Source organism: Hemitrygon akajei, unplaced genomic scaffold (assembly GCF_048418815.1).
Source record: "Hemitrygon akajei unplaced genomic scaffold, sHemAka1.3 Scf000102, whole genome shotgun sequence".
In the NCBI taxonomy this organism is placed as follows: domain Eukaryota; kingdom Metazoa; phylum Chordata; class Chondrichthyes; order Myliobatiformes; family Dasyatidae; genus Hemitrygon; species Hemitrygon akajei.
The window spans coordinates 539,143-611,231 of NW_027331988.1; the positions used below are offsets into that span (position 1 = coordinate 539,143).

Here is a 72,089-nt window from a genome sequence, read left to right on the forward strand (position 1 = left end):
TGGTACTCCACATTCACCAACGCTGTCGACGGAGTCCAGCTCAGGGCAACCCAAGAGTTGGATCTTATGGCGAAATGGCTGGGAAAAGAATCATGCGAACAGGTGAGACGCATACGTTCAGTGTACATCAACAACCCCAAGCGAGCCTTAAGCAAAGCATGGGAGAGACTTCGGGAGGGCTATGCGGCCCGCGAAATTATCGAAGCGGCGCTATACCGACGTCTGGAAAATTTTCCTAAGGTGTCAGCCAAGGACCACACTAAGTTAAGAGAGCTCGGAGATTTACTCATGGAGATTCAAGGCGCCAAAGAAGATGGCTACTCAACTGGTCTAGTATACCTAGATACTCCACACGGGATTAGACAAATCTTGGACAAACTTCCATTTGGGTTTCAGGACAGGTGGGTGTCTGTTGCCTCAGAGTTCAAGGAAGACCACAGAGGTCGATTTCCTCCTTTTGAGTACTTCACTAGGTTTGTGTGTAAGGAGGCGAAGAAGCGAAACGACCCTAGCCTCATGGGTCCAAGAAGCAGTACAATTTACACCAAGTCAGATAAATCCTCTTCGAATAATTTCAACATTAATAAACCCGTCTCAGTGCTTAAGACTGAAGCCTTTACAACTGACAACGACCCTAGCAAGAATTGTCCATTGCATAACAAACCCCACCCCCTCAAAAATGCAGAACGTTTAGGGAAAAACCACTTGACGAGAGGTTGGCCCTTCTCAAGGAGAAAAATATATGTTTTAAATGCTGTTCCTTGACCTCTCCCTTTGGTAGAGATTGTACGACTACCGTGAAGTGCCCGGAATGTAAAAGTACTAATCACCATGGGGCCATGCATCCCGGCCCTTTATCGCAAACCGACAAAGCTCCTTCACCCCCACAACAGGACGGCGGGGAGGGAGAGGCTCACTCCAGGACAACTGTTGTCAGTTCGAGCTGCACAGAAGTTTGCGGTCAAAGTCAGTCAAGCCGTTCTTGTTCAAAGGTCTGTCTCACTAAGGTATACCCTAAGGGAGTCAAAGACAAGGCCATCAAAACTTACGTCATTCTGGAGGATCAGAGCAATCGCTCACTAGTCAGACCAGAGTTCTTTAACTTGTTCAACTTTGAGAGTGAGCAGTTCTCATACTACCTTAGAACTTGCTCGGGCAGCGTGGAAACTTTTGGAAGGAAGGCAGAAGGCTTCCAGATCGATTCCCTGGATGGTAAAGTCGTCATCTGTCTCCCTCCACTCTTAGAGTGCAATGAAATCTTGAATAACCGCGCTGAGATCCCGACGCCAAGTGCGGTGCTACTCCAGGCACATCTCCACCACATCGCCAAACACATCCCAGAGCTGGATCCAAAAGCAGAAATACTCCTGCTATTAGGAAGAGATGCTCTCCGGGTGCACAAGGTTAGGCAGTAGGTCAATGGACCACACGACGCCCGCTTTGCGCAACGCCTGGATCTGGGCTGGGTGGTGATAGGAGAGGTGTGCCCTGGCCATGTACACAAACCGACGGTTAGCACACTCAAGACCAATGTGTTAGAGAGTGGCCGCCATTCAATTTTTCAACCCCGCACAAGTGTCATGTGTATTAAGGAAGCACGACAAGGCTTTAACAAATGTAAAGTAACTGACGAGACGCTGGGTCAGTCAGTCTTCGCTCAAACTGAGCATGATAATAAACTTGCTCAATCAGCTCAAGATGCCATTTTCTTAAAAACAAATGACACCAAGGTCTTCAGAGAGGAAGCAACTAATTGGGTCGCCCCACCACCTTTCAGAGAACCACGCCAGTGCTTGCCAAACAACAAAGAGCAGGCAGTCAATCGGTTCACGTCTTTGCAAAAAACCCTGAAAAGGAAACCTGAGATGCAGCAACGCACCCGATTGACCCACGAGGTACTGTGCACACTAATGGCAGAGGTCACAGCCATTATAAATGCACGACCACTCCTACCCGTGTCTTCTGACCCGGAAAACCCCTTCATACTCTCGCCATCAATGCTCCCTACACAGAAGGCAGGAGCTCCCCCTCCACCAGGGGACTTCTCTGATAAGGATTTGTACACAAAGCAATGGAGACATGTCCAGGCTCTGGCAAATCGGTTCTGGTTTCGTTGGAGACAGGAATATCTACCTTTGTTGCAACACGGACAAAAGTGGACAGAACCCTGCAGGAATCTTCAAGTTGGAGATTCAGTCCTGCTCATGGACAAGCAAATCGCCCGCAACAACTGGTCAATGGCCAGAATCACGCCACATTCCCTAGTAGGGATGGACATGTCAGGAAGTTTGAGTTGAAAACTACCGACCAAGGTGATGTGAAAATTTACCAAAGGCCAGTTACAGAAGTCATTCTACTTCTACCTAAGGACTGATTTAGAGACTGAAGTTTTGTATTATGTTCGTTGTGACCTTACGAAGGTCAAGCGGGGAGTGTGTTGCCTTTATGGCATTCGTTTAGTTTATAATATTTTCGCTTTAGTAATTCGTTTGTTAGCATTTTTTAGTTAAAGTTAGGATTGTTTAAAATAAATTCGTTGTCTGTGATATATCGCGGCATGCGATGACGTCACACCCGGTTTCGCCGCGTCTTGTGGGAAAATACCGGTTCGGAGACACGGGAAGGAGGGGGCTCACATGTGTAGGATCAGCGCAAGAAAAGTTGTCTTCTACGCATTAGAAACATAGTGAAGCAACGCCGTAATTTCATGAGATAATAGATATGTTGAATTAAAATGTTAACGCTGATCCTGTTAAAAGTAATGACGGTTGATAAGGTTTATGTTTTCGTTAGCTAAAGAATTGCGGATAGTTTGTGTTGAAGTGTATTTAAAGCAGTCAATGGCGTAGGTAGATTCTGACTGTATGCTGCATTTTAATGTAATGTAGTTGTAGTTTACCTTTGCAAGTATTTACGATGTAAATGTGGTATCAAGAAGGAAACACATACTGTACAAATCTTGTATTGTTTTATCGACAGTTTTCACCATACGTTAATGCGGAAGAGTGAACAGTAAACGGTTAATCTTACTGCGATCCTGTTTTCATTTTACCTCGGTGTTTAGTTCAGCGTTCTCTTACACCTGAGCGAGAACACTACAATGAGGCATTATATAGTTAAGCCATTTTTCCCAGTATGAATCAAATTGTTCCAGCTTATGATTAACAGATGCTGTTCTCTTCTCCATTTTGTAAATGTCCATTGTAATTTCCATCCATGCATTTAAAGTTGGGCTCTCCTGTGATAACCATTTCCTAGCAAGAGTCTTTTTAACCAGCCACCAACATTATATTCATTAAATATTTATCTGTTTTCAACCATTCTTCCGCTATGTACAGAAAATATATGGTCTTACTCTCTAAGGGTATTTCACATTTAAAGATGTCTTGTAGGGCATCGTGTATCCCCATCCAATAGTCTTTGATAACGGGGCAGTGCCAAAAAATATGATAATGATTTGCATTTTGATTTTCACAATTTCTCCAGCAAACAGGGAGGTTACTATCATAATGGTATTTCTGAGAGGGTGTAATAAAATATCGTATCAAGTTTTTCCATCCGAACTCCCTCCATTTCTGTGAACTGGTACACTTCCATTGATACCTCCATATTGTTGTCCATTCTTCCTCAGATGTAATTATCCCTCCTTCCTTCTCCCATTTTGTTTTAACGTATGAAGTCAAATGTGTTTTGAGATTTAACAACCCCTTATACATGCTTGAAATGATTCTACTACCATTATCTGAATTATATGCTTTTCTAAAGAGTTCAATCAAGCATGGTTACATTTTTAAGCGTCTTATTAACATATTGTCGCATCTGTAAATACCGATAAAAATCTTGTTTTTCTAATGTATTTCTCATTAAGCATTTCAAAACTGAACAGTGTTCCTTCTTTCATTATGTTGCAAAGAACTGTTATTCCTTTAGCTGTCCAGTCCTTAAATCTAGCATTCAGTTTATTCGGTGTAAAATCCAAGTCATAGGCACACCAGTTAAGAATTGCAATATCTCCCTTTAGATTATATTCTTTTATAGCAGTTTTCCATATTTTAAGAGTCAATTTCACCCATGGGTTATCAATAGCATTTACGTACCTTTGCAGGTTGTTATCAGCCAAAATTGCTTGTATGGGGAGGGGAAGTACCCGCTCCTCCATGATTTTCCTCTGAGCGTCAGATGATGGGTTGCACCAACATATCACAGCTCTCAACTGTGCTGCAAAATAATAACCTCTAAGAGAAGGCAAGCCCCATCCCCCCTTTTCCTATGCTAATTGCAAAGTTTTGAGACGAGCTCTAGGCCGTTTACCCTGCCAAATATATCTTCATAGCGTCTTGTTCCATTCATTGAATTGATTTTGATTAATCTCTATTATATAATTTGATTAATCTCTGAAAGAGATATAACAGTCTGGGCAGTATATTCATTTTAATAGACTCAATCCTTGAACTGAGACTAAGAAAAGGAATCAGGCTCCATCTTGCCACATCGTCCTTATTTTTCTTTTTTATATAAAGGCTGATAGTTACATTGTGATCATTTTGCCAAATCTTTTGGCATAATGATGCCCACATATTTGAAAGACTTTGTGTGCCATGCCCAGGGGTATCGAATTTTACTTTCTCTTAGTGGGCTATAGCAATATGAAAGTAATTGGGTTTTATCTGTGCTGATCTAACCCAGATAAATCGGCTCGAGAAGCAGTTTTAAGACACGTCCCGTAGAATGACCACGTGTTGATTTGCAGGTTTATTTTGTTGGATATTCGCATCCATCCCCTGGAGGACTGAAATATATCCTCGAGATAGTGGATGCGGTCACCAAGTGGAGAGAGGCTTCCACAACTAGACAATGAAAAGTGTTGACGTCACAGCCAAGATTTACCCGTCTTTACCCGTTGGGCATTGCCAAGGACTCTAGAATCAGATCACGGTCCCCGCTACACTGTACAGGTGATACAATATCTAATGAAACTGTTTGGGGGTAAAAATAGAGGTTCCATATCCCCTATCGACCACAATGCAGTGCGATTGTTGAATGGATGAACTGGACTTTAACAACAATGTTGTCCGAAATGACTAAACGGCTCATGGGTCACTGTCTTACTCTATGTTCTTATGATAGTGTTCACCACAAAAGCATTCTCTCCTGCATTTATACGTTTTAAGTTGACAATTGGGAGAAAAAAAATGAAAGTGTTCGTATTCTTTCTTGGCTAGATTTATCACAGGCCGAGTCTGATGGCACTGAAAAGGACGAATGCAAGCAGCAATTAATTGACTCTATTAAGGAGGCCCATTATGATGCCGCCCATAGTACGTGACGGAAGAAGCGGCAGAGCGAAGCTTGTTTCGAGGTTCGAGCAAAACCGCGGGCGTTTAAAATAGGACTGAAGGTTATGATGTCACTACATCAGCCGAGACCCTTTACACCTTCCAGATTTGTCATCACAGAGTCAGTCCATCAGTATATCGAATTCAGAATGCTCCAAGCAAGTTGGGTTGGTATCATATCAATAAACTCAAACCTTTAGAGATAGTCATTGTCCTCTAGTAGCTGAGTTCCAGAAAATATATTGCCAATGGGGTGCCCTGGACCGAGATAAGATGCTCCTCTTAGATTTATGTTTCGACGATGACGTGGATGAAGGAGCAGTTGCTTCTTCAATGAGTTGGGCAACCACTTCCCGTTTGTACCCTGAGGATGAGGATAGGTCACATCTTTGTACTCGCCCGATTCAAAATGGATAGAGGCTTTCCCAAATAGATAATGAAAACCGCTGACGTTTCAGCCACGATTTTGTTTTTGAAAGAGTTTTTACCCGATGGCGATTGACAAGCACTTTAGAATCAGTCATGGTCGCCGCTGCACCGCACATGTGATACAAAATGTAATGAAACTGTTTGGGAGAAAACACAGTTGGTATCGCTTATCGACCACAATACAGTGCAATTGCTGAATGGATGAACACAACGTTAATGACAATGTTAGTTAGAATGAAAGGGTTAGAATCCTTGTTTAGGCTAGATTTATCATCAGCCGAGTGTGGTGGCATTGGGTAGAACAAATGCAAGCAGCAATTAATTGACTCTATTTAGGAGGCCCATTCTGCTGCCACCTATAACAGGAGACGGAAGAAACAGAAGAGCAAAGCTTATTTCGAGGTGCGAACAAAACCGCGGGTGTTGGAAATAGGACAGAAGGTTATCATGTTTCTAAATCAGCCAAGCCACTTTACAGCTTCGCGATTTGTAGGGACATATGATATCGCTGACAGAACCGGTAGATGAGTATATCGAATTCAGACTGCTACAAATAAGTTGGGTTGGTATCATGTTAACGACCTCAAACCCCTTGGAGATAGTCAAAGCCCTCTCGTAGCTAAGTTCTAGAAAACCTATTGTCAATTGGATGCTATGGACCGAGATGAGTGATCCTCTTAGATTTATGTTTCAGGCAATCGACGGTGATGGGGATGAAGGAGCAATTGCCCCCTCAGTGACTTGGGCAACTACTTCCAGATTGCTCCCGTAGGATGAGGATAGGTCACATCTTTGCACTCGCCCGAGCTAAGGTGGAGTCAATGGAAGAGAGAAACAGATGGGAGAACGTGTTTGTTGTGTGGTCTACTGGAAATAAAGTGGGGGATAATTGATATGATATGAATGGATTTTAACAAGGCGTTAAGGTTAGTCATGGTAGGACCATCCAGAACGTCAGAAGGTTTCGTATCCATGGAAAATTAGCTGCCAGATTCAGAAATGACGCCCACAGAAGGCAGAGGATAGTTGTGGATGGAGCGTTTTCTCTCTGGATGTTGGTGACAGGTGTCCTGAAGAGATCTGTCTGAGACCCAGGGTTTTTTTTTGTGTGTTTTTATGTGGAAGGATGGTTTATTGTATTTCCAGTGATGTGAAAGTTGGTGGGATTATGGATAGTATAGAAGGTTGTCACAGATTATAACAGGACAGTGACAGGACGCAGAGCAGCGCTGAGTAGTTACAGATGGAGTTCAACCCGGAAGGTTACGGAGTGATCCATTTTGGGAGGAAGAATTTGAAGGGACAGGTGATACTTTCTTGAGCCAATCGAGGGCCGCACATTAGTACGAGTTCAGCAATGGAAACGGAGTGATGAGACTCTCTCCAATAAGTCGAGGGCTGCTCATCGCTACGAGTATCACAACCGCCACGGAGCGGTGCACTGCAGAAGGAAGTGTGATTGACAGGGAGCTTGACCACATCCGCTGTTCTGCATATAATCATAGTGACGCTCGAAAGGCAATATACCTGACAGTAAATCAGGAGACAAAAATACAACTTCGTGGAAAATGACAGAACAGCCTGAAAACCTGCGGATTGTTCATAGATTTTACTTACTGTATTTACTGAAACAGAGAATGGATGGAAAATTTGCGGGAGAATAGCGGCAGGTTTGAGAATATCTTTAAGGTTAAATAGACTGCATGGCACGTCACGGGTGTGAGGTGATCAAGTCATTCACTGGCAGAGATCAGGTTCCTACCAAACGACCCATGTGTGCGCTGGAAAACATTGTTCTTCAAACTGTCCACAGCCCTCGCTAATTTCCCGAGGACACACTCCCCTTTTGATCACAGGTCTCTGGAATATCGCTGTGCATCTTTACAGTGTTTGCAGGTATACGTGCAGTGTATTTTATTTTATGTCAGCTGTAACTGTGATTTCCAACACACAAACAGACCGAAATGACTGGAACGAACGAAAGAAAAGAACAAAGGAATGTTCCCCTTTAATAAGGAAGTGTTGTTCATTTCACCCGCCAGAACAAACTCCTTCACTCAATTTCAGAAGCGAATGTGCACGGTCAAATATTACAAAATAAATCAACTTCAAGATGAATGCCTGTTTTAAAGCAATAATGATATAAAAAATGCCATTTAAATAGCTGAAGCCAGGTATCATGCAAAATAATATGGAAAAAGTCACATTCTATTTTGTTTTACAGTAATGGACTCTATTGAGGAGTCAAATTCATGACACGGGGACAGAGTGAGTATAAATAGTTTAAGATAAGTGTTTGTGCAGTTGGTTTTCACTAATGTCCCTGACGTGATCGCCACGCTAATTGCCTCAGTAGAATTGCTCTCACCTCAATAAAAGTCTGCTAAACCGATCACCAGTCCATCTGAGCAGCTGAAACGCTCCGTACAACTGAACGCTGCTTCTGACGGAATATGGGATATCCGGCGATTTACTACATTGCGGCCATTTTCTATCCCACATTTGTAGCAGTTGGTGTCCCCGGTAAGATGCCGGAGCTGGTTACTTTTTGTATGGTGCCGTCGTTACTCTGCTGCGGTATCCGCACTGTTACTGAGCACAGATGCTACCCTCGGCTGAAAATGGAGGACTCAGGCATCTAATGGTTTTATTTCTATTTTCCATACTTTGATCGCAGAGTTTTCTTCTTTTCTCAATTAAGTTGGTCCCGATATTGTCACTGTTTCATAATATCACCTCGTTAGGTTTTCGGAAGTGATGCTGGTCACTGCTTTTCAAGGTCCGTGTCTCTATCAGTGCAGACACTTCGACTTATAACAACGTGGCAGCTTATTTAAATGACGGTCCAGTCTATTTTCGACACGTAGGTCTGTTCTTGAAATGATAACTTGTGCTTTGTATCTTTAGATTCCACTTTGTCACGGCTGCAAACAATCCCTTCAGTTCTTTCACCACTAGTAATGGAAATGGTTTTGCTAACAGGAGTGATCGAGTGCCCACCGGTACGTGAGTCCTGGAACTTGGATGCCTTGTTCAAAACTGTCGGAAGGTCGCCAATCCACTGAGACTGACATCCGTCATTGTCCTCCAGCCGGAGCGCAGCGACGGAGACCTCACACACTGGATTTCCTCTTTCCACTTCCAAATAGACCATACCCTGCATAGCATCGGTAGAATGGGGGCATTCAGGGAGCTGACCGTATTTCTATTTTGTTTCCAAATTTCTTGCAGTTAATTTAATGGCGATTGTGATCCTCTCTCGGGGAAAATGCGGACTCTCCAAATGCATCACCCGTTACCTGGTTGGAATGGCAACAGCGGATCTGATGGTGGTTATCGTTGCTGCTTTAGTGGAACAGACCAACAATATCTACATTTATTCTAGATCCCTGCTCATCACTCCTGTATGCGCTCTGACACTTGTATTTCGGGTCGTGACGCAGGACTGTTCTGTTTGGTTCACGGTCAGTTTTACCTTCGATCGCTTCATCGCCATATGCTGCCGAAAGCTGCGGGAGCGATACTGCACCGAGAGAACAGCAACGGTGGTTATCGTGACCGTGGTTATAGTGAGCTGCGGGACAGGTGTCCCGTTTTACTTTGCCCTTGAACCTTACGTCATCATTGACAACAAGCCATGGCGGTGCACCGCCACATATGAATACGTTACTTCACCCGTGTGGAGAGGATACCAATTACTGATCAGTATTTTAACACCATTGCTACCAATCGGCTTAATCCTGGTGTTTAACGGGTTAACCGTAAGACATATCGTTGTGGCAAATAGAGTCCGCAGAAAGCTTCGGCATAGCAGCGACAATCAGAAAGATGCCGAGGTGGAAAAACGCAGAAAATCGATGATTTTGCTGTTTTCTATATCAGCTAATTTCATATTATTTTGGATGCCCCATGTAGCCCATTCCCTGAAATGGCAAATGCAAAACAATTATTACCAGGACAGATATTTGAGTTCCCCGGTATACATCCTACAACAATTTGGGTTCCTGTTACAAATTCTCAGCATGTGCACCAATACTTGTATCTATACACTGACACAGAGGAAATTCAGAGAAGAGTTGAGAAATGGAATGAAGTATGTGTTGACATTAAATGGTCATCTGTGTAGATAACGCCCGTGTCCAATTGCAATTCTGCGGAGTTTTCAAATAAAGCCGATTTACAATGAACAGGTTTGGCAAATATGTCATAAATTCGAACAATCATATGCCTGGCCATCCTGAAATTGTAACATTGGCAGAAGATTGCTGACTTCATACAGTTCAGGTAGGTAGCAATAGAAACGCTCAATGCTGCTGGCGTGATTGTTACATTGGTTGAGGTATGCTCCAAACTATCACAGACACTCGACTGTCAAAAGGGCAGGGATGGATTCAGAACTTTCCGGGATTTAGTTGGTTCAAAATGGACAGGTTCGGGTAACAGGGTTTAAAGGGGGCGCAATAGGAAACCACGGATAGTATCGCAGCTGCAGAAAGGGAGGACAACGTGGAGCGTTTGCTTATTAATAGATATTGTGACTAACACACAAACATGAAGCTGATCACTCCGTTTGGAGTATTCTATACAGCCGCCCACCAGATCAACCAAGTAAGTGCTCCGGGAACGGTAAAGATCCGATCGGGAAGCCGATATTTGACATCGGACAGTTATTGGCACGGGTAACTGAAACTTCCAGAATATTCTCTGGCACCTCCCCAGGGTAAAAGGTCTAGGTATGGCATAATTTCTCAGTGGTATCCATGAAGGATTCATCTCACTATATGAAGACAGGCGGACTGGCGAACAGTCCATACCGGATCTAATATTAGAAAAGGAAACGGATCAGGTGACGGATCTCTCGGTGGGACAGCATTTCCGAGCAATGGGGCAGATCTGCCCTCGATTTACCTTGCACATGGATAGGACCAGGGAGCATGGAATGTGTTTAATTGGGGGGCTGCGGTGTATGGTGCTACCTGTCAGGAACATGGGAACGTACATTAGGAAATGATGTACTCTGGGAAATGTGCAACAGATATGTGGAGATTGTTTAGGGAGCACTGACATGGGGTTCAGTAAGGGTTTGTCTCATTGACACAGGGCAAGGATGATAGCATAAAGTAACCCTAGGTGGCAATAAAGTTGGAACAACTCGCCAAGAGGAAGAAAGAAAGGTACTTAAGGTTTCGGGAAAAAGGATCTGGCAGGGTTATGGAAGGTCACAATGCACACAGAAGAGAATTTAGTAATGGATTTAGAACATTTAGAAGGGGCTTTGAGAAAACCTTGGCGAGTTGCATTGTGAAGAACAGGAGGAGACTGGAGACAGTGTATGGCAGATCAGAGGCAAAAGAGGAAAACTTGTGCCTGGAGTCCAAGCTCCTCACTGAATACATTAATGAATGTGAACACAGCGTCAAAAGGCAGATATGCCAGAACATGCCGACGCTGAGAAAGAGGTTGCGCTGGAAACTTGGAAAACATTATGATAGATGATTCCCCGGTGCCGGAATGGATATAGTTCAGCTGATTTGGGAAGGGAAACGAAGATATTGCTGAGATTCCGGACAGGATATTTGTGTTTTCCTTGACCACGGAAGAAGAACTGGAAGATTAGAAGGTGGCAAATGTCAAATTAGAAGGAGATCTAGGCCTCATATGGAGCCAGTAATCATTAATGGAGAATGTGTGGAGCAGGTTAAGACCTACAAGTATCTGGGAGTACAGTTAGACGAGAAGCTAGACTGGACTGCCAACACAGATGCCTTGTGCAGGAAGGCACAGAGTCGACTGTACTTCCTTAGAAGGTTGGCGTCATTCAATGTTTGTAGTGAGATGCTGAAGATGTTCTATAGGGCAGTTGTGGAGAGCGCCCTCTTCTTTGTGGTGGCGTGTTGGGGAGGCAGCATTAAGAAGAGGGACGCCTCACGTCTTAATATGCTGGTAAGGAAGGCGGGCTCTGTTGTGGGCAAAGTACTGGAGAGTATAACATCGGTAGCTGAGCGAAGGGCGCTGAGTAGGCTACGGTCAATTATGGAAAACCCTGAACATCCTCTACATAGCACCATCCAGAGACAGAGAAGCAGTTTCAGCGACAGGCTGCTATCGATGCAATGCTCCTCAGACAGGATGAAGAGGTCAATACTCCCCAATGCCATTAGGCTTTACAATTCAACCGCCAGGAGTAAGATATGTTAAAGTGCCGGGGTTGATTGTATTTAATGTATTTAAGTAAACTACTTAAGAACTTTTTAAAAGCTATTATTAATGCTTTTATTAAAACTTTATTAAAGTTTTGCTACAACAAGTGTATGGGACATTGGAAAAAATGTTGAATTTCCCCATGGGGATGAATAAAGTATCTATCTATCTATCTATCTATCTATCTATCTATCTATCTATCTATCTATCTATCTATCTATCTAACTATGTTATGCAAATCGCTACAATGCATTCATATCTTCAAAATATTTCAGAAAGTGACATGCTCTTATTTGTTCAACGGTTAACAAACAACTGTAATTGCAATCGTAAACAATTTAATGAAGCCTTTCGACTCCAAGACAAAGAGGTGCAGAAGGTAACGGATCGTCCACGAGTTAATATTCAACACAATTAAAACATGACGTCTCCAAACCTCCAATGACTTCCAGGATTACTGACCTCCAATGTCTGACCAAGGATAGGATTCAGATTAAATGACCCTTTGTTGTATAGTACCGAGGCTAATCATCCCTTTTACCTATTAGCACCTCTGTAGCAACAGATCTGTTCACCGTACTGAGACCACTGTCACATCCACCTCCAACCCGGAACTACAGTCTTCATTTGTTTTCTGTATTCTTTCAAACGTATTTACATCCTTCCTGCAGGTAGATGAGCCCAACAGCACACAGTATTCCAAATTAGACAGCAATGTTGTCTTTTTTTTTACGACCCGGACCGTGGCCATCCACAACGTCCAGAGCAAAAGGCCTCAACACGCATTCTAAAGAACTTAGGAGAGTGAGATGTAGAGAGCTGAAGCTAGCATACATCAGCACTTCATAGAATTTCGGAAGGCTATGCAGCCTTCGAATTTCGCATCAGTTCCTGGAAATCACTCTCATCCGTGTATTTCTCCAATCATCTCTTAAACGTTGACATCGGTATCGCAATTACCATTTGTGTTGTCAGCTCTGTTCACACTCTGACCTCCCTCTGGGTGAAAAAGCCTCCCCTCATGTTTCCCTTAAACTTTTCACATTTCACCCTTCACCCATGATCTCCAGTTGTATTCCCGCCCAACATCAGTGGAGAAAGCCCGCTTGCATTTACACTCTCTATACGCCTCATAATGTTTTATACCTCTATCAAATCTCCCCTCAGTCTTCTACCCGCTCGGAAATAAAGGTCTGACGTATGTAACTTTTCCTTTTAATTCAAAACATTCAGTCCCGGCAATGGCCATGTAACTTTTTTTTCCTGCATTCTTTCAAACTTATTTGCATCTTTCCTGCAGGCAGTTGAGCCCAACCGTAAACAATATTCCAAATTAAGCCCCAATAAAGCCTTAAACGACAGCAACGTAAGATCCAAACTCCTGTACTCCGTACTTTGGTCCAGGAAGGCCAATGTGCGAAAAGTTCACGGCGCTCTCTAACAGTGCCACAAATTTCATTGAGTTATGGACCTGCATTCCCAGATTCGTTTGTTCTATCGTACTCCTCAGTGCCCTATTTCTCATTGTGTCAGACCAACACCGAGGACAATTCCTCCTTACGTAGAACTTGACGAGTCCCTTCCAGGCAAAACTATCATTGTCATCCTGTTGCTGTCACTGATATTTATGGCCTATTGTTAAATGATCCTGCAATATTATCAGGCGCATTGACAGTAGTCTAGAAACGATGGTGTCTTAGCTTCAAATAAATAATCGACTGGACTTAAACAGTGAGATGCGGTACAGTAGATAGAACATAGAACATAGAATATTACAGCAAAGTACAACCCTTCGTCTCACTTTCAACTAATTCAAGCTGACACATCCCCGCTGCAAGTGAATCAGAATTAGAAACAAATTTAATATCACAGGCATACGTCGTGAAATTTGTTAACTTTACGGTAGCGGTACAATTAATCTCCCTCCCGGTGGTAACACTGTGTAGAGGGCGTGTCCTGTTGGTGGGCAACTTTAATGATGGACGCCACTGTTACAAAAATCATCCCTGTAATAATGATAAGTGATGTACAGAGAATCTGCACTTATCAGCAAGTAAATGTTATTATTTGAACTATAAAACACGAAGGTTCAGACGCCATCTTCACTCCACGACACTCCATGAGCAGTCAATGAACAGAAAAGTCATTACCCGGGAACGGATTCGAGGCTGGCAAGAGAGATGGACTCGGGAGAAAGAGACGGGGACAGCGACTGGTGAGGTAGCGAGAGAAAGAGGAGAGCAGGGAAAGACCCTAGGGAAGGAGGCCGGGGAGGTCGAGGTATCTGGTGTGGAGAGAGATCGGGGTTTCGACAGTGACATTAGATGGGGAGAGAGATCAGAGTCGGGAGTTTGGTGTCGGTAGAAAGCGGGAGAGGTATAGCCAGGAGAGAGAAACGCGACAGAGAGGGGGACGGAGCAGAGACCGGAGGCCAATAGAGTGACTGGATGAGAAACAGACTGGCGGAGTGAAAGTCCAGAGGAGGGCGAAGAGTTGGGGTAGGTAGAGAGAGAGAGAGAGAGGCAAAGAAAGAGAGGCCGCCGCTACGGAGAGATCGGATAGAAATAATGTGAGAGACGGGTGGGGGGAGAAAGAGACTGGGGAATGTAGAGAGACGGCGGCGAGTGTCTGAGATTAGAAGGACGGTGGGGGGGGGGGGGAGGGAGAAGAGAGATGCAGCCGAGATTCTAGGAGAGGAGAACGGCAGAGGGAGAGAGAAACTGAGAGAGACAGAGTGGGGCGGGGTAAGGGGAGAATTGTATGACAGAGCTAGTGTAGAGAGATGAGGCAGAGACTTGGGACGAAATGACTGAGGGGAGAGTCTGGGAGAGAGACAGGTGAAGTAGAGAGAGATCGAGGGGGAGGGGGCCGGGGAAGTCGAGAGTTCTGGGGTGAGGATAGATATTTGGGAATCGGGGTGTGGAGGGAGTTTGGAAGAGAACTCAGAAGGGGAGATTCCGAGACGCGGCTGTGTGATGGGTAGAGAAGGAGTGACGGCATGCAGAGAGAGAAACTCGTGGGAGGGAGCCAGGATTGGGGAGTCAATGGAGAGAGAGAGAGAGAGGCGGGTTTAGGTACTGGTGGCCGGTGGGATTGGGGAGTCAATGGAGGGAGAAAGAGGCGGGTTTAGGTACTGGTGGCCGGTGGAGTTGGGGAGACGGGTGAATACAGGGAAACGGGAGATTATAAGAGCTGGGGAGGGAAACAGACACTGGGGTTGGGAGAGAGAGAGAGAGAGAGAGAGAGAGAGAGAGAGAGAGAGAGAGAGAGAGAGAGAGAGAGAGAGAGAGAGAGAGAGAGAGAGAGAGAGAGAGAGAGAGAGAGAGAGAGAGAGAGAGAGAGAGAGAGAGAGAGAGAGAGAGAGACTGGGATGAGGTAGGGAAGTGTGAGTCAGAGAATACTGTCCATAAATACACTGAGAGATTAGAGGACTTTCCTACCTGCGAGGCATTCTGGGATTAGAGAGCTTACATTCTATAGTCCCTCTGAAACAAGCAACCCGTGCCATCTCTCTGACCTCTCCCACTCCGCCTGTTTGACCCGAGCCCTTCCCACACCGCATCCGCGATCTCACTTTCTTCAACCGGTCTTCGCGATATTCATCCTCCCTCCCCGTCTCTGTGACCACAAATCACTGCTGTTGTAACGAAAGCGCAGTGTGGTATCATGAAACTCTCATACAGAGTCATGTTAGTAACGGAACACTCTGGGCAATTTCTAGCGTTGGAGGCAGGAACCGAACCCACCCGGGAAGAAAAATACGGAGACTCGAAAGCCGGCGCGGAGACAGCGCCTAGTACGCGCAAGAGGTCCAATCGACAATGGCGGTTCAACTCTGATTTGCTTCAGGATTTAAATTTTGTTAATTTCATTAAAGAACCGATTGTATTTTTCTTTTCAACTAACTCAACGGAAGAAATTTCCGGTGGAACATTATGGGATACCTTTAAACTATATAGCCGTGGGCAAATTCTTTCATACTCTGCAGGAAGAAAGCAGAGGGTGGTAGTGGAAGGAAAGTATTCTGCCTGGAGGTCGGTGACTAGTGGAGTGCCGCAAGGATCTGTCCTAGGATGCCTGCTGTTTGTGATTATTATAAATGGCCTGGATGAAGAGGTGGAAGGAAGTTTGCAAATAACACGAAGATTGGAGGAGTTGTAGGTGGAGCTGTAGGTTATCGAAGGTTACAGGATGCAGAATTGGTTGAAAAGTGGCAGATGGAGATCAATCCGGGGAAGTGTGAGGTGATGTATTTTGGAAGGACAAACCTGAAGGCTGAGTGCAGGGTTATTGGTCGGTTACTTAAGAGTGTGGATGAACAGAGGGAATTTGGGGTTGAAATCCATATATTCCTCAATGTCGCTGCACAGGTTGATAGGATAGATAAGAAGGCCTATGGGATAATAGGGGGATTGAGTTCAAGGGTAGTGAGGACATGTTGCAAATCTACAAACCTCTGGCGAGAGCACACTTACAGTATTGTGTTCAGCTCTGGTCACCTCATTATAGGAAGGATGTGGAAGCTATGGAGACAGTACAGAGAAGATTTACCAGGATGTTGTCTGGATTTGAAATCAAGTCTTATGAGACAAGGTTAGCAGAGCTGGGACTTTTCACTTTGGTGCGTAGAAGAATGAGAGGGGACTTGCTAGAGGTCTACAAGACTATGAGAGGTATAGATCAGATGGATAGTCAGTTCCTGTTCCCCAGGGCACGAATAGCAAACACCAGAGGTCATAGGTACAAGGTTAAGGGAGGGAAGCTTAGGGGAGACATCAGGGGTAAGTTTATTACACAGAGGTTTGTGAGTGCCTGGAATGACTTGCCAGGGATGTTGGCGGAGGCTAAAACATTAGGGGTATTTAAGAGCCCCTTGGACAGGCACATGAATGAAAGAAATATAGAAGGTTACGGGGTAGTGTGTGTTTAGTACATTTTTAAAGGAATATATGGGTCGGCTGAAGGGCTTGTACTGTGCTGTAGTATTCGAGTGTCTAGTGTCTAGAAGTCCCACTCATAGCAGATAATTCAAAGGTTAATTTATTATCAAAGCATGTATCCATATACAACTCTGATTTTTTTCTCCTCCAGACAGCCATGAAACAGAGAAAGAAGATGAACGCCGTTCAGAGAGAAACATAAAATCCACACCCCCCCCCCCCACACACACACACATAAATAGAATGGCAACCCGATCGTCAACCTCAAAAAACTCCTCTCCCCGCACAAAACGCAACAAGAACATCAACACCCCCTCTCCCCCAAAATAAAACCTAACGCCGCACAAATGTGGAGTTGGTGTCACCAGTGTAGAGGAGGCTGCATCGAATTAGGCGACCACAGGCGGATTCGCAACTGAATTGTTGCCTCATCTGGAAGGATGTTTCGAGAATGGAGAGATTTCAGCCGTCCGGCTCTTTCACTGTGACATCCCGAACACCAAACTAAATCCATCCAACCAAGTCTGGGCGAGGTTTTATGACCAATAAACTTAATTCCTTTCTGCGCTCAGCTGTCCAAAAGATTCACTGACTCTGAGAGGAAGGGGTATCTATGGTCCACACTGTCAGGCTGTTGAGTTTACCAGGAGACAAAGACTGCAGGGACGAGAGGTTTTCTGTTGACTAATACACTGTGTGTGGACCCGCTGCCAATTCTGGTGTTGTGACCCGAATCGAGACAAACACCACGCTGCCCACTCCACCAACAACACGGCACAACCGGACACATAACATGGGACTTTACATCCCACAACACTGGAATCAGTGATGAAATCCGTGATTAATGTCGTTGTCCCACTGAAATCATAAGAATCGTCCATTCAGGTGTTTTTAAATACGAGCTCTCTCCCACAAGTGGCGTCACCCACACACTGCCGTCAACAGAGGATTCTGGAGCTGAGCTATCCCATTGGTGCGAAGTGATGTCAATCACTGGTTACACACAATAGCGGATGGAGAGCATCCAAGAGGGCGGTAACCCCGCTCCCTCAGCGAGCACCCCGTCAAAGCGGAGCCAGCCCCCAAGGAAATGTCCCTCTTTTTGATTTATTTCCATTTCCCTCCGAGGGAATTTTCGGCGCTTCTGAAGTGTCTACTGCGGCCGGAGTCTGATGTATCGCTGAGAGTTTGAAGGAAACCGCTCGGCCTATCAGCTTGAATCAACTCCCGGGGGAGTTAGAGATCCCGGCAGAAGACGGAGTGGAGGAGGATTTTATTGAAAGGATACTGGTGGTGTGAGAAGGAGCAAATACGATATTTGTCCCGGTGGTTATAGGAGGGGTTCAGCTGTGGAAATGTCTGAGACCACTGTGGTGCTGAGTTGGAGGACAAACACCGAAAGACTGTTGACCTCCAAGTCGGGCCAATGGTCTGGAAAAAGTGGGGATAGGAGTGGTGTTGGGGGGCAATGATGGACTGGCCCGGGATCTTATTGAATGACAGTACAGGTTGGAAGTGCCGACTGACGTGCTCCTGTTCCTGTTGTCTCTGTGTTTAAGGAGATGGAATAACCAAATCCTTCCTGGGTCTGCAAGATGTTTCAGTGTGTGTTGTAAGGACCGGTGGTTGGAGCCCAGTTTTTCCCAAACTGTATCAGCAATCTGACCGAGGGACCAAATCCAACATTTCTAAGTCTGTTGTAGAACGAAAGTATATTTATATACTGATAATGACACAAATGTATATTAAGATATTGTTAAGGACATAAAACTTATATCTCTACATTGTTAATGAGATTTCTAAGTCTGTTATTGATACATAATATATATATTATATCATTGCATACAACCTGTATTTAAAAACATAAAACACATTTCGATATTGTTAATGCCAGAGAATCGTATAATTTGTGTTCCGTGTGTTATCTGAATGTACTTGCCTGTGATGCTGCCACAGGTCAGTGTTTCTCTGTACCTGTACCTTCCCGTACTTGTGCACTTGGTTATGAATTCCACAGGACCCCGCAAAACTCAGTGAGATTTGATTATCATCTTGTCATCTGAGTGGGAGAAATGTAAAGAGACAGTACACTGTTAAATACAAGAACCTGAACATTGTTGATGAGCAGAGGGATCCTGGAGTCCAAGTTCCCCGCTGCCTGAGAGAGACTACTCAGATCGACAGAGTGGTTAAGAACGCAAATGGCATGCTTACCTTTACAATCAAGGCGTTCATTTCAAATGTCAGGAAGTTATGTTAAAGATCGAGTTAGGCCACATCTGGAGTATTTCACACAGTTCTTGTAGCCTCAATCTGGGAAGAATGTCGAGGCTTTGGAGCGAGTGCAGACGAGCTTTACCAGGAAATTTCCTGGATTACAAGGCATGCATAATTTCAAAGGACATATGGAAAAGTTTACTTTGGTTCGTTCTAGCTTTTTCACTTTAGGATCATTTATATCATAGTATGCACTGTAAATTCAGTCTATTTCTGTAGGACCATCAGTGATTGTCCTTGATGTGTTCTTCCACCAAGTTCTATCTGCTCATTCGGTGCCATATTGTTCATTTTATACCTGTATCTTATCAATAATTATATATCAGCAATCTTTCTCCTACTCTCACCTCATTGCGAAGTATTCTGCCTCACTGAGTTAATTCCACGCTCAGTGTTTGTTACCTAGAACTAGAAGAAGATTTATTGAATGCAGCATGAGGTAGGGTAAAGGCAGCCATTTCAAATTTTAGTTTCAACGGTATGAATTGGCAGCTGTGCTAATTGTATATAAAGACACTTTACAGGGCAATGTCAGGGTAGCAGTCTGTCACCTGAAGTTTAATTGAAGTTGGATAACGCAACAAGACAATGGTCCGAAAGACAAAGGTAAATAAATAAGACAATAACTTCAAAAGAAAATTTCGAGTTTTGGAATGGCCGAGCCAAAGCCCTAACGTTAATCCCATAGGAATGTTGCGGAATGGCCTGAAGCAGCAGTTCAGGCAAGGAATCCCACCAACATCCCAGAGCTGAAGAGTGTTGACTGTGTGTTCTGAATGAAAAGAAAACTAATGATGATCCCATTTCCATTCTTGTTCCATCTGCTCATTCCCCACACATCTTCGTTAAACACTGTCCAGCCCGTAATCCACATCCCAATGATATGCATCAACCATCTTGTTTAACCTCTGTCCAGTCTGTGTCCCACCATCTCAATGATATATATCAACCATCTTGTTCAACCTCTGTCCAGTCTGTATCCCACCACCTCAATGATATATATTAACCATCTTGTTCAACCCATGTCCAACCTGTATCCAACGACCTCAATATGCATCAACCATCTTGTTTAACCTCTGTCCAGTCTGTGACCCACCATCTCAATGATATATATCAACCATCTTGTTCAACCTCTGTCCAGTCTGTGTCCCACCACCTCATTGATATATATCAACCATCTTGTTCAACCTCTGTCCAGCCTGTATCCAACCACCTCAGTGATATATATCAATCATCTTGTTCAACCTCTGTCCAGTCTGTATGCCCTCACTTCAATGATATATATATATATATATATATATATATATATATATATATATATATATATATATATATATATATCAAACTTCTTGTCAATTTCTGATCAGTTTTTATCGCATCAATAATTACAATTTTAGGTTCAACGTTACAAAATGGCAAAGTGTTAATCTTGACAGCATTTAAAGTGAGTCTGTTATTGCATTTTTTTGTCGTTTTTGGAGAGCCACTTTCTCTGTTGCCAGGGCAACCGCCCATGTAAATTGCAGGGAGTGGTGCACATTTTTATCGCTCTCTGGTCACGGTCCCTCAATGAGAGACATGGGCCTCGGGAGCAGATGTAACAGACTGATAGTGGGGTGGGGAGGATTTTGTGAGCAGTGAATGTATCGACTGTATTAACTCTGTGTTGGAATGAAGACGAAACTAATGAAAGTGGGCATTACATTTCTGCAACATTGTTCAGGCCGTCACAAACATCCTGTAATCAGTCAATAAATGTGCATAATTTAAAGTAAAAGGAGAAAAAGCTGGAAACGTTCAGCAGATCGGGCAGCAACTTGGACAGTCTCAGTTCAGATACTGGGTCTTCCACAGTTTCTCTTTCGACAAATCTAATCTGATGAAACGCGTTTCCAGCACTATTATTTCAATTTTATATTAAAAGCATTTTATTCCTGTTAGCCTGCAGGAAATGTGATGACCAGTTGTGCTGGGCAAGACCTGATTTAACAAAAAGATCGTGATAAATTGAATACGGTTTAGTTGCAGGGGACAATGTGAAACGTATCCCCGGTATCTGGTGACTCACGCCCAGGTTTTCCAGCCTGATCATTGGTCCAGTCAGATGACCATCAGGTTCCCATCCTGCCATAAGTTGACGCAGTGTTAGTTTTTGAAATCTGATTGGCCGAAACACTGCATCATATTACCGGTAGCAACGAGTCCTTGGAGAGTTGCCGTTTGGACTGTAATCATTGAAACTACTACTGTCGCCTCATTGTGAATTATTTTGCCTCACTATCGGTGTTTATTAACTAGAAATAGCAGAGGATTTATTAAATGCAGCCTGAGGTAAGGTAAAGGCAAACATTACAATTTTAGTTTCAACGTTATAAAATAGCTGTGTGTTAATTTTATATCAAGTCATTTTACGGGAGAATGTCAGCGTAGCACTCTGTCAACTGAAGTTTAATTGAGGTTGGATAACGCAACAAGACAATGATCCAGAAGACAAGAGTAAATCAATAATAGAATAATTACAAAAGAAAATTAGAATGGCCTAGTCAAAGTCCTAACGTTAATCCCATAGGAATGTTGCGGAATGGGCTAAAGCAGCAGTTCCTTCGAGGAATCCTACCTCGAAGCAGCAGTTCCGTCGAAGCAGTTTTGTAAGGCGGAATGACATAAAATTCTTCCAAGCCGATGTGCAGGAAGATCAGCAGTTAACGGAAGCATTTGCTTGAAGTTATTGCTGTACGGGGGGGGGGGGGGGTTCTCACCAATTAATGAAAGCCACCGTTCACAGACTTATTTTGAACAAGTACATGTAATATTGAATGATGTTAATATTGTCATAACGAGACTCACAGCGTTTAAAACTGACCCTGTTGTTTACATTTTCGGTCATTTTTGGAGAGCCGCTTTCTGCACTGCCAGGATAACAGCCCATGTGACCGGTACGGAGTGGTAAACATTTTTATCGCGCTCTAGTCACCGTTGCTCAGTGAGAGTTAGTGGCGTCAGGAGCAGATGTAACAGACTGATAAAGGGGTGAGGAGGATGTTGTGAGCATTGACTGTGTGTACTGAATAATTCCTGTGTTGGAATGAAGAGAAAACTAATGATGATCCCTTTTCCCATCTGGTTCCATCTGCTCATTCCCCACGCATCTTGTTTAAACTCTGTCCAGCCTGTAACCCATCATCCCAATGATATATATTAATCATCTTGTTCAGACTCTGTCCATTCTCTATCCCACCACCTCAATGACAGTCTGTATCGCATCAATAATTACAATTTTAGTTTCAACGTTACGAAATGTCAAAGTGTTAATCTTGACAACATTTAAAGTGAGTCTGTTATTTCATTTTATTTTTGTCATTTTTGGAGAGCCACTTTCTCTGTTGCCAGGGTAACAGCCCATGTGACTTGCAGGGAGTGGTGCTCATTTTTATCGCTCTCTGGTCACGGTCACTCAGTGAGAGACATGGGCCTCGGAAGCAGATGTAACAGACTGATAGTGGGGTAGTGTAGATGTTATGAGCACTGACTCTATCGACGGATTTCTCCCTATGTTGAAATGACGAGAAAAGTAATGAATGTGGGACTTACATTTGTGCGACTTTGTTCAGGCCGTCACAAACATCTTGTAATCAGTCAATAGTTGTGCATCATTTAAAGTAAAAAGAGAGAATAATGGACACGTTCAGCAGATCGGGCAGCATCTTGGACTGTTCCAGTTCAGATACTGGGACTTCCAAAGTTTCTCTTTCGACAAATCTAATCTGAAGAAACGAGTTTCCAGCACTATTATTTCAATTTTATATTAAAAGCGTTTTATTCCTGTTAGCTTACAGGAAATGTGATGGCCAATTGTGCTGGGCCAGACCTCTTTAATCAATAAGTTAATGATAAATTGAGTTCAGATTAGCTGCCGGAGACAATGTGAAACGTATCCCCGGTATTTGGTGACTCACGCCCAGGTTATCCAGCCCGATCATTGGTCCAGTTAGATGATCATAAGGTTCCCGTTCGGCCATAGGTTGATGGAGTGTTAGTTTCTGAACTCTGATTGGCAGAAACACTGCATCATTATACCGGTAACAAGGAGTCCTAGAGTTGCGGTTTGGGCTGTAATCCTTAGTACTTATACAGATAGGACACGATGTTCCTCCTTCCAAATGAATCAGAAGTCTCGGGCATCTGGACATTGGTTGAGGGTATATCACTGAATACACCACTTGCTGTGAGATGTGAGGACGATGTGCGAGGCTTCTGGCTCGGTAAGTGACAGGTTCAGCTGTGTGACCCTGTGAGTTTGGGTCATGGGATATCATAGCTTTAGATCAAGTAAAATGGACCTGGGGAGTCAACTTGCCCAGGTTTATGAGGTGTTGAGCGAGTATTTCTGGTCTGTGGGTTCATTGTTCAAACCGTGTTTGTAAATTCCCCCTCACTGTCACACGTCTGCAAGGCAGTGGAAATCTCACAGAAACTCAATATGCTGGAGATCTGCAGTAAAAACTGAAAAGGCTTGAAGTCATTCTGACGAAAGGTGTAAACATGAATCGTCAAATTTGTTCCTCTCCTCACAGCTGTTCCTTACCTGCTGAGTGTTCCTGATAAGTCCAGTTTCCTTTTATTACATTCACCCTGGACTGGTTTATATTTCCTGAAATGGACCTGATTTAACCTGGGAATGGAAATAGTTCGTGCTGTGATAGTAGTACAGTAAACAAACCACAACTTTTCGCACTAAATTGTTCTGGTACCAATTTCCCTGTTGTTCCTGGGAATCTGTTCAGTGCAGTTGTTGCTAAACAAGGTCCACATGAATGATCTCAGGAATGATCGGCTTTATGTGTGAGGAGCATTTGATGGGTCTGGACCTGGGCTCGATGGAGTTCGGAGGGACGGTGGGGGTGATGGAGGGATGTATGGTTAAGCAAACATACCGAATGCTGAAAAGCCGGGATACAGTGGACGGAGAGGATGTTTCCATTAGACAGAGAGTCTGTGATCTGAGAGCACAGTCTTAGGATAAAGACGCCTACCTTTAAAATTGTGATGACAGACAGACAGACAGACATACTTTATTGATCCCAAGGGAAATTGTTTCGTTACAGTTGCACCAACCAAGAATAGAGTAGAGATATAGCAAAATAAAACCAGAAATAATTAAATAATAGTAAATAAATTATGCCAGTGGAAATAAGTCCAGGACCAGCCTTTTGGCTCGGAGTGTCTGACACTCCGAGGGACGAGTAGTAAAGTATGATGGCCAAAAGCAGGAATGACTTCCTATGACGCTCAGTGTTGCATCTCGGTGGAATGAGTCTCTGGCTGAATGTACTCCTGTGCCTAACCAGTACATTATGGAGTGGATGGGAGTCATTGTCCAAGATGGCATGCAAGTTGGACAGCATCCTCTTTTCAGACACCACTGTCTGAGAGTCCAGTACCACCCTCACAACATCACTGGCCTTAAGAATGAGTTTGTTAATTCTGTTGGTGTCTGCTACCTTCAGCCTGCTGCCCCAGCACACAACAGCAAACATGATAGCACTGGCCACCACAGCCTCGTAGAACATCCTCAGCATCGTCCGGCAGATGTTAAAGGACCTCAGTCTCCTCAGGAAATAGAGACGGCTCTGACCCTTCTTGTAGACAGCCTCAGTGTTCTTTGTCCAGTCCAGTTTATTATCAATTCGTATCCCCAGGTACATCCCCTTGACGCTCCTCAGGTCCACCACCAGCTCCTTAGTTTTTTTTTTCACAGTAAGCTGCAGATGATTCTGCTCGCACCATGTGACAAAGTTTCCCACCGTAGCCTTGAACTCAGCCTCATCTCCCTTGCTGATGCATCCAACTATGGCAGAGTCATCAGAAAACCTCTGAAGATGGCAAGAATCTGTGCAGTAGTTGAAGTCCGAGGTGTAGATGGTGAAAATAACCCATACTGTGGTCTGCCAGTCAGGTAATCAATAATCCATGACACGAGGGAAGCATCCACTTGCATCACTGTCAGCTTCTCACCCAGCAGAGCAGGGCAGATGGTGTTGAACGCACTGGAGAAGTTAAAAACATGACCCTCACAGTGCTCGCCGGCTTCTCCAGGTGGGCGTAGACACGGTTCAGCAGGTAGACAATGGCATCCTCAACTCCTAGTCGGGGCTGATAGGCAATCTGGAGGTGGTCTAAGTGTGGCCTAACTACAGGCTGGAGCTGCTCCAGAACAAGTCTCTGCAGGGTCTTCATGATGTGGGAGGTCAGTGCCACCGGTCTGTAGTCATTGGAGCCACTGGGGCGCGGCGTCTTCGATACAGGAACAAAGCAGGATATCTTCCACAGCACAGGAACCCTCCGTAGACTCAGGCTCAGGTTGAAGACATGGTAAATTACCCCACATAGCTGGGGGGCACAGGCTTTGAGCACCCTGGGGCTGACACCACCCGGGCCTGCAGCCTTGCTTGAGAAAAATCTCTTCAGCCGAAGGATGGCTGCTGTGTGGAAACTGTTGCCGCAGATAGGGGTGGAGGCTGCCCTTTGCGTATATTTATGGCAGATTTTAATATGTTCGTGTTTGCTCAGTAGCTTCAGGGTTGCAGAATGAAGGCAGGAATATGATGTTGGAATAAAAATCATGTTTGAATGGTGGAACAGACTCGATGGACTGAATCATCTAATGCTCCACCTACATCTTGTGTCTGACCATAACTGAACGATGACTCCTTCGTATCCCATATCAGGCATTGGGAAGTGCGAGGGGAAATTTAAGATGTGTTCTTTGAGATCGTTATATTTGTCTTCAACATTTAAACTTCGATAAACAGAAATATTTTTCTCATTTGTATTGTTAATGTGCTTTATTATCTCTCTAGTTAAAGTGGTGAGAGATTTATTGGAAGAAAAGCCCACAACTGGAGGCAAAGCACGACTGAAGACGAGGGAACAGCAACAAGTGAACCAGCCCGAGGACTGAGAGCATCAACTGGGGCGAACCCATCTGACTCAGGGTTTCCATTGATTCGGTCAGCAGAAAGTTTGGTGAGTCTCATTTAGTCAAACACTGGTCCTTTAGACATTACATATCTATACAAAGGAAGGTAGGAAACAGTTGGAATGAGACGGAATGTGCCAGTTATTCCTCTGTCAGACCCAGCTGCAATCACTCCAGGTCTGGTAATGTGCTTTCAGCAGCCCAACTCTTTAAAGCCACTCACATTCCCTCAGTGTTTGCTCATTTCAAGCTTTTGTGTGTGTTTGAAGTAGTTTTCGGTCAGTTCTGAGTGGGGAGCGGGAATGAGAGTGGTTTGTTTATACTTGCTGTCTTTCAGAAATATAATTGCTTGAATTTAATTTGTGCCGACTTACGAACCATATCCTGAACCTTCTCAACCAAATTATCGATATACACGACAAATAGGAATGGGTGTAACCCTGGGAACACCACAAACCACGGAACTCAAGTCCAAGCAACAACTTCTCACCGCCAACAATAACAATAACAATAATCCTAACAATTCCTAATTCCTAATAATAATTCCTAACAATAATCTGTTTGCAGACTCTGGGGCCCAGTAACAAACTCAATGTTAACAGCAAGATTAGACAGTAACAAATATAAAGAGGAACTTGCTGCTTCCTGAAAGGACGCGTATCATGTCTGATCTAAAGAGAAAGGTCCTCCGTTATTTACCTCGGGACCCATCCTTCTCGGTACGCTGCATCCGATAATCCGTAAGCCCCCAACCTCCCCCCACCTCGCCAATAGCCGCACATCCTTCCCATCGTTCACCCCACAATCGAACCCATGGACAGATTCCCTTCACCCACATCCACACTCTGAACTTGGGTATCATAACTAACTGATCGTATATTCCCGGCTCGGGCAGAAAACTGAAACCAGGCCTGCAGCACTGGCGACCCCGGACACCCCAGATGACTGATTCAGTCCCGGCACTTACCCACGGCAACCGACCTTCGAATTACACAAACCCGAGATCAGCCACTTCCTCACCGCCGCCCGATGAGGAGAACCGCCGGCATCCGCTGGGTTCGGCACTGTGCTCTGATCTGCAGGAGATCTCCGCCGCGCCACCTGTGGCAGGACGTCGGAGGGACAACACAGAGCGTTCGGGTGTCGGTTCATTCGCTGTGACATCCTCCAAATTTCACATCAACTCCATCCAACCGACTCTGGGCGAACTTTAACGACCAAGAAATAAATTCCTGTTAGCGATCAGCTGTCTGAATGATTCGCTCACTGTCGGGGTGGTTTGGATTACTGGGAGGCAAGGACAGCAGGGACGAGAGGTCTTCTGTTACCTGATACGAATCTGTGTTTCCCCTGCTGGCAGTTCCGGTTGACAGTAATAAAACGGTTGTTATGAAAATACTAAACAACGAGACACTGCACGGACTGAGCCATCTCAAATCAGATCACCCAGGAAACGCTTCCCCAGAAACATTCTGGATTTTGTGACCCAACTCGAGACAGGTACCACAGCGCCCACTCTACGGACAACCTGGCAGAGCAGGGCAACTGGCAAGGGACTTTACATCACAAAATATTGGATTCAGTGATGAAACCCGTTAAGTTTCCTTCGTTCTTCCACTGAAATCATTAAAACCTCCACTAACCAGCTTTTGAATGCAAGCTGTCACTCACACTGACGTCACTCTGGCGCCCCCAAACAAAGCCATAAAATAGTGGAACAGAATTAGGCCATTTGGCCCATCTGACGTCATGTGTGCGGTTCCTTTCGTCCGAGGGTTTGTTTCTCGTGGTTGTGCAGTTTAATCTTTCTTCCGTTCAGATCAGGGAGTGAGATCCGTAGATGTCACGCCCTCGCACTGTAGGTGGGCTTTCTTTTTTCCTTGACTCCATTCCACTGTTACAGATTGCCGAAGTGCAGCAAATGTCTCCAGGTATATAACCTTATTAATGCAAGAAGGAATCCTTTCTATTTTTTCGGGCTTCTCAAACATTTGTACACTTCAGCGAATTCTCTCCACAGAAGTTCCAGAGCAGAAGCTCGGTCTGTCTAATATTGCCACACAATTAATGTGGGGACTCGTTTATTATTCTCATGTACCGAGGTGCAGTGAAAAAACCTGTCATGCAAACATTCCAGCTGCAGAGGGTGCAGAACAGATTGCTGAAGCTTTTTGTGTGTGTTCTTTTATATCCCGTGTCAGGTTTTGTAAGATGTGCAGGACAGTTACAGATTTCGTTACACGGATCATTATATTTGTGTTCAACATTTAAATTCCAATGAGTTTTGTTTTTTTCTTATTTGTATTGTTACCGTGCTTCGTTATCTCTGATTAAAATTAGATCTGCGCTGAGGGATTTGTTGGAAGAAAAGAACTGGAAACAAAGAACAACTGAAGAACAGCCGAAGACTGAGAGCACTGCTGGATTGAACCCTGATGGCTCAGAATTTTCCTTCATTCAGTCTGGAGAAAGTTTGGTGAGTCTCATTCACTCAAGTTCTCGTCCTTTAGACATCACATACCTGTATAAAGGAAGGTAGGAAATAGTTGGAGTGAGACTGAATGTGCCCAGAAGTACCAGTTATACTTCTGTCAAACCCAGTTGCAATCACTCCAAATTGAGAAAACATTTTCACAGTCAAATGTACAATGGAACTGTGAAGGTCGCTTCAGAAAGGGAAAAAATGTTCAGAGAAATGAAACTTGGTTCACAAGAGATTAAAACATTTAGGCAAGTGGAAAAAGGAAGCAACATTCAAGTAGCGTAAGAACTGACTTAGAGGTCAAAGTGAACTTGAGAAGTTCTTGGGAAGTAGGATGAAGGAAAGCGCAAGGCGTTCTACATGTGGGTGAAGAAGAGGAGGGTGAATAGATTGAGGGTAGGACTACTCAGGAGCAAAGGTGGAAACATGCCGGATGATACGGTGACAGGTGAGGTGCTTAATGACTGCTTTGTTTCAGAGTTACCAATGAGATGGACAGTGATTGTGACGTAGCATAGTAGCATGGCAGCGTTCAGAAAGAGGTGTTGTTGAAGCATCCAATATATACCACTTTACGACAGGAAGTGAAAGAGGAGTTTACAAGGACATTGGCAATGATCTTTGTGTCCTCTCTGGCCACAGGCGTAGTAATCATTAGAGGATGGCATATCTTGTTCTATAATTCAATAAACGTAATATATATAATCCTGGGGATTACAGACCAGTGAGCGTCACATCGGTGCTGGGCAAACTCTTGGAATGGTTACTTGGGAAGAGGAATTTTGAGCATTTGGAGAAATATTATCTTACTACGGGTTGCCACTTCGGCGTTTTGATGGTGAGTGGCGAAAAGGGTAGGGGAGTTACCAGAAATAACTTTCCACAATATGTGACAGTCATGCACCGACATTTGGATCGACAGAGACTGATCAGGAGACACCATAGCATTGTGCATGTAAAATTGTGCTTAACATGACCTCTTAAGTTTTTTGAAGATAAGTGTCAATGAGGGTGCGGGAGTGGATGTTGTACATTGAACTACAGTAAAGCCTTTGACAAGGTGCCACATGAAAGCTCGGTCTGGAAGATAAGTTCACATCCGGTCCAGGGAGAGAAAGTTAGATGGATTCAAGAGTGCCTTGAAGGTAGTAAGCAAAGAGGGATGGTTGAAGGTTTTTCCTTGAAGAAGGACCACAAGGTTACAAGTTGGGACATTTGATATTCGTTATTTGATAGCAATGATTTGAATACAAATGCACAAGGCTTGACCAGTAAGTTCACTGATGACACAAAATTAATAGATGGTGTTCATGATGAAGATTATCGTAGTTTACAGGGGATCTGAATGGGTAAAGCAATAGTAAACAGATTGCAAAATCAACACGAGCAGCATGCGTTTCACGCAGAGTTTTGTGATGATGTGGAGGGACCTGTCAGAGGAAGTGGATGAGGCAACACAATTGTATAATTCCAGAAGCCGTTGGGATGTGAAGATGGAGTGAGGAGACAAGGAGGGAAATGGGTTCAAAACAGAAAATTAGGATTATCTCTGTGGGCAATGTGGTTAGCACTTTCTAATTCAGCTGAAGGGTCTGTATCTGTACTCTGTTGCTGTGTGACTCTGTCAGAAGGATGCACCAGATATCACTGGACAGACATACAGACATGGCGTGGAAGTTGATGGAAAAGGGGAATGGTTGGTCCTTAAGCCAACTCCTGTTCTGATACAGGGGATGTAGGCTCTGTCATATTTATAACGTCATCGTGTCTCTGACTCACTATCTGCTTGTCTGTAATTCAGACCATCACCCGCAGGTGGAGCTTTTCTACACCGGGAACAAAGAGTAAACAAGAAAACAACAACCGGGAATCGTCAGTCGGAATCAAAATGGCTGCAGGTATGATCACTGGGATCTTTATAATTAAACTTCCATCGTGTTTGTGCACAATAGATCAGATGAAGTAACTTACACAAATGCTAACGGGCATTGAAAAGTTTTATCGAACAGGGTCATTGAATTCCATTGTAAAGAGGTCTTCAGTGATCGATCAATCTAACAGTTCCAGTGCAGGGTCCTGACACCGGTAATGGTGGAATTGCTCAGATCACCGTGCAAAGCTTCACCTGACTAGAAGCAGCAGGGTGTCCTGAATCCGGTGGCTGAGAGTAAAACACAGACAAAAATGTGCTGTTTGGTACGTTAAAGTCCAGGTTCAGGGATTGTTGCTCATCAGGGCCTGTTCAGAGGTGAAAGACATCTCGAACTTTCATTTATAAAATTCAGAGCCAGATGATTGAAGCATTTCCGGGATTTCAGAGATTGTGTGATAACACGGCATTTCAGGTTTTGGTCGGATAGCTGTCAACTTCCCCTTGGTTTTGTTGACGGCTCCGCAAAGGAGATGATGGGAGTTTCCGATATCTGTTTTCTGTAGCCGAGCCGAGAACATTGCCAACGTTCAGAATTTCTGACGATCAGGAGACAGCTCATCGTAGGTAAATTTGTGGTGTGTTTCGGTGTTTTAACACCCCAGTGAAAGTCTAGGCTGTGGACAAATGGTGAACGTCATTTTCTCAAAAGACGTTTAAAGAGCTTCAATGCTGATATGCTCAAATGATTTTCTCTGAGTCAGAAAATGTTCTCATCTGATTCAACCTTTTGTAAATAGAATATTCAATCTGCAATCTGTCAAGTACTAATACACCCTTCCTGTAGTATTGGTACCAGAACTGTACAGGCCATTTCAACTGGTCCAACAAACAGTTTATAACCTTGTCACAAGAGATTTCTGCGCCTGTATTCTGCTCTGCAGCTAATGATGGCAAACCTGCTAAATGTCCACTCGGCGCATTGTCTCCTGCAATCCGGTCGCTGATCTGTGTGTGACCCTGTGGAAGGGACAGCGTGCGCCCCGAGGTAATGGTCAGTCTGTGACCCAGGGGACAGGACACGGTGCGTATCGAGGTAATGGTCAGTCTGTGACCCAGGGGACAGGACACCGTGCGCCTCGAGGTAATGGTCAGTCTGTGACCCAGGGGACAGGACAGTGTGCGTATCTAAGTAATGGTCAGTCTGTGACCCAGGGGACAGGACAGCATGCGCCTCGAGGTAATGGTCAGTCTGTGACCCAGGGGACAGGACAGTGTGCGTATCGATGTAATGGTCAGTCTGTGACCCAGGGGACAGGACAGCATGCGCCTCGAGGTAATGGTCAGTCTGTGACCCAGGGGACAGGACAGTGTGCGTATCTAGGTAATGGTCAGTCTGTGACCCAGGGGACAGGACAGCATGCGCCTCGAGGTAATGGTCAGTCTGTGACCCAGGGGACAGGACAGGGTGCGTATCGATGTAATGGTCAGTCTGTGACCCAGGGGACAGGACAGCGTGCGTATCGAGGTAATGGTCAGTCTGTGACCCAGGGAACAGGACAGCGTGCGCCTCGATGTAATGGTCAGTCTGAGACCCAGGGGACAGGACAGCGTGCGCCTCGAGGTAATGGTCAGTCTGTGACCCAGGGGACAGGACACTTTGACACAGCAGACGGAGAGTATGTGATTCAGGGGATCTGACAGGGTGTAATCCGGAGGCTGATCTGTGTGTGACGCTGGTGACTGAACAGTTTGTGATCCAGGGAGAATTTGCTTGTGGAAAATAATCCCAGTGATATTTCCCAGTAGCAACTGACACCATTCCATTAAGCTCCTCTGGTTATCAGTGTGTTCAACTACTGCATAGCCAGTGATCAGTATTATTGTGTCTATCCTGTTCTGTATCTGGGAGTGGATGTGTCTGGTCACCGGCTTATTGGGATGGTCACCTAGCAGGAAGTGCGATTCACATTCACCTACACAGTTCACTCCAAATCTGATCACCCGGAGTCTCGGCTCCATTGATTGGTGGCTCTGTGTCTGTTCTCGCTGGAATTTAGAAGGATGAGGGGGTGAGGGATCTCAATGAACACTTTCGAATGTTGAAAAGGCTAGACAGAGTAGATGTTGAAAGATGTTTCCCATGGTGGGGAAGTCCAGGATAAGAGGACACAGCGGAAGGATAGAGGATCATCCATTTAAACAGAGATGGGGAGAAATTTCTCTAGCCAGAGGGTGGTGAAGTTGTGGAATTTGTTACCACAAGCAGCTGTGGATGGGTGTATTTAAGGCAGAGTCCTGGAGATTATTGATTGGAGACGGAATCATAGGTTACGGGAAGAAGGCCGAGAACTGCGGTTGAGGAGGGTAAAAAAGGATCAGCCATAATTGAATGGCGGAGCAGATTCGATGGGCTAAATGGCCTAATTCTGTACCTATGTCTTATGATCTTATTGTAGCCACCCATTGTACATCCTTGTTTTGCTGAGCTCTGAATCACTCTAGTATAACTTGTAATTCGTCATTTATTTCAGATGGGAAATTAAATCAGGTCCGGAAATTACTGAAGAGTTTGTCACTAGACAGCTCATCGAGTGAAGATGATCGGGGCACCGGAAACAATGCACCAAAGCAGGGCCAGATTAAGAGCGATGTCCCAGTTGAATGCCGTCCGGCCACAAAGGAAGGAGAGCAAATTCAGCCCAGAGACAGTGACGTCAGAGACACCAATCAGGACCCCGGAACTAGCACAAGTGAGGCGACTGCCTGTCAGCTCGGCAGCTCATCAAACATGCAATTGTCAAGTCCCCAACAAGGAGTGGGTGAGTCAAATGTGAGAGTGATGTGTTCACAGAATGTAGTACGGGGAAGGGTAAATGTGAGGCTTTGTTGGAGGGTTATAAGTATAGAGATTGGTTAGAGGAGAGGAGAAATGTATGGGTGTGGTACTTATGGTAGTGGGGCACCTGTGATCCCACTACAGTAAACGTACTACATGTTTCAAGAATTTCCAGGATGTGTATCGGAGGAAATGCAACTGTCCAGATGAAGAGAGCATTTCTGGGATACGAATTAAGGGAAATGTTTTCGCCAGGATGGAGAGAGCATCTCTGAGAGGCCACTCTCGTTGACAGCCCCAGCATTTGCTCCCATCCTAAATTGAAATAGGTGAGTGGGTGGATTTGGAGTGGTTCGTTTCTGGCAAAGCAGTCCTTCTGGTAAAGCATTGTTGGGTAGGTTTTGCGGACAGTCTTGGGGAAAAGGACATATGTGTGTACATGACCGATCCCAGTGTGGTTCCTTGTGGAACATGACTGGTCAAAGATCGCCAGCCAGGTTAAGCCTCACTACTATATGTCTGCTAAGGGGAAGGTGACTATGAATCCAAAAGGTCAAGCATGTTAATTTTCTGTATGAGACTCCCATGTGGGACCTTGTCAAACACCCGCCTAATATCCAAGTAGGCAAGATCCACTGTGCAACTTCATGCATCAGCTTTGTCACTTCCTGGAAGAACTCAATCAAGTTAGCAAGATGCTTCTTCACCTGCCCAAAGCCTTGCAGCTGAACCATAAACCACTCTAACATTCTCTCTTTCATACTCTCATGGGGCAGATATAAAAGGCTGAATGCATGTACTACCAGCTTCAAGGACAGATTTAATTCTGCATTTATAAGACTACTGATGGTCAGCAACTATGTTAGGATTCACTCTTATTAATAATAAGACAATCTTATATATAAAATTATAACTTCGTGCATGTTGCAACTAATAACTAGTCATTGAGATAACCCGAGTATACTTACAGAAGGGCAGAAAATATACTGTTAGGTTATGAAGGGATTTACATAAGAACATAAGAGATAGGAGCAGGAGTAGGCCAATCGGCCCCTCAAGCCTGCTCCGCCATTCAACAAGATCATGACTGATCCAATCTTAACTCTAGTTTTCACCGAATCCCACAAGGTAACAGTGCCAACCAACAGGGCACCATGCCGCCCATTTTATTTTATTATTCATCCCGCCCAAACCCATGTGATCACCCGGGGAAAAAAACCGAGTTGCCAATTGAGGAGAAAGAATCTGGAAAATTCCTCTCCGACCCATCCAGGCTATCGAAAACTGGTCCAGGAGATCACATGGCTGATCTAAACCTAACCTCATGTCCACTTACCTGCTCGCTCACCGTGTCCCCTAATGCCATTTTTATCCAGGAAAATGTCTATCTCCGTTTTGAATTTATTGAGTGCAGTAGCTTCCACAGCTCTCTGGGGCAGTAAATTCCACAGCCCCACTACCCTCTGAGTGAAGAGATTTCTCCGCATCTCAGTCCTGGAACGGCATCCCCTTATTTTAAGATTATGCCCCCTAGTCCTAGTTTCACCCATCATTGGGAACATTCTCCCCGCATCCACCCGATCAAGCCCCTTCACAATCTTATATGTTTCAATAAGATCGCCTCTCATTCTTCGGAACTCCAATGAGTAGAGTCCCAATCTACTCAACCTCTCATCATACATCAACCCACCCATCCCCGGAATTAACTTAGTGAACCTTCTCTGCACTGCCTCGAGAGCCAGTGTGTCCTTTCTTAAATATGGACACAATAACTGCACGAAGTACTCCAGGTGTGGTCTCACCAATACCCGGTACAACTGCAGTAAGACCTCCCTGTTCTTATACTCCATCCCCCTAGCAATAAAAGCCAGCATTCCATTGGCCTTCTTGACCACCTGCTGCACTTGCATACTAACTTTTTGTGTTTCCTGCACCAGGAACCCCAGATTGCTTTGCACAGAAGCACTTTCCAGTTTCTCTCCATTTAGATAATAAGTTGCTCTATTATTTTTCCTGCCAAAGTGCAAGACCTCACACTTGTCAGTATTATATTTCATCTGCCAAATGTCTGCCCAATCACTCAGCCTATCTATGTCCCCCTGCAGGGTTTCAATGTCCTCCGCACTCATTACACTCCCTCCCATCTTTGTGTCATCAGCAAATTTCGATACGTTGCACTTAGTCCCTTTCTCCAAATCATTAATATAGATTTTAAAGAGTTGACTTCCCAACACCGACCCTTGTGGAACACCACTAGTCACTAACTGCCAGTCTGAGAATAAAACATTTATCCCAACTCTCTGTTTTCTGTTAGAAAGCCAATCCTCCACCCATGCCAGAATATTATCCCCAATCCCATGATTTTTTTACTTTAAGTAATAATCTTTGGTGTGGCACCTTGTCAAATGCCTTTTGGAAGTCCAAATACACCACATCCACTGGTTCCCTTTTATCTACCCTATATGTTATGCCCTCAAAGAACTCCAACAAATTTGTCAAACATGACTTCCCTTTTGTAAAGCCATGCTGACTTTGTCCTATTAAGCTATGTTTATCCAAATGCCCTGTTACTGTTTCCTTAATTATCGATTCCAACATTTTGCCAACAACAGATGTTAGGCTAACTGGCCTATAATTCCCAGCCTTCTGTCTATTGCCCTTTTTAAATAAAGGAGTTACATTAGCATTTTTGCAATCTGATTTAAGGAACAAATGATAATAAATGATGTAATTCTATATCAAGCCTGGAGGAAAAACAGAAATCTTCTGTGCTTTTATATTGACATTCAAAAAACATTTGAACATTTGATTCTGTCCCTGACTCGTGATTAATAAAACTTTCTAATATATACACCCAATACCTGTGAAATATTTACATCTGATGAAGCATTGGCGTACAATAATCACCTACTAACAACCGCAATGGGGGAAAAAAAACAACTGTAATCAAAATAAATGTACGCATTTTCCAGAACGAAACGCTAAGCCTGCTGCGGTCTTGTCTGGCTTTAAACCCGCTCTCTAATTTACCGAATCGGAGAAAAATCAGGTATCAAACCAAGACAAAAAAAAACAGCAAATGAATTATAGCTTGACTCATCTGCTGTACAGAATGATTTGAAAAAACTAGCTCTTGCATCTGTAAAGCTAAAACAATTAATTCAAATAATGGAACTAATTTCCAAAGATATAAACATTAGCTTTAGATGAGAAAAGTATAGAACATAAACATTACGAAGGGAGCTGGAGTGCTAGTAGTATATGACAGAGCATCAGGATTCAATATAGCAGATAGATGAATATGAAACATACAAGTATATTTAGGATATCAACAAGCAAAGAAGATAGATCACCGTGTGATAAAGAGAATTTATTCAACATAATTTACTTCAGGGCTAAAGAAAGTCTGCCAAGCAAAGCTGAATAATAACAATATAACAAAGGCAATAACCACGTTCACTCTGCTTATATAAACGTATTCATTTGGCATAATATCTCGGTCTGAAATTGATGTGGAAAACTTATAAAGAAAAATACGAATTGAAATAGCAACTTTTAGAAAACACCGTGTGGACTCCAGCACACTTAGGTTAACACAACCTAGCACAAGATGAATAACCGACATAAAAAATTACACAACTGTCGGATAAAACTTCTCAAAATCAAAAACAGGTTTAATATCACCGACAGGATTTGTGAAATTTATATAACATTGCATAAGTATTCACTCCTTTCTAGTCCATATTTAGTAGATCAAACTTGGGCAGAAATTACGGGTTTGTATTGTGTGGAGAGATCTCTATCAGCTTTGCACATCAGAACACTGTAATGTTTCCCCATTCTTCTTGACAAAAATTGCTCAAGCTCTGTGATATTGCATGGGAATCGTGTGTGAACAGCCGTTTTCAGGTCCAGCCAAAAATACTCGGTTGGATTGTGGTCAGTACTCACACTTGGCCAGTCCAGGACAGTACGTTTGTTGTTTTTAACCTCTTCCTGTATAGCTTTGGCTTTATGTTTGAGACCATTGTCTTGCTGCAAATCAAATACTTTCCCAACTCGCAGCTCTCCAGCAGACTACATCAGGTTTTCCTCCAGGATTTCCCGGTATTTTCCTGCATACCTTTTACCCTCCACCTGTAGAAGTCTTTCAGAATCTGCTGCAGTGCAACGACCCTAAAGCATGATTCTTCATGGTAAGGATCGTGTGACTTTGATGATGTGCAGTGTTTGGCTTACATCAAATATAGCATTTAGTCTGATGGTCAGAAAGCTCAGTTCTGGTTTCATCCACCTTAGAAACTTCAGGGTCTCCCACATGCCTTCTGGCAAACTCTGGCCAAGATTTGAGTTATCTTCAACACGGCCTTTCTCTTTGCCACTCTCCCATAAAGCTGTGATTGGTGAAGTGTCCAGGCAACAGTTCTTGTCTGCGCAGTCACTGAAGTTTGTAACACCTCCACATAGGTCTCTTGGTGGCCTCCCTCAACAGTCCTCTTCTTGTACGGTCACTCGGTTTTTGAGGAAAACTCCTCTAGGCAGAATTACAGCTGTGCCATTTTATACCCATTTCTTGATGATTAACTTAATTGTACTCCAAGAGATATTCAGTGACTTGTAAATTTCTTGTATCAATCTCCTGATTTGTGCTTTTCAATTACCCTTTAACGGGGTTGCTTGTACTGTTCTTCTGTCTTCACGGTGTAGCTTGTACCAGAATTCTGACTCGCCAACAGTTGGACCTTCCAGATACAGTTGTAGTTTTACTGCAATCAATGATACACCTTCACAGCACGCAGGTGTCCAAAAACAGAACGCAATTCAACTAATTATGTGAATTATAAAACCAATTGGCTGCACCAGTGCTGATTGGTTGTGTCATACTACAGGAGGATGAATACTTAAGCAATTAATCACATTGTGTTTTGTGTATAGAGTTAATTTAGATCACTTTTCAGAGATGTTTCCACAAGTCTTTTATTCAGCCGGTTCGGATATCACCAAAGTGCGGAGTAAGAGACATGGGTCGATAGTTTCCTGGGTCCAAGATCCTTCTGTCACGCTAGAGACAGAAATAATAGTTCGTACATTGTTGCCTCGACGTATCACTCTAACCAATCAATCTCAGGGCCAATGTCAGCTGCCCGCTCGCTGCTGGGTCCATCTTCGTGTGGTCGAGATTTGCTGTCACCGTGTTCGGAATTGGCCCAAGTGAGGAGTGAGAGACACTGACGCAGGTCGATAGCTCACAGAATTCAATACAAACATTATCACAGGGAAAAATAAAACTATATACACAAGGCCAAACAGGGCCGTTGACTAAGACTCTCAAATGGAAAACCAAGCCGACACTGCGGCTGAAAAGAACAACTAAATATAAAACTAATACTGCTGGTCTTCAGAGTCAGTTGACCCAACAGTCCAATTTCTCAGGCCGAATGCAAGCAGGCAGCGAAGCATTGCTGTGTTCATGTCTCCACAAACACCACGATGACAAGTATGGAGTTAAATACAATCACAATGAAATAGTAATTAACAGGCACGCGGTTATTCACAAGCGCAATTGCCGTATCTACTGCGCTGCCCAATCGGTGGTTGTGACAGGGCCTTCCTCTCCAGGTGCAGCCCCTGAGGCGCCACAGACCCGTGTCCAACTGGTAGATAAGTGCCATGCTCTGCACTGCCGATATCGGAGCCAAAGACTTCCATGTGGAGACTGAAACAAGAGCTTATAGAGAGGTAGCTCGACCAAGTGACATCGTGAGACGAAACATTCCCAAAATGTGGACCCTCCGATTGGAGCTAATCGGGCATCCGCTTCAACATCAAAACTGACACAGAATCCCTGAGCCTAAACTTAAGCAACTTAAACACCAGGAAACCGCATTACAAAGAGCGACTCGCTGGAGAAAAATCAAAAGGAACTCTCAAACCACGAATGACCGTTGTGAAGCAACAATTAACCAATTCAGGTGCTCTAAAAATCTCAGACCTAATGCTCTCTGATGCCCTGAACTGGTCTGCAGAAGTCTCTACAGGACCCCCCCCCCCCCCCCACTTATCTGGTACCTAATGAATAATAATTAGTTGACACATGCTTATTCACAAACACAGTTGCCGTATCCACTGCGCTACCGAATCCGTGGTTGTGACATTTTTATGTTGATCACTGTCAAGACAGCCACATTAAATCCACTGTGATTGAATGCTGTAAAACAATAAAACATGGAAATATAGAACATTGAAACCTACAGCACTTGACAGGTCCTTCGGCCCACAATGTTGTGCTGACAATGTAACCTACTCTAGAATTTACCTAGAATTGCCCTACAGCATAGCCCTCTAAATTTCTAAGCTCCATGTATCTATCTACCAGTTCCTGAAAGGACCCTATAGTGTCCGCCTCAACCACCATTGCTGGTAGTGCATTCCAAGCTCCCACCAGTATCTGTGACATCCCCCGTACCTCCTACTTCCAAGCACCCCTATGATCCCTCTATGATCCCTCGTGTTAGCCATTCCAGCCCTTGGGAAAAAAACAAAAAACCTCCGTCTATCCACATGATCAATGTCTCTCATCATCTTATGCACCTCTATCAGGTCACCTCATCCTCCGTGGCTGCAAGAAGAAAAGGCCAAGTTCACTCAACCTATTCTCATAAAACATGCTGTCCAATGCAGTGAACATCCTTGTAAATCTCCTCTGCACTCTCTCTACAGTATCGACATCCATCCTCTAGTGAGGTGACCAGAAATGAACACAGTACTCCAAGTGCGGTCTAACTAAGGTCATACATAGCTTTAACATTGTTTCGCAGGTCTTTAACTCAATCCCACAATTGCTGAATGCTATCACACCGTCCGCGTTCTCAACAACACTGTTAATCTGTGTAGAATCTTCGAGCGTTTTGTGGACACAAACTCCAAGATCTCTCTGATCCTTCACACTGCCAAGAGTCTTACCATTACTATGCTATCCTGTCTTCAAATTTGATCTTCCTAAATGAACCACTTCACACTTATCTCGATTTGAACTCCATATGCCACTTTTCAACCCAGTTCTGCATCCTATCGGTGTCCTGCTGGAACCTTTCACAACCCTCCAGACTATCCACAACACCACCAACTTTTGTGTCATGGATAAGCTTACTATCCCACTCTTCTACTTCCTCATCCAGGTCATTTATAGAAATCAGAAGGAGGAGCAGAACAGTTCCTTGTAGAACACCACTGGTCACCATTCTCCCTGCAGTACTCCAACCATCTGCAACCTCCCTTTGCCTCCTGTGGGAAAGCTAATTCTGGTTCCATAAAACAATGCCCCCTTGGATCCCATGCCTCATTACTTTCTGAATGAGCCTTGCAATGGAATGCCTTACTGCTCTACCTTCATTAATGTGTGTGTGTTTTTGTTCCATCCTTAAATAATTTAATGTTTCGTAAGGCGTGACCTGCCCTTGACAAAGCAACACTGACTATCCATTAATCAGATTATATCTCTCCAAATGCTCATAAATCCTTCCTCTCAGAATCTTCTGCAACAACTTGCTCACTGGACGTGCTCACTGGTCTGTAATTTACAGGGTTATCTCTATTCCCTCTCTTAAACAAGGGAACAGCATTTGCAATCTTCCAATCCTCCGATACTTCTCAACACACTATTGATAATGGACAGATAATCGCCGGAGTCTCAATAATCTTCCCATAGTAGCCGGGGGGCATATCTCATCAGGTCCAGGCAACTTATCTAATTAATGCTTTTCAAATTTTCCAGCACATCCTCTTTCTTAATGTCTATACAGTCAAGCTTTTCAGTCCACTGCAAGTCATTCCCACGAATGCCAAGGTCTTTTTCACTGGTGAAAGTATTCATTAAGTACCTCAGAATATTTAAAATGATCGGCAGATTCAGAAATATCTGTTGAGAATGTCGCGGTGAAATCTAACCAAGCCACGTTGCCATTTCTGGAGACACCCACTGACTTGTTATACTTGCACGACGTGTCCTCAGCTCCAATGCTGATCGTTACAGAAGTCGGTGATATGTATTCTATCCTTTATTAGCAAACATACAATCTTGAAGCGTTGAATCTGAACTGCACTCAACCGTCAGTTCGGCGTATTTGAGTGAATAATAATAAGAAAATATAACACCCATCAATCCCCAGCTGTGTATTGCACTGGACAAAGCACAAATATAACACCCGTCACTACCCAGCTATGTACTGCACTGGACAAAACACAAATATAACACCCATCAATCCCCAGCTGTGTACTGCACTGGACAAAGCACAAATATAACACCCGTCACTACCCAGCTGAGTACTGCACTGGACAAAGCACAAATATAACACCCGTCACTCCTCAGCTGTGTACTACACTGGACAAAGCACAAATATAACACCCGTCACTCCCCAGCTGTGTACTGCACTGGACAAAGCACAAATATAACAAACGTCACTCCCCAGCTGTGTACTGCACTGGACAAAGCACAAATATAACACCCGTCACTCCCCAGCTGTGTACTGCAGTGGACAAAGCACAAATATAACACCCGTCACTCCCCAGCTGTGTACTGCACTGGACAAAGCACAAATTTAACACCCATCACTCCCCAGCTGTGTACTGCACAGGGCAAAGCACAAATTTAACACCAGTCAATCCCCAGCTGTGTACTTCACTGGACAAAGCACAAATATAACACCCGTCAATCCCCAGCTGTGTACTGCACTGGACAAAGCACAAATATAACACCCGTCGCTCCACAGCTGTGTACTGCACTGGACAAAGCACAAATATAACACCCGTCACTCCACAGCTGTGTACTGCACAGGACAAATCACAAATTTAACACCAGTCACTACCCAGCTGTGTACTGCACAGGACAAAGCACAAATATGTAACTGATTCCCTTCGCATTGACCACACCGTCACTGATGCGACCACAGAAAGCATCATGGATACGCAACATAGAACATGTTCGGAAGTGTTTGGCTCTGCTTAAATACAAAACGGTGTTCCCCTTTACGTCTTGATTAATTTCTGATCCTCCTGTTAATTTGCTTTGTTACAGTTCAGCAAATTCTGAAGACTAGCAGCAAAAATGGTTCAAGGAGTGGGCATGGTAGGAGTTCTACTGAGTTCTAGTAACATCAGGAAAGGACATGGTTTTGCTGGTGAATTATTTTAATCTATTTTAATCTCTGCTGACTCTCTGCCTGGGTTTTATTCAATATGGGCAATTCACAAAATATTTCTGAAAACTGGCCAGTGAGATGAGAGAGAGTTAACATTTCTAGGGGGGAAACAGTCACCCGTGGAAGGGGTACAATTACTGTCTGCTCCTGCTCCTCTCACAGTTTGTGATACACATTAAAACAGCGAGGTATTCCAAAACGCAACCACTCTGCAGATGCTGAAAGTTTTGAGCAACAGAAAGTCACACAAAATATTGGTGGAATTCACGACGTCAGGCAGCATCCATGCAGATAAATAAACAGTTGACGTTTCGGATGAGGAACACGAGGAATAGAAAGCAATAAGGCAGTATCTAGAATTTCTGTCCCCTCATTTCCAGTCCGAATCAGGGCCTTGGCCCGAAACGTTGATTATTTATTCTCCTCCAAAGATGCTGCCTGACCTGCTGAGAACCTTCTGCATTTTGTGAGAAATCCCAGAGATTTTCTGAGGAAGGGGTTGACCAGGCAGGCAGACAGTAACCCTGAGCTAAGCCGTGGTGATGGGCAGTACCAGGAGAATGATGGTGATGGTTACTATATTCTCAGCAATAAACAGTCCTTTCAAAACAGAGAGGTATATTCTTGGGGAACTATAACTCCTTCCATAAACTACCCACCCCCTCTCTCCGGCCCGAACCGTTACTCCTCCCTTCCCCCCTCTATGTATGTATGTATGTATGTATGTATGTATGTATGTACGTTCGTATGTGTGTATATATATACAGGAGTGCATTTGGTGATCTTTAGGTTCCAGAGGGAATGCTGCTGCCCAATATGGGGTCAGTAATTTCTTTAATGCTCCTCATTTTCCTTCACAGCTTCAAGCTTAGCAATCACCGAGCTCCTGGCAAGCTGGAATGATTTCCAGCTGCTGAAGTTGACGGACTTCTACCGGGACTGGCTGGAGCAGGCGATGGAAGGAGCGGTGCAAGGCGTGAGCCTGGCGTTAACGGCCGAGAATCAGTTCACCGGAGAGGAACATCGGGTGAGTGGGAGGGAGAATGGGAGAATGTTCACACATCACAGGACTGATGGGTGTCGGAACTCTCACTCATCGGATATTAAATTAGATAAAAGAACAACAGGGAAATAAATACTGTACATACAATCACAAACATGTGAATCTGAACGAGTGATAGAAAGGGATGTAAAGACCCCGCGGACTGGTGGGTAGCTGCTCAATGTTCAGAGTGAGTTGAGCAGGTAACAGTTGTGTGGGCTTACAGTATTAAATGGAAATATGACAGGAGGTTTGGGTTTGGGATGAACGTGAAGCGTAAGTGCAGGATGTCAGTGAGAACTGAGGTATTATCAGCGGATACCACAGGAGCTCGAGTGTGTTCTGTTCTGTATGGAGATGACTGTGTTACAAACTGTAACTGAAAACAGTGTGGATCGGGGAATACTGCCATGTTGAAATGTGTAATCACTGAATAAACCTCCACTGGGAAAGGCAAAGGGAAGGCATCAGGTGTCAGCCGGTAATCCGCTGTCATGTTGGACACTGGCGGACTGAGGAGATGAATCACATCGTCTTTCTGCAACTTTTCCGAGACCGCTCACTCTGTTATAAAAGCCCGCCTGACTTTCCTAATTTGTGATCGTATTTTCTGATTTCTGTTTTATACTGTGAATCCAGTGAGGAATTATTTATGGATTTGGAGCCACGTCAATGAAGCGGTCACAGACCAGCCAGGATCTCATTGACTGGTGGACCAGGTTCACGGTGAATGTCCCTCCGTGTGTTCTGCACTCGGAATGTACAGTCCATGTCCAGACAGGATCAGCACCCGTCCGGGTGACTGCTCAGTGTGATCCCGTTACAGAGCACATCATCTACTTCTCATTCTCTGTGTGAATCTGTCAGTCCCCAATATGTTCATTGTTACTCTTCACAGAAAATCTCTGATCTCGCTGATAAGGGAGAGCGGGCGGACAGTTCTAAACTCCTCCTGAGCCTGGTGATGGAGAAAGGCTCCCGCGCCCGGAGGGTGATGTGGGAAACCTTTGTGAAAATGCGGAATGGTTTCCCAAAGTTGGACAAAATACTGAAGGAAATACAGGAACATGGTGAGAGAGTATCAGAGATTAATTTAATTTTGGATTCAAACATTACATACTTATAATTTGAGGAATTGAAACGTGTCAATTTATTTTAAAACTGAACAGGTTGTATTCCGGTCCATCGACCCGTACCGGAGATTCCCAGGAAACTGAAAGGTAATTGAAGAAACCACTGTTTCCACCAAATGTTGATATTATGTAGGGTCATGTCGTTGTTGAACCACGGGGATTTGAGCAGGTAAATGTTCCACCGTGACACAGCGCACAGTGAGACACATGGAAAAATGTTTGCTGGAGGGAGAGTTTTCACAGGACATTATGAAGAACAACTCAGAGAGTTGGTGAGTTTGCTGAAAGGGATCACTGCTCACTGGGTCCCGCAACTACAGATTCCTCCAGCGGGGTCAGAATGGAGAAAAGGGCAAGACACTGTGGTAAATGTCTTACTCTGAAAGGTGAAATCCTTTCTCTACAACCACACAACCCCCAGTACAGCCCTCACCCCAAATCACTTTTCTAAATTCCCTCAGATCCTACAGATGATCTTTTTTTTAGAAACGGAAGTCCATTGAAGTTCTCGTCACAGAATAACAATGATAATTTAATGAGAAAAGCGGGTAACACCCCACCTAGTCTGTTCAACCCCAAAGCAGCATATGAACCCCACTTTGTTCACATCTGCACACCCTTAGTGCAAACTCTGCTACAGTTATCCAGTTTAATTTCCCACTAAATAATCCTGTGAATTCCATCAGGAGACAGTGTTACTGAGGGTGTGATGGGGGACAAAATCCTCGGCACAGTCCACAGAAGCTGAAATTGATGTGTTGTGTGATGGAAAATGTGGAAGGGTGAGAGATGGGAATTAGGACAGAGAAACCGAGGGTTGAGGGATTGCGGCAAGGAACGTGGAGAGGACTGAAAATATCTATAAATAATACTGCAATTAAATTGTGATCGTCTGGATAAGAAACTCACTCCATCCGTAAGCACTTTGTGTCGGTGAAAATGAAGCCGGGGACAGTGAATGGGCTCAAGAGATTGTGAAGTTTCATATTCGCAGACTGAGTTGGATTACTCAACCGCACATTCAATAGAGGAGAGAGCGAATGAAATACAGATATCGTAGAAATTGTTAAATTTACTGTAGCCCATATTTTAACTCATTACTCGAAGGCTTTGAACAACCCTGTCTTGACCACAACCCTCATACAGCCTGTGTCATTTACAATAAAGAATTCCAAAGATGTTAATTTTCAAATGGCACCGGAGGAAGTTTTCAAACTGATCACATTTCCGTCACATGTGTTAATGCTTTTTCAGTCCACATTCAGATAATGAAACCCCTTAGTTTCTCCCTTGGGATTTGGTAATTCTCTACAATTTTCCTGCAAACTTGTTCTTCACGTTTCTTTATGCGGTTTGCCGAAGGAGCAGTGAAATTCCCACATCCATTTCTGAATATGAAACAGATTCCCGTCCTGTTTATTGAAGAACGTTATTTCTACCACTGTCACATTCACTGAAGCAAATATTTCCACAATCAATGTTTTCCTACTTTCCCCATCTCACTTGAATACGTTCATTGAAGACCCCATGCACTTCCGGCAGCATCTTGACAGACTGTGAGACCACACACACGCCGGCAGGGTCCTGACACACTGTGAGGCCACACACACACGCCGGCAGGGTCCTGACACACTGTGAGGCCACACACACCCCTGTCGTGGTCCTGACAACCTGTGAGACCCCAGATACCCCTGACAGTAAACGTAATATAAGGTAGCAGAAGTGCCTGGGAAGCTGATTGATTGGAAAGCTTTTAAAATCTAGCAAAAGGCATCAAATGAAGCATAAAAAGGGGGAAGCCGAAAGAAATGGAAATGATAGGCTAACGCGCACAAAATCCTGGGAGCATCAATGGAGAAAGTACAGTGGACGTTTCGAACCAAAATACTTCGGCAAGACTGCAGAAAAAAAACCCGAGGAGTAACTTTGAAAGCTGGGGGAGGGGTGTAAAGAATCTCCAGCGATAGGTGAGATGAAGGGGGAGGGGTGGCATGGAGCAATGAGCTACGAATATGATTGGTAAAAGAAACAGCAGGCCACGGAAGAAAGAAAAAACTTGGGGGGGTGGGAACAGGTGAGCAGCAAAGGGAGGAGTAGATGCACGCGGTGTGGCCTCTTGTATATCGGTGAGATCCGACATAGATTGGGAGGCATCTTCGCCGAGCATCTAACTCCGCCCGCCTGAAAAACCGAGATCTCCCGCTGGCCGCCCAGTTTATTTCCCATTCCCATTCCGATATGTTTATCCATGGGCTCCAGCAGTGTCGGGATAAGGCCACACTCAGGATCGAGGAACAACTACTTATGTTCCGTTTGATTAGCCTCCAACGTGATGGCATGAGCATCGATTTCTCAAACTTCCGGTGATGCTTGCACCCCCCTCCTTCACGTCGTTCCTCCCTCATGTTATCTCCTTGACCGCCCATCTCCTCCCTCCAGCTTCCGGTGATGCTTGCACCCCCCTCCTTCACGTCGTTCTTCCCTCATGTTATCTCCTTGCCCGCCCATCTCCTCCCTCCAGCTTTTTCCCCGCCTTGCTTGGATTTCTAGCATTTACAAATTTTCTCTTCTTTGTAAAATTATGAGCCAGTTAGCCGAACCTCAGTGATTGCAATGTGTTGGACTCTATTATTAATGTTAAAGTTTCGAGATATTTGGAGCCTAATGATAAAATAAGCCAAAGTCAGTGTAGTTTCTATGAAGGGAAAGGAGAGGCAGTGGAAATCATTTACTTGGATTTTCAGAAGACGTTTGATATGTTAATTGGAGAGACATATGTTTCCTGACAGGGTCCCGACATACTGTGAGATCCCACACACCCCCGACAGGTCCTGGCATACTGGGAGACCCCCCACATAACCCTGACAGGGTCCTGACACCCGGTGAGACTCCACATACACCTGGCAGTCTCCTAAAACACCTTCAGACCCCACACATCGCTGCCAGGTACCCGACACACCGTGAGACCCCACAAACCCCTGACAGTGTCCTGAAGCACTGTGACCCCACACACCTTTGGCAGGTTTCTGACACACTGGGTGACCCCACACAACCCTGGCAGGGTCTTGGCACACTGTGAGACCCCATACAGCCCTGTCAGGGTGCTCACACATTGTTGGACTCCACACACACCTGAAAGGGTCCTGACACACTGTGAGACCACACACACCCCTGACAGGGTCCTGGCACACTGTGAGACCACACACACCCCTGACAGGGTCCTGGCACACTGTGAGACCCAACACATCCCTGGCAGGGTCCGGACACATTGTGAAACCCCACACACAATTGGCAGATTCCAGATATACCGTGAGATCCCACACACCCAGGACAGGATTCGATTCCACGTTGAGATCCCACAGATCCCTGTCAGGGTCCTGACACACTGTCAGAACCATATCTTATCAGGGGGCTTAAAGTAAAGAAGACCTTAAAAGGCAACTAGGGCCGCGTAAAAACCAAGGAAACACAATATAAGGTATCAAAAGTGAGTGGGAAGTTGGTTGATTGGGAAGCTTTTAAAATCTAACAAAATGCAACAACGAAACTTTAAGAAGGGAGGAAGGCAAACGAGATTATAGGCCAGTTAGTCTAAGTTCAGTGCAAAAGTATTGGAGTCTATTATTAAGGATGTTTCGTGGTATTTGGAAACTAATGACAAAATATGTCAAAGTCAGCATGTTTTCTGTGAAGGGAAATCATGTCTGACAAATCTACTCGAGTTTTCTGAGAAAGTACAAAGCAGTGTGGACAAAGGAGATGCAGTAGATGTCATTTACATGGATTTTCAAAATGCGTTTGGATGTTTCCATACATCAGGCTGCTTAACTCCAATGGCATTACAGGAAAGTTACTGGCAGGGTTAGCGGAATGACCAGCAGCCAAGAGGCAGGGAGTGGGAATAAAAATAAGCTTTTTCTGTTTGGCTGTCGGTGACTGGTGATTTTCCTCAGGGATTAGTATTGGGACCACTACTTTTCACATTGTTCGTCAATGATTTAGATAATGGAACTGATGGCTTTGAGGCAAAGTTTACGGATGATACAAAGATAGGTGGAGGGATCGGTAGTGGTGAGGAAGCAATGCGATTGCAGTAGGTCATAGACAAATTAGAAGAATGAGCATAAAGTGGCAGATGGAATACAGTGCTGGGAAATATACTGTATGATAAAGTATTTTGGTAAAAAGGAATAATAAGAGTTAAATGTTTAATGTGGCAAGGTTCTGGGCCGATGGGTCTATTCCTGTGCTGTTCTGTGTTCTATTCAGGTCCTGTGACAGTTGAAATCCTGAACCACCTGCTATTGAAATTCCTCGGTCTCTGCTCTCTTCTTCAGCACCAGACCTGTAATCGACATGGTTTTCAAACGTGTATTTAAAGCCACAGACCAGTAGCACCTCCCCTTCCTGCACTTTCCACAGACCTTGTCTGACCTGTACTCACATCCACACTCCGGTCCTTGTACAGCTGTGCTGCAGAGGGCAGGCCAACATGCTGCATAAATGTGGCGGACTGGGAGGCTCAACAACGGGTAGTCAAAACAGCCCAACGCATCACCGGCACCCTCAGCCTACCTTCCATCGGGGACGTATATACAGAAAGGCTCCGGAAAAGGGCCAAGAGCCTCAGGAAGGATGCCACCTATCCTGCCTATGGTGTGTTTGTCCCTCTCCCATGAGGGAGGAAGGATCCCACCTATCCTGCCTATGGGCTGTTTGTCCCTCTCCCATGAGGGAGGAAGGATCCCACCTATCCTGTCTATGGGCTGTTTGTCCCTCTCCCATGAGGGAGGAAGGATCCCACCTATCCTTCCTATGGGCTGTTTGCCCCTCTCCCATGAGGGAGGAAGGGTCCCATCTATCCTGTCTATGAGCTGTTTGCCCCTCTCCCATGAGGGATGAAGGATCCCATCTATCCTGCCTATGGGCTGTTTGCCCCTCTCCCATGAGGGAGGAAGGGTCCCATCTATCCTGTCTATGAGCTGTTTGCCCCTCTCCCATGAGGGAGGAAGGGTCCCATCTATCCTGCCTATGGGCTGTTTGCCCCTCTCTCATGAGGGAGGAAGGATCCCATCTATCCTGTCTATGAGCTGTTTGCCCCTCTCCCATGAGGGAGGAAGGGTCCCATCTATCCTGCCTATGGGCTGTTTGCCCCTCTCTCATGAGGGAGGAAGGATCCCATCTATCCTGTCTATGAGCTGTTTGCCCCTCTCCCATGAGGGATGAAGGATCCCACCTATCCTGCCTATGGGCTGTTTGCCCCTCTCCCATGAGGGAGGAAGGGTCCCATCTATCCTGCCTATGGGCTGTTTGTCCCTCTCCCATGAGGGAGGAAGGATCCCACCTATCCTGCCTGTGGGCTGTTTGTCCCTCTCCCATGAGGGAGGAAGGATCCAACCTATCCTGTCTATGAGCTGTTTGCCCCTCTCCCATGAGGGAGGAAGGATCCCACCTATCCTTCCTATGGGGTGTTTGTCCCTCTCCCATGAGGGAGGAAGGATCCCACCTATCCTGCCTGTGGGCTGTTTGTCCCTCTCCCATGAGGGAGGAAGGATCCAACCTATCCTGTCTATGAGCTGTTTGCCCCTCTCCCATGAGGGAGGAAGGATCCCACCTATCCTGTCTATGGGCTGTTTGCCCCTCTCCCATGAGGGAGGAAGGATCCCACCTATCCTGCCTATGGGCTGTTTGCCCCTCTCCCATGAGGGAGGAAGAGTCCCATCTATCCTGCCTATGGGCTGTTTGCCCCTCTCCCATGAGGGAGGAAGGATCCCACCTATCCGGTCTATGGGCTGTTTGCCCCTCTCCCATGAGTGAGGAAGGATCCCACCTATCCTGCCTATGGGCTGTTTGCCCCTCTCCCATGAGGGAGGAAGCGACGTAGCATCCACAGCAGGACCACCAGACTCAAAATCAGTTACTTTCCTCAAGCAGTAAGACCCATCAACACCACCAATGACTAAGCCACCCCTCCACAACTAACACCCCCACCCCACCACCAGCACGCTTTGAAAATTTACAGTCAGGACCACCTGAGGTCAGAGTGACTCCTGTATCGTATGTATTTATATTTATTGTGCTTTCCATTGCATACCTTATCTGAGTTTTTTGTGTTACATAAGATCCGGAATAACAAGTATTCCCTTTTCCTTTCCGCGTGTATCCTCAATCTTGAATCTGTGGAGTATTTACAACACATACTCTTTAAGAGACACGAGACTGCAGATCTGCCGTCTCAGACCATTTTCTGGAGGGACTCAGTGAGCTGAGCAGCAATGATGGAAGGTGTGAATTAACTGCATTTTGTGTCTCAATCTCCTGAACAAAGTATTGACATTTCCTCTCCCAACCACCCATCCACAGTGCACGTGCTGATCAGCAAAGCTACTTCTTTGCATTTTGAATCAATGACGGTGGGAGGGACGGTGGAGCTGTGATTCCCCGACCTGTTCCTTTGACAGAATGCCCACTACCCTCTTCTCTATCTCCATACGTCACATCAACACTGGGGATGAAAAGTTTCTTCCACAGGAACAGTGGTATATGTGGCTGTAGCGAGAGGGAGCAAGTAAACTCACCTTCACAGGACAGTTAATAGTGAAATGTGATGATCTGATGTTTATCTAGACCAGGCCTCTCTGTCCAGTCAGGACTCTGATAATCAAATTTACTTTACTCTACGAAAATCCTTTGACTATTTCAATTAATGCAATAGCTTTGAGTTATTGTGTTTAAATACAGAGATCTGCTTCGAGGCATCCAACATTTTGTCCACTGTCTGTTTCCATTGAAGATGTTCAACAGAAACACAAGGAGACTCTGCAGGAACAAACTGAAACACTGAAAGTGAACACGATCCTGATGAGGGAGAAGGTGAAGGTTTTCCAGCTGGTTGATCGATACGCTGAGCTCACGGTCATTTCTACTGTTCGAGATCGGATACTGGTGGAACATGAGCTGCTGGCAAGAGGCAGAGACCACGACGAGTGGAGAGTAAAACTTCTCCGCAGAGAGTTGAAAGAAATCCGGACAGATCAGTTGTTCCAGAGCAGCTTTTCCCTGAGTAAATACAAATCTGGAAGTTCAGCAGCAGTCTCCGGAGTCGCGGGAATTGGGAAAACAACAATGATACAAAAGATTGTTTATGACTGGGCGACGGGAAAAATATACCAACAATTCCAGTTTGTCTTCAGTTTCAAATTCCGGGATTTAAACTTCATTAACTGCAGAATAAACCTGAGGGAACTGATTCTGGATAAATATCCTTACTTTGGTGATTTACTGAGAGAGGTCTGGAAGAACCCAGAGGGATTGCTGTTTATATTCGATGGTTTGGATGAATTCAAGCACAAAATCGATTTTGCTGACAGTCGGAGAGATACAGAACCCAAGCACCAGTGCCCAGATCCCGAGTGGTGGTGTGAATTGTCTGATATTGTGTATAGTTTAATCCAGGGCAAGCTGCTCCCAGGGTGTTCAGTGCTGGTGACCACCCGGCCAACTGCGTTACATTTATTGGAAAAGGCAAAGATCAGAGCGTGGGCTGAAATCATGGGATTTTCAGGTGAGGAACGGAAGGAATATTTCATAAAGCATTTTGAAGATCAGACGGTCGCAGCAGCTGTTTGCAAACACGTGGAAGAGAACGAGATCCTGTACACCATGAGCTACAACCCCTCCTACTGCTGGATCCTCGCTCTGGCACTGGGCCCCTTCTTCACACAAAGAGTCAGGGACCCACAGCGAGTTCCCAAGACCATCACCCAGCTGTACTCCTACTATATTTACAACAACCTGAAAAACCATGGCCGTGAGATTGAGAACCCCCGTGATGTGTTACTCAGGGTTGGTCAGATGGCCTTCAGAGGGGTGTCCGAGAAGAAGATTGTGTTTACAGATGGAGATTTGATCAACTACAATCTGCAGCCTTCCCAGTTCCTGTCCGGGTTCCTGATGGAGCTTTTGGAGAGAGAGGATTCTGCCCGGTGTGTGGTGTACACATTCCCACACCTCACCATCCAAGAGTTTGTAGCTGCAGTCGCACAATTCCTGAATCTACATCCCGGGGATATCCTGAAATTCCTCACTAAAGCCCACAACATGACAGATGGACGATTTGAGGTATTTCTCCGTTTTGTTGCTGGTCTCTCCTCCCCAATGACAACTCGGGGCCTGGAGGAATTTCTGGGTCCATTTCCTCATAAAACAACCTGCCGGGTGATTGACTGGGTGAAAGAGGAGATGAAATGTCAGAGTGGAAACACATGGAGTGAAGCTGGTAAAAGGAGCCTCAAGAACACATTGCACTACGTGTTTGAGTCTCAGAATCGTGGACTGGCTCAGGCCGCACTGGGATCTATGGAAACACTTTCATTCAATGGGATGACACTGACCCCGATTGACTGCGCGGTCCTGTCTCATGTCATCGGACTCTGTGATACAATAAAATCCCTCCAAATGCAGGTTTGCAACATTCAGTGTGAAGGGATCCAGCGGCTGGGACCCGGGCTGCACAAGTGCTTGGATTTGAGGTAACTTGATTTATCTCACACTCTGAACTGTGAAATTATTCCATTGTCTTCATTCAATGCTAAGGAATTTGGATAAAACTTCATCTGATCAGTGAACAACGGCCATTGGTTTAATGGCAGTAAATCACAGGAATGGCCGTGTTTCTCACTGCCTGTGACACGTCCATTGACAATGTGCCTTCTCACTGTTACTGACACCCAGACTGACACTGACTGCAGCAGGTGGGTCAGAGATTCACACCCCCTTCCCGGTGAAGGACAAGAGACCGTCAGCAGACTGTCCCAGTGAAAAGGAAATAAATACCATTGTGAGATTGTCCTCCCCTGCCCTTCCCCGTGTGTGAATATCACCATCAGTCAACCTGTGTGACAGTGCTCACTACAAGATACCCAAACCCCATAGGGACATGTCCTGTCTCGTTATAATCCTAGGTTCATAACACCTATACCGTACAATCTATCTTTTAGGATCGGCTTCTTCCCTCCGATCCTCCTGTGGGACATCTCTTCCTCATCCACCTTCCTTAACCTCTTCCTCCTGTGGATGACTCTTCTCCACCCCACTTCTTCCCGTGGGATCTCTCCTCTCAGTCCCAGTTTCTCCTGGGTGATCTCTCTTCCCCATCCCCTTCCTCCTGTGGGATCTCTTCCACATTTCCTTCTCCAGAGGGATCTCTCTTCCCCTTCCACCTGTGGGATCTTTCTTCCCCATGACCCTTCCTCCTGTGGGATCAAAATTGCCCACACCCCTCCCTCCTGTCGGAACTCTCGTCCCCGCACCGCTTTCCTCCCGTGGGATTTCAATTCCACAACCCCCTTACCACTATGGATCACTCTTCCCCATTCCCCTTCCAACTGTGGGATCTCTCTTCCCCATTTCCTTTCATCCTAGGGGAACTCTCTTCCTCATTCCCTTCCTCATGTGGGATTTAACGTCCCCATTCTACTTCCTGTGGGATATCTCTTCCACAGCTCCATTCCTTCTGGGGAATCTCTCTTACCCATCCCCTTCCTCCTGTGGGAACCCTCTTCCCCATCAGCCTTCCTGCTGCGGAATCTATCATCCCCAACCCCCTTCCTCCTGTGGGATCTCTCTTCCCCATCCCCTTTCCTCCTGTGGGATCTCTCATCCCCATCCCCCTTCCTCCAGTGGGATCCCACTTCCCCATTCCCCTTCCTCCTGTGGGATCTCGCCTCTCCTTCACCCTTCATCTTGTACGATTTCTCTTACTCATCCCCTGCCTCCCGTGCGATCTGTATTCTCCATCTCCTTCCTCCAGTGGGATCTCTCATCCCCATCCCCATTCTTCCTGTGGGATATCTCTTCCACAGCTCCATTCCTCCTGTGGTGTCTCTCTTCCACATCCCTCTTCCTCCTGTGAGATCTCTCTTCCCCATCCCCCTTCCTACTGTGGGATATCTCTTCCCCATCCCCCTTCCTCCTGTGGGATCTCTCATCCCCATCCCCATTCTTCCTGTGGGATATCTCTTTCCCAGCTCCATTCCGCCTATTGGATCACTCTTCCCCATCCCGTTCCTCCTGTGGGATCTCCCCTACCCTTCCGAGTTCCTCCTGTACGATCTCCCTTCCAGATCCGCCTTCCACCTGTGGGATCTCTGTTCCCCATCTCCTTCCTCCTGTGGGATACCTTTTCCGCAGCTCATTCCTCCTATGGGCTCTCTCTTCCCCATTCCCCTTCCTCTTGTGGAATCTCTCTTACCCATCCCCTTCCTCCTGTGGGATCTCTCTTCCCTATCCTCTTCCTCCTGTGGGATCAAAATTGCCAACACACCTCCCTACTTTCGGAACTGTCGTTCCCGTCTCCCTTCATCCCGTGGGATCTCTCTTCCGCAACCCATCCTTCCTTCCGTTCCTCACTTCTCCAAACCGCTTCCCCCTGTGGGATCTCTCTTCACCATCCCTCTTTTTTGTGTGGAATCTCTCTTCCATAACGCACAGCCTCCTGTGGGATCTCTCTTTCACATTTCTCTTCATTCTAGGGGAACTCTTTTCCACATTCCCTTCCTTCTGTGGGATTTAACTTACCCATTCCACTTCTTCCTGTGGAATCACTCTATTCCTTATGTGGGATCTCTTCCAAATTCCCTTCCTCCTGTACGATCTCTCTTCCGCATCCCCTGCCTCCTGTGGGATCTGTATTCCCCATTGCCTTTCTCCAGTGGTATATCTCATTCCCAGCTCATTCCTCCTGTGGGATATCTCTTCCCCATCCCCCTTCCTCCTGTACAATCTCTCTTCCCCATCCCCTTCCTCTTGTGCGATCTGTGTTCCACATCTCCTTCCTCCTGTGGGATATCTCATTCCCAGCTCCTTTCCTCCTGTGAGATATCTCATTCCCAGCTCCTTTCCTCCTGTGAGATATCTCATTCCCAGCTCCATTCCTCCTGTGTGTTCTCTCTTCCGCATTTCTCTTCCTCTTGTGGGATCTCTCTTCCCTATCCTTTATCGTTCTGTGGGACCTCGGTTCCCCATCCGCCTTCCTCCTGTGGGATATCCCATCCTTCATTCTGTGTGATCACTCTTCTCCAATCCCCTTTTCCCAGTGGGATCACTCTTCCTCTGCCCTCTTCTTCCTGTGGGATTAAAATTGCCCACGGCCCTCCCTACTTTGGAAACTCTCGTTCCCGTCCCCCTTCATCCCGTTGTATCTCTCTTCCGCATCTCATCCATCCTTCTGTACGATTTCTCTTCTCCCAACACCTTCCCCCTGTGGGATCTCTCTTGACCATCCCCTTTCCTCTTTTGGAATTTTCTTTCCCCATCCCCTACCTGGTATGGGATCTTTCTTCCCCATCCCCCTTCCTTCTGTGGGTTCTTTTCTATATCCCCTTCCTCCTGTGGGATCTCTCATCACCACCCCCCATCCTCCTCTGAGAACTTTCTTCCATATCGCCTTCATCCTGTGGGATTTCTGTTCCCCATTCCACTTCCTCCTGTGGGATCTCTCTTCCTCAGCTCTATTCCTCCTGTGGGATCTCTTCCAAATCCACTTTATGCTGTGGGATCTCTCCTCCCCTTCCCCCTTCCACCTATACGACCTCCCTTCCACATCCGCCTTCCTCCTGTCTGATCTGTGTTCCCCATCTCCTTCCTACTGTGGGCTATCTTATCCCCAGCTCTATTCCACCGGTGTGTTCTCTCTTCCCCATTTCTCTGCCACCTGTGGGATGCCTCTTCCCCATCTCCCTTCTTCCTGTGGAAACTCTCTGTTCCATCATCCTTCCACCTGTGGGATCAAAATTGCCTCCCCTCCTCTCGGATCTCTCTTCCCCATCCCCTTCCTCCTGTGGGATCTCTCTGCCCCATTTCCTGTCCTCCTGTGAGATCTCTGTTCCCCATCCCCTTTCCTCGTTTGGAATCTTCCTTCTCCATTCCCTTTCCGGTGTGGGATCTTTCTTCGCCATCCCCCTTCCTTCTGTGGGACCTCTTCCCTTTCCCCTTCCTCCTTTGGGAACTCTCTTTCACATCCACTTCCTCCTGTGGATTTATCTTCCCCATTCCACTTCCTCCTGTGGGATCGTTCTTACTCAGCTCTATTCCTTCTGTGGGATCTCTCCTCCCCTTTCCCCTCCTCCTGTATGATTTACCTCCACATTTGCCTTTCTCCTGTGCTATCGGTGTTCCCCATCTCGTTCATCCTGTAGGATCTCTCTTCCCCATTCGCCTACCTCCAGTGGGATTTCTCTTACCCAACCCCCATCCTGTGAGATCTCTCTTCCCCATCCCCCTTCCTCCTGTGGGATCTCTTCCCCATCCCCATTCCTCCTGTACGATCTCTTTTTCCCATCCCCCTTTCTCCTGTGGGATATCTCTTACTCATCTCCACTCCTCCTGTGGGATCGTTCGTTCCCCATCCCCCTGCCTCCTGTGGGATCTCTATTCTTCATCCCCCTTCATCATGTGGGATCTCTCGTTCCTACCCCCTTCCTCAGGTAGGATCACTCATCCCCATCTCCATTCCTCCTATGGGATATCACTTTCCCAACCCCCTTCCTCCTGTGGTATCTCTCTTCCCCGTCCCCCTTCCTCCTGTGGTATCTCTCTCCCCATCCCCCTTCCTCCTGTCTGATCTCTATTCACCATCTCCGTTCCTCCTGTGGGATCTCTCTTTCCTATCACCTTCCTACTGTGGGATCTCTCTTCCCCATCCCCATTCCTCCTGTTGTATCTCTGTTCGCCATCCCCCTTCCTCCTGTGGGATCTCTCTTCCTCATGTCCCTTCCTGCTGTGGGATCTCTCTTCCCCATCCCATCCTTCGGGTCTTTCTCCATCCTTCATCACTGCCTCTCCCGACCATTTCACGTCAGGAACACCTTTCTAACCATCGGGGAAAGAGACGGAATATGTGGAGTTTACAGGGTCACACCGACAGACTAAATTACTGACATTCGGTGAATAGCCTGGCGTATGTAAGCGAGGGACATTGACAGTGATGGCAAATCCAATCAGTGATTTACTGAATGTTTTAATGTTTCTTTAAATATCAGAGAGAGAGAGAGAGAGAGAGAGAGAGAGAGGAGAGAGAGAGAGAGAGAGAGAGAGAGAGAGAGAGATGAGAGAGAGAGAGAGAGAGAGAGAGAGAGAGAGGGAGGGAGATTCCCCCATACCCACGGTTTGAATCACTTTGTTCATCAATCTGTCTGTTTCTGTTTAGACTTGGGGAAAATAATCTGGGAGATTCAGGAGTGAAACTGGTGTCTGAGGCTCTGAGGAACCCGGAGTGTAAAATACAGAAACTTCAGTAAGTACCAGACTGTGGGAGATTGTGTTTACAGTCACTGGGTGTCAGACACTGAACATTAATGTGATCAGTAATTGTGTTCCTGATTAACACTGGGGATTTGTACCGTTTCCTGTCTTCACCCTCACTCTCTCTCATCTCCAGGCTGAGGGATGTCGGTCTCACAGATTCTGGTGCAGAGCATCTCGTCTCCGCTCTCAGTAAAAACCCATCACTGACAGAGCTGAACCTGAGCTTCAACTCGCTGACTGACCGATCTGTCCCCGCTCTCCGCCGCCTCATACTGACCCTCCCGAGTCTGGAGCGGATTTTGTGAGTGTTTGTGTTAATGTTCAATGTGATAAAATATCAGCCGATCTGCGGGTTTTCTGGTGATATTTGTCTGTGTGTGTTGTTGAAACATTAACCCCGGTCCCCTGTTACTGACACTGTTGCGTAATCTGTTTATTTCATCTTTGTTCTCCCATCTGTTTCAGACTGGCGGGGAATCGGTTCAGTGAGACCGGGGAGAAGGAACTGAGATCTCTGCAGGAACCCAGACCCGGACTGACAGTGACCGTGTGAACATCTGAATGTGTGAACATCCCCGCCCGGCGGGATAGGGGCATTTTGGCCAATTCCCCGTCCTCCCATTCCCTTTCATTGCCGCACGCCTGCTTTCATTGCCAACGGTTTTAATGGAATGGCGCCAGTCTCGCTCGGAGTGACGTATTTCCGTCTGTTCTCCAGCGACGCAGCTTCCGCGGATGTGCATTTTGAAACTCCTTCACGTGAGACCCACGGGAACTACACAGCCAGGAAGAGCCCGGGGGCCGGGGCTCAGTCTGGGATACCGGTGTCCCGGGGTGGGATTTTCCCGGGGGAGAATCCTTTTGCTCCCTTTGCTGAGGACGGTGCATTCGGCAGCCTGGCCGATATAATGATGTTAAATTAACAAAAATCTCGGCAGTGACCCTGGATCTGCAGCGATCCTGGACACGGCCCTGAAGTCTGATTTTATAATCATCGGTTCCCCGATGCAGAGTGACGGTAAGAAATGGGACTGATTATTCAAACTGTCACTCGTTGTCGCCGGTCAGTTAATTGTGTGTGACTGTGAGTGAATCGGGAGCAGCTTATTTATTCCCGCACGTCAGCAGCTCACACATTGTTTAATTTACATTTGTCATGATGAAATCAATAAACCGCTGTAACTTCCTGTCCTGGTGCCGGCCTCGAGTTTTATTTGAGGTTTCTGCTGCCCCCCCGCTCCCTGTGCACTGCAACAGTGGGTCGGAGCTCCTCACACTGACACAGTAGCGTCTCAGCTCCAGGCTGAGGGAGGTCGGATGCCCAGGATCTCATCTCCACCAAAGCCCCTTCCTGGCTAACTGACACCCTCCTGCCACCCGCAAACAGTTAAAATAGACTGTTATCAGACGTGATTCCACTGAAGTCCGGACTACGAGAGGAATGGGGGATGAAATAACGGCTTTAAGTACGGTATTCACACCCTCTACACCGTCCCATCACACAAACTCCGGGTCAGACACAGAGTGAAGCTCCCTCCAAACCGTCCCAACAAACACTACCGGGAACAGACAGAGTGATTCTCCCCACATTCCGTCCCGAAACACACTCCTGGGGTCAGACACAGAGTGCAGCTCCCTCTGCATCGTCGCATCACACACTCCCGTGGTCAGACACAGAGTGTAGATCCCTTCGCACAGTCCCATCACACAATCCCTGGGTCAGACACCCCTTCCCATTCATTCCCACCGTCCGTACTCCCAATAGACACAACCCCTTCCCATTCACTGCACCAATCTGCATTACTAACGGGACGCACTCCTACCCTTTCACTCTCATCGTCCAACCTTCCAATGGACCCCAGCCCTTCCTGTTCACTCCAACACCCCTTCCCGTTCACTACCACCATCTGCCTCCCAATGGGACTCCTTCCAGTTCATTTCCAACGGGTCTGTCAACCTGGAAATTGGCGGGCACGCCCGAATTCCGTGTCTGAAACAACTCAGGGCTTCATTTAGGGAATTTGACCAGGACGCCGATGGTTTATTAGTTACACGGACAGTCGAGGGTGGTGTGGATGTTGACGGCTTTATAACACTGACGATGCTCATCTCCTGGCGGAGCCGGTGGATACGATCGGACGGAAGGACCTTCGACACGCCTTCCTGAAGATGGCGGGGATGGGGCGCGTGTGAGAGAGGTTTATATTTTCCGTGTCCCCACGCCGGGAGATTCATTGCGCCCGGTTCCCGGTGTCCACAGAGCACACCGGAAGTTATACAGGGCACGGTTCCCGGTCTCCATATCCCAAACTAGTAATTTTGCCAGGCACGGTTCCCGATCTCTGTCTCCACACCGAGAGTTTTACCGATCACTGTGTCGGGTCTCTGTATCGACACCGGGAATATTAACACACACGTTTCCTGGTGTCTGTATCCTCCTCTCTCCACGACACTTAGAGTGATGACGCACAGGATCCGGAGATGAGGATGTCGGGTCGGTCTCTATTGTTTGCGATATATTTATTATTTGTGATAAACAGTCTGCGCAATCGAGTGGAGGGTGGTCGAGAGTGTCGGTCCTGCGAGGGGCTCCTGATTGAAAATGGTGAATAGGGAGGGAACGACAGAAGGATTTAGAATGGTCACTAGGGAAGGAGTGAAAGGTTGACTGAAAATGGTCTCCAGGGAGAAAGTGATGGGCTGAGTGACAATGGGCGCCAGGGAGGGGGCGATGGGTGGAATTAAGATGGCCGTGGTCACCTTGTTTCTCATGGCCGACAGGGAGGGAGTGATACACTGACAAGAGAGTGGGAGTGACAGGCAGAGTTAAAATAACCGACAGGGTGGGTGACAAAATGGCAGCCAACCAGCATACGATGCAGAGCATCGAGGTGGCGTGGAGAGGAGAGCGAGGGGAGGGAGGGAAGGGGTTTGCGAGTGATGAGATGGGAAGGAGGGTGACACGATGGTCAATGTGAGGGAGTGACACACTTCGTGGTGGGGGAAGTGGGAGGGAGGGTCTCAGCCTGTCACATAATGGCTGTCGGCAGAAGGTTAAATGGAGAGTTGGGAGAGCGAGGAGAGACGGAAAGGAGAGGAGGGATGAGGAGTTGAGATTGGACAAACAGGGAAGGAATTGAGTGAAAGGTGAGGAAAAGGGTTTGCCCCATTCTATGATGCGGGGAGAGCGGTTGTCAATGGTAACCATCACAAAATGGCCGCCAGACAGGGTGAGATGGGCGGTGATAGAGGGGAGTGCGAGAGGCCAGAGAGTGGAGTGTTTCAGGAGTGACGGGAGCCGAGGGTTGGTGGAGAGGGCGACTCGTAACAAGCGAGCTGGAAACAGGGGGTTCCCAGTGGGGAGGAATGTGGTTAGCACCTTTGCCCTCCTTCCCCACTCCGTCTCCAAAATCCCGCCTTGATTTTTCTTCAGACTTTTCTTTCAGACTGTCCCGTAGAGTAGGGGGACGTGTGGTTACAGGGGCCCGCCAAAGGCAGGAGTGGGCGCCGGCTTGCCGGAGACGGAGGCGAGGTCTGGCTGGGCGGGCTGGATGGTGTGGATCACCACCATTTTCTGTAGGGTGGGGAAGCGGAAGGGGTCAGATTGAGGAAGGGAGGGGAGAAAGAGAAGAGGAGGAGATGAGACTCACTACCCACTCCCTCAGCCTCTCTCTCCCTCAGTCCACTCTCTCTCTCCCTGTCCCCTCCTCTCTCCATCTCTTCCCCCACCTCTCTCTCCACCCTATCTGTCCACCCCTCTCCCCACACTATCCTCCTATCCCCACCCTATCCTTCTCTCTCCACCCCTCTTCCCACCCTATCCTCCTCTCTCCTCCCTCTCCCCACCCTATCCTCCTCCCTCCACCCCTCTCCACACCCTTTTATTACTTTTCTGCCCCCATCTCTCTGTACCCCTCCCGCTCACTTGCTCCCTGCCCACGCTGTTCACCTCCCCCATCTCTTGTACCCATGCCCCAACCCTCGCCTCCCTCACCCCCCCCCCGTGCACAGGAAGATCCCACTCACCACCGGAGGCTGTGCGGCGCAGCACTCGAGGTCCCTACAGTTGGCGATGGCCGTGAGGACGGACGTCACCAGCGAAACCAGGCAGTTGATCAGCAAGATCACCGTGATCCCACTGACAAACCTCTGCGAGATTCGGTGTTTGGCGTAGGGACAGAGTGGAGGGAGCATGGGAGGGGGAAGAGAGCCAGACGGAAAGAGAGGAGTGGATAGGGGGAGAGAGAGAGAAATGGGGTGAGAGTGAGAGGTGATAGGCAGAGGGGAGAGAGAGGTGGGGGGCATGGGTGGAGATTGCCGTGGAAGCGAGAGGGGTGAGGGAGAGAGAGAGGCAGAAGAGAGGGAGAGAGGGTAGAGTTGGAAGTGAGAGTATGGGGTAGGCGGAGGTGGGAGACCCAGACAGGGAGGAAGCGAAGGGGGGCAATGGGTGAGGAAGAGAGGGGGTGGGTGGGAGAGAGATAGGGGTAGAGAAAGGGGAGAAAGAAGAGAGGTGGCAGAGGACAGTTGATAGAGGGAGAAACATGAGAGTCAGATGGGGGAGAGAGAGGTGAGAGTGATGGGAGTGAGAGAGTGGTGAAGACAGAGGGTAGAGAGAGTGGTGAGAGAGGGGAGAGAAACGTGAGAGGCAGAAGATGAGAGAGGTCGGACAAGGAGGAGAAAGGCGGAGAGGGTCGAGAGACGGCGGGAGGGTGACAGACGAAGAAGAGTGAGAGACGGAGAGGGTGAAAGACGGAGAAGGGTGACAGGCATGAAAGAGGGAGAGGGGAGAGAGAGGTGAGAGATGGAGAGGGGGAAAAGGTGAAAAACAAAGGTGAGCAGAGGGGAGGTAGAGTGTGGGACAGAAGGGAGAGAGTGTGAGAGAGAAGAAGGGGGAGTTCCGAGGGAGGGAGTGAGAGAGGAATAGATGGCCGGTAAGACAGATGAGGGAGAGCTTTTGGGGAATGGGGTTGAAAGATGTGGGTAGAATCGTTGGAGAGGGAAGGAGAGCGTTGGGTGGGGAGAAAGAGGGAGTGTAGGAGACGGAGATGTGTTTGGGGGGGGGGGAGTTGAGAGAAATCTGCGTTAACTCTTGACTCAATACTTTATCTTTCGATTCACGGAATGCACCAAGTTTTGGTTTCTGGTTCCCTGAAAGTGAGTTCACAGGCAGACGGGGCGGTAAAGGCGGCGTTTGGCTTGCCCGCGATCGTCGGACCGGAGGTCACGAGGATTTACAACGATGTTGCCGGGATTCGAGGGATTGAGTTACGGAGAGACGTCGGACAGGTTGGGACTTTATTCCCTGGAGCGTAGGGGTGAACTCACAGAGATGTTAAAACCACATAATTATAGCATATAGTTACAGCAGTGCAAACCAATACCGTAATTACATAATAGGGGACCCGAAGGGAAAATTTTTCACCCAGAGGGTGGTCCGTCTGTGGAAGGAGCTGCCGGGGGAAGTGGTCGAGGCAGGTACATTAACGACACTCGGACAGGGACACGGATAGGAAAGGTTTAGAGGGATACGGGTGGTCCGTCTGTGGAAGGAGCTGCCAGAAGAAGTGGTCGAGGCAAGTACATTAACGACACTCGGACAGGGACACGGATAGGAAAGGTTTAAAGGGATACGGGTGGTCCGTCTACGGAACGAGCTGCCAGGGGAAGTTGTCGAAGGAAGGAGGGGGAGGAGAGGAGAGAGGGGACGCTACAACAGAGGGGAGCAAGAAAGTGCCGCGGGAGCGGGGGAAAGCCGAGTAGAGATCTCCGTGGGTGGGGTTGGGGGTGGGATGAGGGCTGGCTTGCTAGCGTGTGTGTGGGAGGGTCGGGCGAAACACTCACCATCCGGCATCCGGTGGCGCAGTACCCGATGCAGGGGAAGATGCGGACGTTCAGCGAGTACAGGATGTCGGCGGAAGTGCAGACCAGAGCGCAGATCACATTCACAAACAGGCAGGCGATAGTGTGTCGCAGAGAAAGGGAGAGAGTGAGGAAGGACAGAGAAAGATAAATTGAGATGAGACAGAGAGAAGCGAGGGGGCAGAGAGATAAAGTAGAAAGGGAGGGAAAGAGAGAGAGGGGCGAGGCAAAGAGCGAGAGAGATGCGTTTGAAAGGGACTGTGGAAATGAGAGCGAGGGGAGACCAACTGGATAGGGAAAGCAGCGACAGAGGCAGGGAGAGAGGGAGTGTGTGTATAAAGGGTGTGGGAGGAGGAACGGAGAGAGAGTGGGAGAGGAATTGAAAAGGAAGGAGAGACAGAAGGGAAGGATAGAGAGTTGGTGAGAGACAGAGAAGGATGCAGAAAGAGAGGGGGAGAGAGATAAGAGACAGAGGGGGGATGGAGAGAGAGGGGGAGAGAGAGAGAGAGACTGGAAAGGGAGAGCGGCGAGAGAGAGCCAGAAAGTCGAAAGGAAGAGGAGATAGGAACAGGGAGGGAGAGAGAAATTGAATGTGAGGTGGGGGGAGAAAGGTGAAAATGGAAAAGGGTGACAGAGTGTGAAGGGAGGGAGGAAAGATAGAGAGGGATAAAGCCAGAGATAGAAGAGAGGGAGAAAGAGGAGGGAGAGAGAGTGGGTGGGATGAGAGGGGGAGGGAGAGATGGAGGAGGTATAGAGGGGGAGAGTGAGGGGACGAACAGAAAGGGAGGGAGAAAGGGCGAAAGGGAGAAGTTGTAAGGGCAGAGAGTATGAGAGAGAGGTCAAAAGTGGAAGGAGAGAGAGAGAGGGATGATAGAGAGGGGGAGAACTAGAGGTTGGGAGAAATAGGAGAGATATAATTGTCTGTGTGTGAGAGAGAGAGAAACCGGAAATGTAGAGGGAGGAGAATCAGAAAGGTGAGAGACAGTGTCGAGAGAGTGATGGAGAGCAGGAGAAAGTCAAAAGGGAGAGAGTGACGGAAGTGGAATTGGAGGCAAAAAAGGAAGGTGGAAATGAAGAGGGAAGTGAATGAAAGTGTAAAGTGAGAGGGAGGAGGGATAGAGAGAGGGGAGCGTGAGATAAGATAAGTGGGAAAATAAGAGAGGAAAGGGAGAGGAGGGTAGACTGAGAAAACGGGAGAGAGAGAAAAAACGTGGAAAGGGATACAGGGGAGAGGGGTGAGAGAGAGAGGGAAAATGGAAAGGGGAGAGAGGGGAATGTAACAGAGAGATGGAAGGAAAAGGGAGGAGGGAAAGAGAGGGGAGGAAGAGAGAGAGGCTGAGAGAGAAAATGGGAAGGGAGAGGGGCGAGACAGAGAGAGAGAGGGAAGAGACAGAGAGGGAGATCATTGAGAGTATGAGCGTGTGAGACAGAGAGAGTTGACAGACAGAGAGAGGTGAGAGACAGAGAGAGAGGTGAGAGTGTTGTTGCGAAAGAGAACTTGCACTCGGACACGAAGGGTGATCGCTTCAGAACGCCTTTTTCTGCAGCATGATATCATGGAGAGCTCAGCCTCCTAAAAACGGAGTTCCGAGATCTGTCTGACAGTGGGTCACGCTCTTATTTATATCCCAAACATACGAGAGAGAAACACATAAATCAGAAGGAGGAACTTCAATGGCAGTTCTGCTGAGTAGCAAAGTTGCAGGATATGTCCCTGAGCGGTTACACATTTACTTCAGTGTTAATTTATCAAAAACAAATAAATCAGATAGGCTAAAAGAGTATATCAGGCATGTGATGATTCTTAGAACAACAAATACAAACATAGTTATTTTAATCTGCCTGACTGAAAGGCACATTGTCAGCACCACAGAGTACATTAGCCACAGTAGACTTTGATTTTACATTTGAAGATCATTAACCCTTCCTTGCTCAATACATTGTCAGTGGGTATTTTCTTCCACTGTTCGTTCCTTGTTAATCTTCTAGATTAACATTTCTTACTGGGGTATCTCCTCCTCCTCCTCTTACGGGGGCACGTAAGCCTCGGGGAAGGGTCTTTCTCTCTAAGGGTACATCTTTCCTGCCCACCAGTACCCTTGGCTAGCGGTGGCCCTTATTATTCGAGGCATCGATACATTCAGACCCTCCCAGGGCCCTCTTTATTAATTGACTGCTGCACTCCCTCAGCACTCCACACACACAACACCCTAGGACTGCCACGATAATTACCCCATGCAGGATCCAGCCTCCCCAACCGGAAAACCATCCGCATATTCCATCCCACCAACTTGTTCCTTTAGTAAAGTTTCTCATCCGGCTTCCTAATTCCTTTACCCACTTCAACTTTTCCCATACGTGCAGGTTCAAGTTAGTAACGTTTCCGGAAACATCAGGGAAGTACGTACAGAAAGTACAACACTCTTTCTCTATGTGCCCCCCTTTCTCGGCGAGCAGGAAATCTAGGCCCATCCGATTCTGCAATACAGTCTGCCTGATGGCAATCACTTCAGTAGTAATTCCATATATCTGGAAATGAGTGTCTTCCACAGCGTCGGCGGTATTGCTTGCCAACCCGTCTAGCGTGGCCGCTAATTTAGTTATTTCGGTAGCCGTCCGTCCCACCCCATAATTAGGAAACAGTATCATTCCGAATCGTTGTGCCTGGGTTATGCCTCTCTTTGCTTTATCCCAATGGGGGTGTTCCTTGGGGTGATCTATAACGCTCAGATGGGGTACCAGGTAGGTTAGATAACAACATCCGCTCCATCCTTTCTGGGAGGTGAGAGTACTCGTTTAGCCTCTGTCCTTCCATCCCCTTTGGGGGTAGGGCTGTTTTCCGGGCAGCCAGGCATAGGCTCGATTCCCACACACCCATCTGGGTCCCATTCACGGGACGCAGCCCACCACGCCTTTCAGAGGTTAAACTGACAACGCGGGTACAAGTACTATTCCCCAGTTGATATGGGGCACTGACGATATGATTAAAATAACAGACAGCATCAACGGGTGGAGGAGGAAGCGAGACCGTTAGTTCAGGTCCCAGCAACGTATAATTCCTCGGGTGAGGCCTAAGATGCCATCCCTCAGAACAGCAGGGATATCTGGCCCGAATCTTTCAGGCTGTCCGATGGGGTGGGGAACGTGGCATCACTGGGGCCCGTCAAAGGCAGGAGAAGGCGCGGGCTTGCTGGAGCAATTGGTGGCGAGCTCTGGCGGTGCGGGCTGGTTATCGTGGATCACCACCATTCTCTTGTGGGTGGGGGGGGGGGAGGGATCAGATACAGGAGAGGGGAGAAAAGTAAATGTGCGGAGAGACGATATGACTAAAAACCATCATCGTCTTCCATTACTTACTCCCTCAGCTTCTCTCTCCCTCATTCCCCTCTCTCCCTCCTCTGTTCCCTTTTCTCTCTCCATCTCTTCCTACACCTCTTTCCCCCACCCTATCTTCCTCTCTCCACCAGCTCACCGCCTTTTTTTTCCTTCCCCCCCCCCCCCGTTCCCATCACTCTCCCTACACCACCTGCTCTTCTGTACACACCCGTCTCTTCCTACCCTCTTTTATTCTCCAGGCCCCTCAGTCTCTCTGTCCCCCCACGCCTCCTCGCCCCGTCTCTATATCGCCGGCCTCATCCCAGATCTCTCCCTCATCCCGGCTGCTCTCTCATCTACGATTTCTCTCCCTCTCCTCCTGGTCCATCTCCCGTCTTGGACTCTCCCTCTCCCTCACTGGCCTTTCTCCCCGTCTCACGCTCCTCCCTCTCCAGTCGTTCTCTCTCCGCCCTCCCAGATTCTCCCTCTCCGACAGTCTCTTTCAAAGATAAAAGCGAATTTATTATGAAAGCACATCTATGTCACCGTATTAAGCTCTGAGATTCAGTTTAGAAGCATGGAATATAGAAAATCTTCAGCACAATACAGGCCCCAAAAGGCTGTGCCAAACATGTCATTTTCTTGCAGGCATACACGATAAAAACAACATAACATAATAACCATAATACAATCAATGAGATATAAATGCTGATGGTAATTAGGCAGGATTTTCTTCCTCCACTCTCTCCTCACCCCGTCTGTCTGCCTCAGACTCTCAGTCCCTCTCCAGACTCCCTACTCCAGAGCTCTTTCTCTCCCGTCTCTCTCTCTCTCTCTCTCTCTCTGCCGTATCCCTCTCTTTCCCCCATCACTTCAGCGGTGACGTTGTGTAAGAAGTTTAGTCGGGGTAAATGTCTCTCTATTTGCCCTCATTGTCTCTCTCCCCCGCCTCCTTTCTGCCTGATGCTGCAGCCTCTTTCTCTTCACCCCAAAGCCCATACTCTCCGACAGGAAGTGCGAGGAGAGAGAGAGAAGGATTGTTATCGAGAAAGAGTTAGAGGTGTTGAGGAAAAAATAAGAGAGGGACAGTGAGACAAATAAGTGAGAGAGACAGAAAGAAACAGAAAGCAAACCCGAGGGAGAGAGTGAGAGATTAAGTCCGAGAGAGAGAGAGAGGAGGGAGAGAGAGAGAGAGAGAGAGAGAGAGAGAGAGAGAGAGAGAGAGAGAGAGAGAGAGAGAGAGAGAGAGAGAGAGAGAGAGAGAGAGAGAGAGAGAGAGAGAGAGAGAGAGATACAGAGAAAGACAGTGAATGTCAGGATCAGTGTCAATCGGAGACGAGATGTGGACAGAACAGCGACGCGTGATAGGCTCCATTCAGAGCAGCAGAAACTCGCACCGCAGCTCGGGAACAGGAGGAACTGGCGAACGGAGCGAGAATGGGAAACCTCAGATCCTCCCCTTGTGCTGCCTTGGTTACTGTGTGTGGGTCAGAGAGAATGGAACTTCCCAATCCCCTGTCTGAGTGTGTGTAGCTCCCTCACCCTCTCCCCTCCTCTGTCCGCACGCCGCACCTCCTCCATCCCCCCATCCTCCTCACCCGTCACCACCCTCACACAGCAGTATGTCAGTAAATTTCCAGAAAATCTCAATACTAACCACCATCAGAATAGTCGGAAAGTTATGAGCAATTGAGAAATGAGTGTGCCGGACCTCTGGTTTTATCAGATTGAGCCGAGAAAAACAAAATAATACATGTTGACGTGTATAACACACATATCACATAATATCCCGGTCTGAACCCGATCTGGAAATCTTACAAAGGAAAATATGGACTGAAATGAGGAGTTTCAGAAAACACCATGTACACTCGAACCCATTTAGATTAACTCCACCTGGGAAAGAAGGATGAACAGAATAAGATATAAATACTTTACACAACAGTCAGATAAAACTTTTAAGGATATAGTTTCATCAACGGAAACGTGATTAACCACTCCAAGGAACATATACAATTCTGATAAGAAGTACACGGAACTGAAATTAAATGAAAGCACAAGGATAAAAAATGAATGAAGTATCACGACAGTAGAAACTGTTAACCAATGGAAGAGCATGAACTCCAGACCCGGCAACATCCTTGTAAATTTCCTCAAAAATGTATCACACTACTTCAGCGTGACGTCCCATCTCCTGTACTTAACTCCTTGATACATGAAGGCCAATGTGCCCAAAGCTTTCTTTACGACCCTATCTAACTGTGACGCCACTTTCAACAGATTATGGACCTGTATTCCCAGCTCCCTTTGTTCTACCGCACTCCTCAGTGCCCGACCGTTCAACCTCCCCTGGTTAGTTCTACCGAAGAGCAACACCTCGCATTTGTCTGCGTTAAATTCCTTCAGCCATTTTCAGCTCATTTCTCCAGCTGGTGCGGATCCCGCTGTAGGTCATTACAGCCTTCCTCGCTGTCCACTACACCTCCAATCAGGCTGTCATCCGCAGATTTCCAGTAAACCAGATTATCATTCAGATGGTTGATATAGACGAGAAACAAAAACGTACACAGCGCTGCTCCCTGCGGCACTGTAGGAGTCACAGGCCTCCAGTCAGAGATGCAACAATCTCCCTCCACTCTCTGGCTTCCACGACAAAGCCGATGTCTGATCCCATTTACTACCTCATCGTGAATGCCGAGCGACTGAACCTTCGTGACCAGCCTCCCGTGCGGGAGCTTCTCATCTGGTTACTGACACGGACACGATCACGTGGCAAACATCATTCACCAAAATGTTGCTTTAAAAGGCAAACACATAAAATATGCCATACATTACTATAAATACAATCCGCGTCCTGTTTTGGAGTCAGAGGCCGATAATAACATGACGGGCGACCCAGTATTGCGGGCAGGGCAATCCATAATACCTGGGATATCACACCAGGACACCCAGTCGTGAACAGGAAGTAGAGGTGAGAATACGTGTGTAATTCGGAGATAGGTATACGAATAATAATCACTATAATAGCAATAATAATAGAAGTAGTAGTAATACTTGAATAATTCCTTCCAAATATTGCCCGAGACTGCCGAAATGCCACCAATGTGGATCGGGTCAAATGTGTTATGTGACTCCGGGACCGCTTTGAGAAGTGAAATGAAGATGATACTGAAAGTCAGACCGTTACACTCGATCACTTGTGAGGGGAGTAGACGTTTCACGTCGCTCCTGTGTCAGTGGGGAATTCGTTTGGGCCCAATGACCGTCACTCCATTGGTTTCCAGGTTGTTAGAGAGAAGAGAGAGAATAGACATTTCAGTCAAAAACTTAATAGGTGTGATCCCGACTTTCGGTGGCATAAGGAAGGAGCAATGGATCAACATGCACGAAACAGCGCCCCCTAACGCCTTCACCGGCGATTTGGGGGATGTTAACCAGGCCAGTCTGAAAAAAATCACCAAGCAATTACCATCAACAGATCGCTTGCGGTACCAGAGGAAACCACACACTGGACCACTCTTACACCACCATCTACCGTGCGGTCCCACTCCCTCACTTCGGGAAGTCTGATCAACTGGCTGTACTTCTGCTCCCTGAGTATAGGCCGAGACTGAAGACGGCAGCACCAGGAGTGAGGACCAAGAACGTTTGGACCAGGGAAGCGCAGGAGCGCCTAGAGGACGGCTTTGAATCGGCGGGCTGGACTGTATCCAGCGATTCATCTTCCAGCCTGGATGAGTATGGTGTAGTTTTAACGGACTTCATTAAAACCTGTGTGGATGAGTATGTTCCTACAAAGAATTACTGTACAATCCCAAACCAAAGGCCGTGGATGAAACAAAGGGTCCGCCGTCTGCTGAAGTCTAGATCAGTGGCATTTAAATCTGGCCTCCCGCGCCAGTTCCAGAAATCCAGGTATGATTTGCGGAGGGCCATTTCAAGGAGGAAGAGACAATTTTGAACGAGGTTGGAGGCGACATCAGATGTACGACAACACTGGCAGGGCCTGCAAGGCATTGCTTCCTACAAAGCGAAACCCAATGGCACGAATGGCAGCGATGGTTCACTACCAGTTATACCCAACGCCTTCTCTGCGCGCTTTGAACGGGAGAATATAACTACAGCTGTGAAGATCCCTGCTGCACCTGATGACCCTGTGATTTCTGTCTCAGAGGTCGATGTTGGGCTGTCTTTAAAGAGGGTGAACCCTCGCAGGGTGAAAGGTTCTGATGGAGTTCCCGGTAAGGCTCTGAAAACTTGCGCCAACCGGCTGCCGGAAGTATTTAAGGACATTTTGAACCTCTCACTCCTGCGGGCGGAAGTTTGCACTTGCTTCAAAAAGGCAAACATTATACCATTGTCTCAGAAAATATTAATGTGAACTGCGTTAATGACCATCGCACGGTCGCACTCACATCTACAGTAATGAAATGCATTGAGAGGTTGGTCATGACTGGACTGAACTCTTGTCTCAGCAAGGACCTGGACCCACTGCAGTCTGCCTATCGCCACAACAGGTCAACGGCAGATGCAATCGAAATGGCTCTTCACACGGCCTTAGACCATCTGCACAACAGCTTCTTCCTCTCTGCCAAACACTACCTGACTTTTTTTAAAAAAATGTATTTTTCTGTTTTGCACGATTTGTTAATCTATTAAATATACATATACCTTAACTGATTTACTTATTTCTTCTATATTACGTATTGCATTGAACTGCTGCTGACGTCAGTGGTGGGAAAGATGCTGGGGTCAATTATAAAATAGGAAATTACGACACATTTGGATAGCAGTAGAAGGATCAGTCCGAGCCAGCATGGATTTATGAAGGGAAAATCATGCTTGACTAATCTTCTGGGGTTTGTTGAGGATGTAACTATGAAAATGG

At 46.5% G+C, this 72,089-nt stretch overlaps 1 protein-coding gene across 3 annotated transcripts; it reads left to right on the forward strand.

Annotated features, from left to right (window-relative positions):
* Nucleotides 1-21,401: 21,401 nt before the first annotated feature.
* LOC140723146 (NACHT, LRR and PYD domains-containing protein 3-like) lies at nt 21,402-59,217 on the forward strand. 3 transcript variants are annotated; one of them, XM_073037773.1, is made up of 13 exons: nt 21,402-21,514; nt 26,044-26,209; nt 28,503-28,638; nt 30,446-30,542; nt 33,049-33,336; nt 42,427-42,477; nt 43,411-43,577; nt 44,491-44,662; nt 44,762-44,812; nt 51,519-53,256; nt 57,933-58,019; nt 58,164-58,331; nt 58,496-59,217. In XM_073037773.1, exons 4-13 carry the CDS (start codon nt 30,533-30,535, stop codon nt 58,581-58,583), a joined length of 2,820 nt encoding a protein of 939 aa, XP_072893874.1. In that variant the 5' UTR covers nt 21,402-21,514; nt 26,044-26,209; nt 28,503-28,638; nt 30,446-30,532; the 3' UTR covers nt 58,584-59,217. The 3 variants fall into 3 exon arrangements, with proteins under 3 accessions (XP_072893874.1, XP_072893876.1, XP_072893875.1); XM_073037774.1 differs by having other exon boundaries at nt 21,412-21,519; XM_073037775.1 differs by lacking the exon at nt 42,427-42,477.
* The last annotated feature ends 12,872 nt before the right edge of the window (nt 59,218-72,089 follow it).

Excerpts from the sequence above, each read along its gene's own strand:
- LOC140723146 (XM_073037773.1), top strand. Across the intron at positions 53,257-57,932 it reads CACAAGTGCTTGGATTTGAG|ACTTGGGGAAAATAATCTGG; the intron begins GTAACTTGATTT and ends GTTTCTGTTTAG. Across the intron at positions 58,332-58,495 it reads CCGAGTCTGGAGCGGATTTT|ACTGGCGGGGAATCGGTTCA; the intron begins GTGAGTGTTTGT and ends CATCTGTTTCAG.